Here is a 60,948-nt window from a genome sequence, read left to right as displayed (position 1 = left end):
CATATATAATGTTGCATACAAGCGGTTCAGTTTTTTTTTCCTACAGATCTCTTGTTGCTACTCGCTGTCATATGGCCTTGTTTAGTTCGTAATTTTTTTTTTGTTTTTGGGTACTGTAGTATTTCGTTTTTATTTAATAAACATTGTCCAATCACGGAGTAGTTAGACTCAAAAGATTCATCTCACAAATTACGGGTAAACTGTACAGTTAGTTATTATTTTCGTTTATATTTAATGCTCCATGCATACGACTAAAGATTCGATGTGACGTGAAATTTTGAAAATTTTTGCGAACTAAACAAGGCCATGTATGTCAATGGGACGGTGACGAAATAGCAAAACCAAGAACAACTCGCTTTTGATCTGCCTGCGTGCAAACCGCGCGCCCCGATCGCGCCGAAGCACGCGTTCATGCATGCTGCTCTCGGAAGCAGCAGCGCGGGATCCCCGAAGGATGCGGGATCGGAGACCGGCAGGACGGGGACGACGCAACGGCGGCCGCTGCCGTGCACCTATCTCTCGTGGTCGTGGAGCCGCGGGCAGCCGTACTACGCGGCATGGGCCCGAACGGGATCAGCAGTTTCGACCAGATTTGACCGTGGTCCTGGTCATTGTTACCCCCAGTGCCGGCGTGCGCCGCGCCCCCTGGTTGCCGGTTTTGTCCGGCCCGGGATTGGGAGCCGGCCGTGGTCGGGCGGCCGACGTCGACATACATGATCCGACTGTGTCCCGCGCCCGGTGGTTTGTCTGCAGGGCGGCCAGTGCCGCACCATGCGCGACCGAGCAGCTCTTCAAACTTGGGCCTTGTTTAGTTCCAAAATATTTTGCAAAATAAACACTGTAGATTTTTCGTTTGTATTTGACAAATATTATCCAATCATGAACTAACTAGGCTCAAAAGATTTGTCTCGTCAATTTCGACCAAACTGTGCAATTAGTTTTTATTTTTGTCTATATTTAGTACTTCATGCATGTGTCTAAAGATTCGATGTGACGGGGAATCTGAAAAATTTTGCAAAATTTTTTGGGAACTAAACAAGGCCTTGACCATACTCCAGCGGATTAATTATTGTCCAACCATAACTAGACTTAAAAAATTCATGATATAATTACAAATAAATTATATAATTAATTTTTTTTATTTACATTGAATATTCTATTTATATGCCGCATTATTTGATGTAACGAAGAATCTTGATTTTTTTAATTTAAGATACAACTAAATAAGGTCTAATATAAATTATTATAATGCCTATAGAGTACTTTGAGTAACATTGGTCTTGTTTAGTTTCCAAAAAAATTCAACATTTTCTGTCACATTGAATCTTTGGACGCATGCATTAAACACTAAATATAAATAAAGAAAATAACTAATTAAATAGTTTGCGTAAATTTACAAGATGAATTTTTTGAGCCTAGTTAGTTTATAATTGGATAATACTCCCTCTGTCCACAAATAAATGCACGTCTCGTTTTTTTTAGGAGTCAAACTTTTTAATGTTTGATTAAATTATAAAAAATATATACTAATATTTATCATATATAATATGTATCATTAGATTGAGCATGAAATATACTTTGATAATATACTAATTTATAGGTACAAGTCTTGATAGTATTTGATATATCTCTAGTAAAATTTAAAAAAGGCTTGATTTCTTAAAAGACAAAATGTGCGCTTATTTATGGACGGAGTGAGTAATTACCAAATACAAATGAAATTGATATATTAGCCAAAAGTAAATTTTTTTCCCAACTAAACAAGACCATTGTGGTTGCTGTAAGTGGAGGTACAAAAGGATCTATTTCAAGGCCTTGTTTAGTTTACTTAAAAAGTAAAAAACTTTTCAAGATTTTCTATCACATCGAGTCTTGCGGCATATGCATGGAGCATTAAATATAGACTAAAACAAAAACTAATTGCACAGTTTACCTATATATCATGAGACAAATCTTTTAAGCCTAGTTACTCTATGATCGAACAATATTTGTCAAATAAAAATAAAATTGCTATAGTGTCAAAATGAAAAAACTTTTTTAAATCTAACTTTCCGACACCTTTTGAAAGATTGCTTCACCAAAGGAGATACTTCTTCTTGTCAAAAAAAAAAAGAAGAAAAGGAGATACTTCTGGAGCTCCTGACCGACCGGGCTCGTTTTTTTTTTGCCAGCCTGCAGGCCAGGCGCTCTGCAGCGCAGGAGACCCGAGTGTACAGTAGACCGCTCGTCCAGTCCATCGGCCATCGCGTATTCGCGTATCCCACTGCGGTTTGAAATTTCAGCCGTGTAGCGTAGAGGTGCACACTGCAAAGGTGCAGTATCAGCCTAGGCGTACGAGACGTACGAGAGTATAGTAGCAGCAGTACAAAGCGAATACATACGAGTATAGTAGTAGTAGCAGCAGCAGTACAAAGCGAATACAGCCTGGTGCACACTGCAATGGTGCAGTATCCTCATGATTATACACTCGCTGCTGCGGCTGGAGTTCTGCTAGCTCCTTCCCAATGAATACAGTACTCCTACAGTACAGACTACGACTACGACACCTCCGCATGCCACGAGACAGCTTGTTCTATTATCTGTCTAATAATCTGCTAACCATTTGTCAATGTTTTTCTCTTTTAACAAGGCCTTGTTTAGTTCACCCCAAAAAGCAAAAAGTTTTCAAAATTTCCGGTCACATCGAATCTTGCGGCACATGCATGAATCATTAAATATAGACGAAAACAAAAACTAATTACACAGTTCAGCTGGAAATCGCGAGACGAATCTTTTGATCTTAGTTAGTCAATAATTAAATAATATTTATCACAAACAAACGAAAATGCTACAGTACCGAAATCCGAAATCTTTTCGGAACTAAACAAGGCCCAAACCAACGAAAAATATTTTTAGTTATAATTTTTAGACAAACAAACATGGTTATATTTAAAGCATGTAACTATTAAAAATACTTAGCAAAATGGTTGTTTAATTCTGTTTTTAAAATACTTGGCAAAACTCTATGTTGTTTCTCAGTTTGGTATATAATCCTGAGTTAAACTGTATTTGGGCCAAAACCACAACTAAGACCTTGCTATTTGGGCTATTTGGGGTTGAAAAGTTGCCTCTTTTATCAGCCATTGGATAGGGAATGAAGGGTGTCAAGCGTACCTTTAGTAAGGCCTTGTTTACTTCCTCACCCAAAAGGTTTTCACTTATTCCATAAAAAATTTAAACACATATATGAAGTATTAAATATAGATAAAAAATAATCTAATTACACAATTTAGTTAGAAATTATGAAACAAATCTTTTAAGTCTAGTTAATCTATGATTAGCTTTAAGTGCTACGGTAAACTATATGTGCTAATGATGGATTAACTAGGCTTAATAAATTTATCTGGCAGTTTCCATGCGAGTTGTGTAATTAGTTTTTTATTAGTATTCGAACACCCCTTCTAACATTCTATGAAACATTTGATGTGACACCTAATTTTTTCGCTCCCAACTAAGGGCAATCTCAATGTTTCTATACTTATTAATTTCTATAGATACTATTTATAGAAACCACAATCCCAATGGATAGTTTTTACAGAATATTTATATCCAATCAAATTTATTCTCTCTCAATTCTCCACCAACATGCATATCATTTCATGTCTTGGATCTCGTGTAGCCATGTTTTCTAACTTAGACCTGGATTCTATGATTTTTGCTCTATCTTTTCAATAACTATCTTGTCACATCAGGAAAATACTTAGGTGACACTATAATTAATGTCTATAGAAACTATGGCCTTTTATATCTTTTTTGGATTTGGACACTGTAGCACTTTCGTTTTTACTTGACAAACATTACCCAATCATGGAGTAGCTAGGCTTAAAAGATTTATCTCGTAATTTACAGGCAAACTGTACAATTAGTTTGTATTTTCATCTATATTTAATGGTCTATGCATGTACCGTGATGTGATAGAAAATTTTTAAAAGTTTTTGGTTTTTGAGGTGAACTAAACAAGACCTATGATAATTTCTGTAATGAGAGTGCTCTAAACAAGGCCTAAGTGATGAACTAGGTGTGTCTGGATTAAGATCCCTTTTGGCAGGAGTGGTTGGAGCATCGATTTTCCCTTTGAAGATGAAGGGTTTCAAAAAAAAATATTTTTAAAACAATGCCTATGTTTAATGTGTAACAATAACTTAGGCTCTTAATTTTTTTTATTTTGACAATGTGGCATTTTCATTTGTATTTGTCGATTATAATTATGGACAAACTATACTTTAAAATCGTCTTGCAAATTATAGACAAACTGTACAACTTAGTTTCTATCATAAGTTAGCCATTGTCACAGTTTTTTTCATGGCCGTTGTTTAGTTCACTGTTAGGGCACGTACAACGCCAGGGCTCCTACAGGACCACGTAAAGGAAAAAAACGAAACCTGCCGCTTAATGTACAATGCAAAAGTCATGCTGCAGACGCTTAGCGTATCAAAATAAACTGAATAGCTCTCAAGGAATTACGCAAGCAGCAGTCGAAGCGCCGCTGCTTGGTAGAGCGGCGATGCCGTCCACAAGCGCCCCAAGTTGTCCAGGCTGTGCTCCACGGTGGCAGAAAAACAGAATAACGGCCAATAAGTGTCGAGCGTTGTACAGGCCCTTAGGCTAGTCTCAATGCATAGTTTCATGACACACTTACCAAAACTATAAACTAGGTAACCGAGCCACATGAGTTTTATGGGGATGAAACTCCTCTCTCATCTAATGAAACTCCTTCATCTAATGACCTTGTCAAGTCAGCAATTTTGCTTATGTGGCACCCTATTTAATGTGCATGACACTCTCATGAAACATGCATTGAGACTGAGTTATGGCACGTCATATTTTTTTTAGCTTATCCAGTCACATACAGTATAACTTTTATTTTGCCAAATTTTGTTATAAATGCGGCTTCAATTTTACTCGCACATTTCTATAACAACCACACTTTATCAAAGGTTAGACATAGCAAACAATAGCACTAACTAAACATACTTAATTCTTTTTTGAAGATTAAGCTTTTTCAAAAGAATCCGGTAAAACTTTTCTTAGTTTTGCTAAAATCGATGGAAGAAGTCAAATGACCATCTGGCTCTCGTCTATTTGACTTGGTGCAGCCCCCAATTGCCGGTAGTGTACACATGAAGAGAACCGAATGTGTAGGGATATATGTACCCGCTCTCTTTCGAAGTACTGTAATTCTATATTTAAACGATGTCACTTTTTTAAGCTCGACTAATAACTTTGAATTCTATTACTTTTTATATAATTTTGATCAAATTGAAAATTGATTGACTTGTGAAAAAACTACAAATGCATTTTCTTCCTTTCACCGAATGGTACGAGTAATGAACCGGCCATATATTAGCAGGGTTCCTGGTTTGCTGTTTACGTTGGGATTCGGAGTGCCCAATCAAAAAGAAAAAAAGTCTCGCAAAAAAAGAAAAGGCTCGTGTACATGAGAAAGGACGGGTGGAACAGGGTGTATCTACGAAACAAACCTGCTGCAAGCATAAGGTTCTCCACGTTACAAAATGATTGGCAAAAGCAGTGTTATTCTGCTCAGCAAACAGTAATTGCTCTGTGCTTTACTACTAAAACTGGGCAGTGCTGGACAGCACCTGATCAAACACGAGTAGAGTACTAGTACTCCTCCTCTGAAGTCTGGACTGCTGCGAGGCAAAGAAAAAGACTGGCAGGGAGATGGCCCGGCCGCCGAAACATCCTCGATACACACGCAAATCTTGCATTAATGGAGCGGATTTGTAATCATAGGGACCCTACCGTCGAGTGGCAGAGAAAACCCATTGCTCGCGTCTCCTCCAATAATACAATACAATACAGCATGTACATGCTCAGCATTGTTTATCTGGACCATCCAAATATGCTATGAGATTCGTGCTGCTACATTTCTCTCCACTGTATTCACACTTCTTCCCACTGTTTCACACATCTCGATGCATATTCAACGGTGCAGATAAGCAATGCCCAGCATGTAGACTAAAAAACTGCTTCCTCTCCTCTCGTCTCGTCTCGTCTCTGGAGACGTCGCAATTGGCAGACCGCACCGCACAAGCGTACTACGCCGGCACGTACTCCCCTCCTCCCGGTGCTTCCCCTCCTTTTATATCTCTTGGACTCGTCTTCCTCCAACAAGCCCCACAGCTCCAGCAACCATGGCGCCCGCCGTCAGCTCCCTCAGCCCCGCGGCTCCGGCGTACACCCCGAAGACGGGCGCGCCATGGATCCCACCACCGCTCGTGCCTGGTTTTGTGACGTACATCTGCATGCCTCCGCCGCCATTGCCGGAGTTCCTACCGTGGCCGCACCTGGGTGCTCCGCCTCCGCCTCCGCCTCCGCCTCCGCCTTGCTGGAGCCTTCCTCAGGTCGCTTGCGTCCCGGGGATGCCGACGCAGGCACCGCCTCCTGCCGACGTCGTGCCGCACGGAGCGATGGCCATGGCGCCCCCCTCTGGGCAAGCTCCCGGTTCCTGGCCACGACGCCATCCCAAGGCTCCAAGGAAGCAGCGAGTGGCTGGTCCGGCTCCGGCGGCAACCGCTGTGGCGTCCTGTGGCGTGAAGTCCGCCGCGGACGCGAAGGAGGCGGCGGCGACCAACCAGCCGTCCCCGCGCTCTGTGCTCGCCGTCGCGGTACCGAGCCCGCCCATCTCGCCGACGACGTCCCTGCCGACGTCGTTCCCGTACCAGCTGGTGCTCCCTACCGCGCCGCCGGCCGACGCAGCTGGCGTGGCCTACACTGCGGCGCCTTCCCACGCCGAGGGCAGCGTGGCCATCATCCGTCCACCGCAGAGGCCGAGGCGGCGGCCGCGCGGGCCGCGTCGTGCGCGGCCGGCTTCCAGAGCGCATGTACGCCACGCCGTCAAGCCTCGCCGTCTCTTTGACCCTAACTCTGAGCGAACCAGTCTCATGATCCGAAACATTCCTAATGATTTCACGTGAGTCTTGCCTGCCTTATTCTCTTCTCTAGATCGTCGTCTTGTACTACTCTTGCTTTTGCTCTGTCAATCCGGTGTTATTAGAAGCTGTAGGTGAACATCGGTTTACTTGATTTCGTTTTGACGACGCAGGCGGATGAGGCTGATGAACATCCTCGACGAACATTGCTTCATCGAAAACGAGAAAATCGAGCCGGGTGGGGTGAGGTCGGAATATGATTTCCTCTACCTGCCGATAGATTTCAGGTAACTCTTTTGACCCTTGCGTGCTAATGGATGATCATCTCGTCTAGCAAAACTATCGGTGATCTCGTTCATTGCGTTTGAGCAGGACCCTTGCGAACAAGGGCTACGCCTTTGTGAACATGACTTCGCCGGAGGCGGCCCGCCGGCTCTGGGCGGACCTCGACAGGCACCGGTGGGCGTTCAAGCGCAGCGGCAAGACCTGCGCGGTCGACTACGCTGATCGACAGGTACGTACGTCTCCGCTCTGCTCACTACCTTCATTCGTCTTCGTTTGCCCTAACTTAACCCCGCCGCCATGGCGCATCGGACGTGCTGCTCTTGCCGGCCGTTTGGACTCCTACGACAGGGGCGTGACCCGTTGGTCGAGCATTTTTCTGGATCACGCTTCGACTGCCACACCGAGGAGTACCTGCCGGTGCGCTTCGAGCCGCCGCGGGACGGCACCCGGCCGGCGGAGGGCGCGGTGCATGTCGTCGGTAGGCTCGCCGCCCGCCCCCGCCCGCGCCCCCACGCTGGAGATGGGAAGTAATCCGCCGCCTCGCTTCCTGCACCCTGGCCGCGCCGCTTCATATCTTGCATTCTATCCGTTCGAGGAAGGAGCGGATAGAACGGGAGATACGATTCGCCCTGGCCTCTGCCTGCTTTTAGTATCTGCTTCTGGATTAGTTTCGTTTCGTTTAGTTTCATATCCATGTGCTTTCGAACGATCTCGACTGGAACAATTAGTGTTGAAGCTCAAGTTGGCCTGTTGTATAATATGGTTTGGGTCGTGTTAGTCTGTTAGTGTGTGTGTCTGTGTGGTCTCATTTCTGAGGTGGTGATCTGATGTTGAGGCTAATGGGTGTCGTTAGTGTGAGCCGGCTAAAAACCTGCTTGCTTGTCTCGCACATGGGATTAATTGTAGCTCTTTTAATTCCTTCGACTAATGATAACAGCCTCGCCATCATATAATGCTTCGCCTCTTGTAAATTTCTTGTGGTATGAAATGGTTCTTTGCATCTGTAGTATCATGTGTTGGGTTCACACTAGGGAGACATGCATGTAATATCATGTGTTGGGTTTACACTAGGGAGTACTTGTGATCTTCAAAAGATCATAAATTTGGATTCATTCAATCTATAGTACTTGTGATCTTCAAAAGATCATAAATTTGGATTCTTTCAATCTGTAGTAGTACATTTTTGCAGAGAGTGTGGTCTTTTTGTTGGAGAAGACAAAAAATAGGTATGAAACCTTTTACCTATAGCGCTATCCAAAGGATAAATGAGTCTTATATTTTGGGTGACGATTGTTGAAGATAGTCTAAGGGCACTCCCAATGCTAGAAACTACTTATTGTTTCTATACCCATTAATTTCTATAGACACTATATATAGAAACTAGGTTTCAATGGATAGTTTATATAGAATATTTTTATATCCAATCATATTCATTCTCTTTCCATTCTTAGCTAATCATATCACTTCATGTCTTGGATTTCGTGTAGACATGGTTTCTAACTTAGACCCAGGCCTTGTTTAGTTCTAAAAAGTGAAAACTTTTCGGTACTGTAGTACTTTCGTTTGTTTGTGACACATATTATCCAATTATGGACTAACTAGGATCAAAAGATTCGTCTCGTGATTTACAGCTAAACTGTGTAATTAGTTTTTATTTTTTTGTCTATATTTAATATTTCATGCATGTGCCATAAGATTCGATGTGACGGGGAATCTTGAAAATTTTTTGGTTTTTAGGGTGAACTAAACAAGGCCCCAGTTTCTATGATTTTTACTTTCTTTTCAATAACTATATTGCCACATTAGCAAAATGCTTAGATGGCATTACAATTAATGTCTATAGCAATCACAATGGTTTCTGCTGAGCATAAGTAATATTTGGTGTTATGAATTTTGGTCACGTAAACAACAAGCTCTTATTGTTTTTTCACGCGACCCTGGTCAGATTGTCCTTGTTGATTCATTTTGCGGCAGGGTTTTGTCCAGATTTATCTTTCAGTTTGGTGCACCACGCTTGATTTGTCAGTGTTGGTAAGGGCCTGTTTAGATGAAAATTTTTTAGGTGTCACATCGGATATGTCGGAAGGATGTCGGGAGGGGTTTTTAGAAACTAATAAAAAAACAAATTATATAGCTCATTAGGAAACTGTAAGACAAATTTATTAAACATAATTAATCTGTCATTAGCATATGTAGGTTACTGTAGTACTTAAGGCTAATCATGGAGTAACTAGGTTTAAAAGATTTGTCTCGCGATTCTCAACTAAACTGTGTAATTAGTTTATTTTTTATCTATATTTTGCATGTGTCCAAAGATTCGATGGGATGGATGAAAAATTTTTGGGTGAAGAACTAAACATGGCCTAACATGCTGGTTTCTCTTGAGGTGTTTTGGTATAGCTACTCTTTTTTTTTTGGCGCTGTTTATTGCTTCCTCTGATCCAGGAATCAGTAAGTCAAGTTTTTCTAACTTTATAAAAAAAAGTATTAACTTTTATGATATGAGATGAGTATCTTATAAAAATATATTCTATGATAAATCTAGTAGTAAGATAAATCTTAGTGTTTTTTAAAAATTTAGCATAGTTTAAAAAATTTGACTTAAGGATTGATGCTTTCTAAGACAATGAATACTTAGCAGAGTCATTATATTTCTGTGCAATTAACTGCTCGACACACTAAGGTCTTTTGACTTTTATTTGACATTTTGTACGCTCGGTTCTATTGTGAACTAATTGATTTACATATAGCGTACCCGATCCGTTTGAATTTAAGGGTTTGCTCTACAAACATAGAACCCCTGTAGAACAAATGAAAAACATAGGAAATTTTTGACCCTAGTTCTATACCAAAACTTGGAACATGGTCCTTTGGAACAAAAGATTAAAACTACGAAATTTCATAAATCTATCTCTTATAAAGAAAAACACTCCTATCTTGCCTTGCAAAATGTCGATATCAGTGTTCACTAAAACATCCTACTAATACACAGTGTCTACATCAGTATTCACTAATACATCTAACTAACATATGCCATTATGTTTTTCACTGTATCTATTTACATTAAGCGGAAGTTTTATCAGGATGTCATGTACATTTATTAGAGCGTTATGTCAGTAAAACTGTACTTTTTGAATGAAACGAAGAGAAGAGAAGGAAGTAGTTTTACTATAATGAAACTCCGCCGGCGTTGTTTCTCACGCGGTGAAACGAGATGAAATTCCCATTGAGGGCCAGATTATTTCATATATGATCCAAATATTTTGCAGCAATTAATTACTTTGTTTAGCCTTGAAAACAACAAAGTGAAATGTTTCATCGCTGGGATTATTTCATGGATAGTTTTATTTCAATCTTGATGACGTGTTGGTATGTGAAATCGTACAGTGACACTGTCCATTGAAATTGGCCTTAGTAAACCACATCATTTATTAACATATATCGCCGCATCTTTGTCCAGTGTTAAATGTTGTCATATTGAATTCTGCGGCATATGCATGGAGTATTAAATATAGATGAAAACAAAAACTAATTATATAGTTTGCCTGTAAATTACATACGTATCTTTTGAGTCTAGTTACTCCATGATTAGACTATATTTGTCATATAAAAACAAAATGTGCTCCAATGTCAAAAGTCCAAAAAAAATTAGATCTAAGGCATTGTTTAGTTTTTAAAAATAAAAGCTAATTGTACAGTTTGTTTGTAAATCGTAAGATGAATTTTTAATCTTAATTACTCCATGATTAAACTATATTTGTTAAAAAAATACTACAATATCAAAATCTAAAAATTTCTCGGAACTGAACAAACAAGGCCTAAGAGTTAGCCATTGTTGGTTCGTGAAGAGGTACGGCAAAGTGTGTTGTGTCCTAGGCCTTGTTTATTTCCTAAAAATTTTTGTAATTTTTTTTAAGAATTTTAATCACATTGAATCTTGTGCCACATAATTTAAGCATTAAATTTAGATAAAAAAATAAATAATTATGTCTAGTTAGTTTATGATTGAACAATATTTATCAAATAGTTTATATTTTGCAAAAAAAATTTGTAACCAAACAAACAAGGCGATAAGACAACACCTAGTCTAGTAGCACTGTAGCAGTTTAAGTACCAAGAGGTATGGTTGAATGTGTTGTGTCCTAGGCCTAACAGCAACTCCTACATAGCTCTTATTTGAGACTCTATAGTTAAATATGGGTATTTAAGCTAAAAATAACACTCTATCAGGGTCTCTACTAGAGTTCTCAATTTGGGATGACCACCTAAATCTCTCGTGCAGACTCATTCCTATTGGCTTAACACCCCAGCTCCTATCCTATATGGTGCGGCTATTACCTCCCCACACCGTACTGGCGCACCCTCACTCACCTTTCTCCAACACCGATCTCTACTATCGTGTTTCCTCCCTCTACTCCTGACCTCCATCGTTGGGCCTCGCCACCTATAACGAGTGGGTCTCACATGTCATTGTCTGACAATTTTGGTTTGGGAGCCTTTTGTGGTGCTGTTGGAGTAGAAACAAAAAATTTAAATATCCAAAAGTAAATAGGGCACCCAAATGAAAAAGTAGAAACCCTATTTTAGGCTACTGCTCAACTGTAACAACTCAATTTAGCTCCCCTTGATTCCCTAGCACGCACCACCACTGAAAGCGAAGTTGAAAAATATAAATGTTTGTAAAACTAAACATACAAAAACAATTAGTAATAAAGCTACAGTAATCAGATAAAGATCAGAAAGTACCTACTATATGAGTACTGTATCAACTGAACGTACTGCTGAATTGGATAAACTTTAACACGTGTACAATAAGCCTGGGTAAATTACCCGATACCCATTACCCGTACCCGAATTACCTAGACCTGGACTCGAATTAACTAAACCCGAGGTACCCAATCCTAAATTCGGATAGCAATTTTGATTACCCGAAATTAGTTTGGGAAATTCAGGTAATATCCCCTGGTACCCGAACTATGCAAATTACCCAAACATTTGTCTATGTATTTGTATTTATCATGTGTTGTTAGGTAAACATTAGAACTTATCAATTTATTAGAATATAATTCTCTTTGTTTGAACCAGTGACCGTAATATATTATTCTCTACAAAATGCAATTGAATTTCTATACAAATTGCTGCTGAAATTATATATAAATTGATATTGAAATTTTGTGTAGTGTGTTGTCTTATGAAAATTCGGGTAAATCAGGAATACCCGAACCCGAATTATCGGGTACCCAAAATTACGTAGTGTTTTTTCGAGACTAATATCGGGTAACAATTTTTATTATCCGAATTTTTAATTACTCGAATTACCCGACCCGAAAAAATCGGATAACCTGAACGCCCAGGGTTATGTACAACTTTTGCATTAACAAGGTGAAAATTCTTGTGGGTTTATGTAAAGTTCTACTCTCTCGGTATGACATTTTAGTTGTTGAATTTTAAGTGGATCGAGTGTTTTTAAATTCTCTACAAGTCACTGTGATAATCTTGAACAAATAATTGGTAGGAAAGAGTTTTCTTTTTGTTTCTTTCTGAAGATGTTCCGGTCTGCCCGTGAGGCTAGTTTAGATTTCGTCACATCGAATTTTTAGATGCATGTATAAAGTATTAAATATAGATAAAAATAAAAACTAAATGTCTAGTTTGTTTATAATTTGTGAGACGAATTTTTTGAATATAATTAGTTCACCCCAAAACCATTTTTTTAAAAAAATTCCTCGTCACATCGAGTCTTGCGGCAAATGCATGAAACATTAAATATAGATGAAAATAAAACCTAATTGCACAGTTTGCCTGTAAATTGGGAGACGAATCTTTTAAACGTAGTTACTCTATAATTGGACAATGTTTGTCAAATAAAAACAAAATTGCTACAATATTGTTTTCCTAATTTTTTTTGGAATTAAACAAGATTGTAAACATTCCTTTCCAAAAAAGATATTTTGAGCATAGTACAGTGCGACGGTGCAACGCATGGGTGCCGGCAGAAACTGCGCAGAGCCTCCAGCGCCACAATTCCACGAATTGCCATGCCGTCTCCTGTCGATCTTGCCATGTACTGCTTGGACTTGTGGATGACGACTGTGCCGGACCATACCATGAATGGGATTTGACTTTGACGTCGTCCGGGAGGAAAAGGAAAACAGGGAAAAGCGCAGACCATCTACTCCCCGTCCACTCACTCGTACGTCGTCTCTCTCCCGTCCGCGACGGCGTCGCATGACCGCCCGTACCGCTCCTTGTCGAATAAAATATGTGTACGGGTCCATCAAACGAACACATGTGATAGTAAGCTTTTTATTTTTTTTTTGAATTTATGGATGACGATTTCGTTTATTTAGCGCAAATCAGTTAGGTCTCGTTTAGATAAGAAAATTTTTTAGATTTCGCTACTGTAGCACTTTCGTTTGTTTGTGGTAAACATTATCTAATCATAGACTAACTAGGGTCAAAAGATTCGTCTCGCGATTTACAGTCAAACTGTGTAATTAGTTTTTACTTTTGTCTGTATCTAATGCTTCACGCATGTGCTTGCAAGATTCGATGTGATAATAAATCTTGAAAATTTTTTAGATTTCGGAATAAAGGCGTTAGCTATTTTGTCTAAAAGGATCCCATGACCTTGCCCTTGTTGTCGCCAGGGGGCCAGGCCATTCGGGGACACGTCGTAGCTAGTGCCTCCTAGTCCAGGTCGCTGCCATTGGTGCTAGGCGCCACCTTGCTCTCAGGCATTTCGATCGTCTCGGCGATGAGGCTGGAACTCCGTATCGTCCGCGCACCACCACTACCTCAACGCCATGAGCTGCATGCTCCGCGCGCCTCGCACGCGGCCATGGCTTGGGGTAGTGGGGTAGTACAGTCGACAACATGCAAGTTCCTGTGCCGTATGGTCAGCCGTGCTGCCTGCAACCACTCGACTGTACAACTCCCACTGCACCATGCCGCGTGTGCATGGCGTTGCCCCGGCAGTGAGCCAGAGCACTGACGCAGACTTGCTTGCAGGCTTGCCACAGTGCTGGAGTACAGTACGGATAAGCCAGGCACACGGGCAGTACAAGGCTAGCACACAGGCAGATGCAACACTGCCAACACCAGCCAATGTACTCTGGTGGTGTATTTCTTGTCGGTATCCATTTTTTTTTCTCAATAATCTGTCACGACTTTGCACGGTACTTACGACTTTGCTGAAATTTAGTTTATACTGTTATTTATACTGATTTATTGTAAAAAAATAGTTTTCATTCCCTGAAAAAAATATTACTAAAGTAGTGTTAAAAAACATGACGATTTCATGTTAATCATGCAATATAAGTGTATTATAAAGCTCAATACAAAAACTATATTATGATGCTTCTGGCCATGAGACAACATAGGTGATTTTGGCATGTTCACCGGATAGCATCCGTCGGATCGATACAGGGTGAAAAAAACAAGAAAATTGTATCAACGCTATGCATTTTAGACCCCATAGCTACGCCCTACCACGCTATCGCCACGACCGTGTAGTTTACCACCACAATGCACGTTGTGTGCGAGATGCTCACAAAAGAGGAAGTATCACAAACGCCCCGATAGGAGGTTCCACCTCAAGGCGTGCAGAGTAATCGAGGGGGCAAGGGACTCGACTCTAAGGGTGCAAGTGGGTATAGTTAGCCAGATGGCTAAAAATACTGTTCACCTAAATGACCGTTTAGACTGTTTAGACGCTCCGTAACCGCTACACAGTGGTACACCATTTCTGTTTAATTATCCGTTTAGCCTATTTAATTATCTGTTTAGCTTGTTTAATGGACTGCTAAGCTCGAATAATTGATAAATGGTAGGTGATTAACTGTTTACCGTCTAACATTTAGAAAAACATTGCCTAGAAAATGGCAAATATTTTGGTAAAACTTCTCTTATGGTAGTTATGTAAATCCTAAGAGCGATATTTAGATAGGTTGTGTTTTCAATGATGACAAAAGTTTTCCTCTACCCGTTCGTCGACCAAACGTCAGGTCCCTGTCTCATCGCCAAAAGACCGAAGCACACTCTTCACTCGTGAGACACAAGTAGGCCTGTTTGGAATCCTGGTTGAGGGTGGCTCTTCTAGCCCAACATGACCTGGGCAACTGGTTCTTGAGGTTCATAGAGTCTTGTTTCTTTGACTCTCTAGGGATGTATATGTTTGTTTGTTTGTTTGTTTTAAGAGGAGGGGTGATGTTTGTTTGCTTGCTTGAACTAGAAGTGGGCCAAAGAGCAACTGCCTCATGATGGGGGAGAAAATTGGCCCAATAGAGCGCAGCACCAGTCGAGCCCGGGAGAAACGAACGGGGCTGGCCCATCCCATCCGTGCTTGAAGTCCGCGGTGGCCAGGCCCAGGCTAGAACAAACTGACCCAACTGCATGACTGCAAACAGGCCGAGATGATATGATTCCACTAGGACCTCAGATCCGGGATCAACCCATCCCAAGTCACAGGCTCACAGCTCTATCTACCAGTTCCACAGGTGTGGGGTGGAGCATACCGCGCGCACCTCCACCCCTGCATCCGTCTACGGCTAGCGATGGTGACGGCCGCCGCCGCCGCATCCACGTCGCTCCGGCCACTGTCTTCGTCCCCATCTCCCATCGCGGTTACACTCTTCACCCTGTTCAACCCAATTTGTTTTCTCCAACGAACTCCAAGTGTGCTCTAATCATCCGCTTTTGTGTTAATTAACCAGAGTTTGCCCCGTCGGTGGTGTTGGGGGATCCCGGTGCAGTCCGCCGGGCGGAGCGCATTCCATGCGGAACGGCGGAGACGGTTCGTGTTCTATCCTCGCTTTCCACTTTCTAGTTAAATTTACCGCGCACTTGGTGGGTGGCTGGGTGCTCTTGGATTAAGAAGTACTACTCAATTGTGCGATTTGGTCTGATTGGTTAACAGTGTATTTATCCAATACACTCCTTAGCCATGCTGTCGCATAGCTGTGCCGGGGATTAAGAAATTTAATGAATCGGGGAACTTTTAAAACTGAACAATGTGCACAGACTGAACATTGCAGTAGAACTGCCATTGTGTCTTGTGGTTGCTCAACATTTAAATGTGACCCTGGAATTTGAACCAATTAAGTACTAGCATGGCTATTGTTTGAAAGTTTCGATATGATAACTTTGCTGAGCTGCTGACGCAAATTTGTGATTAATGTTCAAACTACTCTTTGGTCAGCAGGATCTATCTTTCTATCTTGAACTTTGACATGAAAGTCGGTAAATAATATTCTTAATTAAGGACTTATGATTTCGATAAGCAGGACGACTTTATTATGCGCAGCTGATAAACCTCCTGAAGAATCCCTCAAAAAGACCGTAGAAGTGGATAGGCTGATTGATATGCTGAGGAATGCAAATCCTAGAGAGGTAACCATGAACATGTGATTTCTGTCTTCACTCTGGCTAGTATTTAGTTCACATTATCCTTTTTGAACTGTGGTTACTGTCCTACATTTTGATTCAGACTTCACACTTAGATCTCCTTCAGTTTGAAAACCACCAGTCTTAGAGCTTGTTTCCTGTGTTGCTTGTTCAAAACTGGTGATTTGCACACGCCCATGTTCAGTGTAGAGCACTTCATTCGTTATGGTGTTCTACAGTAACAGCTGCATGAGATTTTTTTTAAAGGAGCAGCTGCATAAGAATGTAAAGAGCAATATAGATAGAAAGGCAACTTAGGAAAAAATGGGCACAGAAACTGAAAAGCTCAACTCATGAATTTCAATTTGCAATACAATGTTGATGAGCTGCTACCTGGCTCAAAACACCAACATGGCTGGGAACACGGCAAACTGCCTGTCTAAGACATAAAGCATATTTATGCATCTGAACAAATGATAATGAGGTATGATTTATCTTCCCAGTACATGCATATCACATAACCATGTACATGAAGAAAAGGATATCCATCCCCCCCCCCCCCCCCAAGAGAGAGAACAATCAACATCTGTTATATCTAACAAACTGATTTTCACCCACAATCCCAAATCCTCTCAAACACAAATAATAAAAGGTAGAGTTTCCCACACAGTTATCCCCTTCTAGAAATAGATAACCAACCCATTTCATTGCAATGTGGATGTTGATCTCATAAGCTATGAAATCATAATGACATTATCAAAAAACAAGCAAGAGAAGAAAATTGGAAACCATAGTGGTAAGTAGTAACTGAATTTCAGACCTATATTATAAATCTATAACTAAGCTGACCCAGATGTACATCTGATCTTGAATCCTAAAAAGAAAGGACAAATCTTGAATTTGAGGTGAAGTAAATCTGATGATGAAATTTTGATGGAAATATGTGATCTTGGTATTTTCCATGGAGATGTTAAATTGCTTCTCGATTGCTGCTTGCACATCTGTTATGAAAACATTTGACATGACACTGGCAATAAGTTGACCAATGAGCACACCAAAGAAGGTACCAAAACAAGGAGCTGATAAAGTCATACACACATGGGAGTTCTAAAACAATAGGCCATAACTAAATTGAGTCTGTTACTTTTATTGTGTTTTCTCTTGTATAACTGTACTTGTTTCTGCATCATGGCTCATATACTAATATAAGGTTTGTACTATTTTGTTTCTTACTAGGAATTCATTGGATCAGTTTCTTCTAATTCTTGAAAATAACCTAATGGTAGCTGCAACTTGCTTCCTGTTGCATAGGAACAGCAATGTGTCTGACCTAACTTTGATTCGCAAACTGTATATCCATGGTGATATATCTGTGACATAGAGGTTCCATCTTATTTGATGTATAGGGTGTATGTAAGCTATTATTAGGCTGCCATAAAATATCCGAGCCTCTAGAATAGGAAGATCAAAATGGCGGTGACAAGAGTGTTTGCACTGAGATATTCCTGACTTGATATGACAACTCCAATATCAGTAGTTAGATATCTCATTGTAGCATTTTCATAAGCAATGAACTGACAGTTTAGTTACATTGATAAGTCTTCAACAGGCTCCCAACAAGGAAAACAATAATTGTCTTAGCTTCAGCGTCATCAAGTCATCATACACCTGGCCAGCAGACCTGGGCATAACATAGCAAATCAGCAATAGGATAGAAATAATAGAAAGTACCACTTAGTCTGGCGCATTCATAGGATAGCTCTAAAATGCTAGATGAATTTATTAAAAAAAGCAATCCTGCTGGTGCTTTTGTGCTCTCAAACTTAAATCTTGCAACAAAATAACAAAAGGAAGCAGTCTTAAACAATATGATCTTATTCAACATTCATCATCTGCCCTTCGTTCATTCCATTCTATTCTACTACTTCAAACAATCCAAAGTAAGTGATGAAATGATCCATATCTTGTGTTGCAACTCTGGAAGCAAACAAAATAATTAGTAACACCATATTTTGTTTCACCCTTTGCCACTATTACAGTGATGGGTAAAAAAAATGAGGTTCATGCAAAATATCAATGGACCGTGTGCTATAAGTGTAAGAGGAACTATATGTTGGCACTAACCTGCTCAAATCACTAAAATCAAAGCACAGTCAGATCAGGGCCTGTTCTGAAATTCCATAACTCACACCTGAAGAACCTGTAGTGTTAATATACTCAGAGTGAGACATTAACATCCTATACTCCACTCGAGGCAAGTTTAATCAAGTTTAGAGTTCACTAACTAAATTAACTTGAGTGGACAAAAAGGTATATGACCTGGAAGTTCCAACAACACCTTACGGTGTCACCTGCCTCTGTTTTCTCTGTGAACTGTCCCTTCTTGTTATGGAGCTGACTGCTGACAGGCATCCGCTGCCATGCCTCACCAGTGCCATTCGGTGTACCGGTGAGGCCAGGGCCTCCAAGCATAATTCCACCAACCGATACATGAGGATTGACATGGCAGGCTCTATCCCTTGGAAGTTGGAGCACATCCCTCCCTTGGTGGCGAGGGATGGGCACAACAGCCTGATCTGCCGCCATGCCCTTGGCACAGGTCAACGAGGCCCGCAGAGGATCAGATTTGACTCCATCGGCACGGCCTGTAGGAGCAGGACCTCCACTCGTGCGCATATGGGGCCGTTAGCTTTGAACTCCGTGTGTGCTCCACGTCTCCACCAGCTCGGACTGCACGCCAAAGCACCGCTGCCACGTCCCCAAAGCATGAGACACTGTAGAAGTCAAACATAACTATGAGAAGCTGCTTCTGATGTAAGCGGCTCCATGCAATAGTAGCCGTTGGTGGGCGCTAATTGGGATGACTTGAAGCCCTCCACTGGCCAAGAAGCCGTGCTGCTCTCTTGTTTTACCATTTGCAGAGCCGAACTATGAACTGGTTGGCATATGCAAATCTATCTCTGGACCTAAGTTTCATCAGCTGCTCTGAGTTTAGTGTTAGTTGGCGGTTTGACTTATTTATTTTAGTCTTCTCAATTCTTTCTATCCTGTTCTACATGCTTGTGCAGTATTTGGGTGTGTCTAAAGGTGTCTTGGCTTTTTTTTTTTTTAAAAAAAAAATGAAGGCCTTATTCTTTGTTCAACCAACTGGGAGAATCCTTTGCTTGTTTTATTGTTTATTTTGACATAATGAGTTCAAGTGATTAAATTACTAATACACATTTCTTTCTTGTAAACAGCTTGATCAAATAGTGGTTGAAAATGTTCTGTCATTCGACGCTGGTTTCTGGGTTCGGCTAGCAGCTAGAATTGACCTCTGCAAATCAGATGATGATAAAGCATGGTTTCACATATGTAGACAGTTTTGCTTCCTATGGATGTTATTATCTTCTACCTCTGTTAATTTAACTTTGTGATTGGCTTCTCTGTTTTGTGTTCTCAGAAAGATTATGAAGAGCTGGCAGAAAATGTCATGAACATTGTTGACCGGCTTGTTCACAAGACTAATGTAAGAACCATGTTCCATCATGCATAAGTATAGTACCTCCGCCTATGTCCTCATAAGCAAGGAAAACTTTGTTTTTATTTTGTGATTATTGATTACTGATATTGTTCCATTTGCTAATTTTACCCTTATGCAGCAAAAGATTGATCAGTCAACAGATGTGCTGAAGGCAATCATTAGTCCTGTGATGCATGAGGGAGATGTGCAGTGGCCACCAAGAGGTCCAGACACTCTCAAATTGATGGAGAAAGTATGGTCACACCTCTATCCTATCGTTCTATGCTTTTTACATCCTTTACTTGCATATTTGGCATGGTCTTTGCATTTGCACTGTAAGACATAGTCTGCTGCTCCCCAATTCTCTCTTTGCTGCAGATTAGGAGTTTAGGCTGGTCAGCATAGCTGTCCAGTCTCTGCTGCTGTAGCAGTATGGCAATAGGCCACCTCTAGTATATTAGTTGGTAGCTAATACATCAGCCATGTCTTGGTAGTGGGCTGATCTAAGCAACTAAGCATTGTACTGCTAGTACTAGGAGTAGTTGGGGCTGTACTCAGCCATACCTTAGTGTACCTGGTAGAGGTACATGTAGCTGTATATACACTACCTCAATGCAATGGAAAAAGTTAGTTCAGTTGCCACATTCAGAGTTCAGAGCCATACCTTAGCTCGGCAGTGTCTGTGTGAGCTATGCTCATCTCCTTCTAACTCTAGCCAAAGTGAGTGTGTGGGTGTGCTGGTAAGCTAGCTGCTTACCTGTGCAGGGATCCCAGGGACCAACATGCACTGCCTAAAAACTGAACTTTCTTACATTGGCATCTACAGTATCTACAGTATTTAACAAATTTGTGGTGAAAATGTAATCGCCTGGGCAAATATCTTCAGCAATTTCTTTCAAATTATGATTTACGTGTGCCTATTGTTGCAGTTGTCTGTAGTTTGCAACCAACATTTGTTTTGGGCTTCAGAGATTCGGTTGATTATATGTAATTTTCTGTGTCACATTGTGTACCTAGAAATACCAATCTCCTTCATGCCATCCTGACATTCCCAGGAATTAACACGCCGAGAACAAGAAGGACAGCTTGATGAGGGATTTCTGTCAGAAGTTAGTGCTCAGTTGAGGCAAGTAAGTGTTAGTTTCTGCCTTTTATGCTAACAAGTTGTTTATTTTTGTTCCAACTTACATTAAATTTTATTTTTATTTGACTAGTACATGTTTACATGTGTTTAGGCTAAACAAGATGGAGATAAGCCAGGGCTTCAAGCTATGCTACAAAAAGTGTTGCAGTTATATGCTTCCAAATCTCTCCAAAAACGTAGCTATGCATACAAAGGTAATCTTCCTTCATGCATTGCTTTTATGCTGTCGACCTGAGATGTTGAAACAGGACTACGCTTTCATTTTGTTCATGAGCACCTTCCATTTTTCAGGGGGGCAAGTCGTAGTTCCCGAAAAGTTCCTCGAATGTGTAATACAGGGTCTGTATTTCCACGCACAGATTCTTTTTTTCTTGGGGTCTCTTTTTGCATCTACTAGTCATCATATCTGATCAATGGAGATTATGCAATGCAGCGCCCGAGAATGAGTGGAACACGGTGTTGCTTGACGGGCTTACAGTAGGAAAAGGAGACGTTTCACCAGATGATCTTTATGCCGTTATTAACAAGAGAATTGAGAGAGTCTTGATTCGTACGGTGAGACCCACAAACATCTGGATTCTACAGGGAGCAGGGCCTCGTCGTGAGCATCTTCTCACACTGACGTACGTCCCTCCATTCTCTTTCTGTTATACAGGAAGGTGGTTCGTACCAACAACGCATACTGGTTGAGTATCTAAAAGAGATACAGGCTAGAGCAGAGGAAGTCGTCAAAGTGCTCCAGGGACCAACAATATAAAATCTGCTGATCCTGTTTACACTATACATGTTTTCCTGTTTGCCGTAGTCTGATGGAGCAATGGCTTAATTTTATTGAAGTTGTTTGGCAGAGAACTAGGAGTAGGTACGTCTCCCCATTTGGCAGAGAACCCACAAGCTTTGGACTCTATTCTCCGCGCGTTAAACAGCTTTCATCTTTTCAGTTTCAGATATGCCTGATGCTGGACCTGATCACACAAAGAGCACAGGGAATGGAGAGAAGAGATAAGCCAGGAGAAGCGCACATTACAGCAAATCGCCCTTGCTTATTCGCGTCATCGCGTGATTGTCCATTTTACGTTTCTGAAGCTAGCTTTCATCCCGAAGGCCTGGCTGGTTTAGCTGTTGGGATAATAAGATTTTCTGCTTTTGTCCGACTGAAGACTGTAGTCTGCTACGGCTATACATACAGAACTACATATGGAGAAGTAAAAATCCTGATATCTTTAAAAGGAAAAGTGTAGACTGTAGACTCTTGGTGGCTCTCCCTTCGTATGTCTGGCACATGTTGATCCGCTACACGTAGAAGGAGACTGACCCAACGAGCGAGCCTAGACGAACCAGCCAACCAACCGAGCACGATGTGTGGTTTGCCAATTTGTTCCTCTGCGCTGGCTTGTGGCAGTTGGAGTCTGACCCTTCCAAATTGCGTCCCAATCACGCAGCCGCCTCGGCGTCCCTTCCCCCTTTCCACGAGCGCGAGGCTGGCTGTATGCTGGGCGCCGTCGTCCGTGTCCCGGCGCCGATCCTGCTGCCTCTCCTCCCCGGACCGACGCGCCCTCTCCTCCTCCGCCGCCGCCGCCACTGCCTCCCGCCCGAGGCGCCCATGGCCTCGGCCACCCCTAGCGACGGCGGCGCCGCGAAGCCCGATGCCGCGCCCGCGCCCGTGCCCGTGCCCGCGCCCGCGCCAACGCCGCTGCCGCTGCCGCCCGAGAAGCCTCTCCCGGGCGACTGCTGCGGCAGCGGCTGCGTGCGCTGCGTCTGGGACATATATTTCGACGAGCTCGACGCGTACGACAAGGCGCTCGCCGCCCACGCGGCCGCCTCCTCAGGCTCCGGCGCCAAGGACGACTCCGCCGATACCAAGCCCAGCGACGGCGCCAAGTCCTGAAGCGCGTCTCTTATGTGTAATGACCCTCGTCTGTTCCCAACTGAGTTAGATCGCTGGCTGTCTCACCAGATTCACATACGCTGCTGCCAATTCTTTACACTGAGACACTACAATATCATTGTGCCTGCTGTGGTAGGCATGTGCTAGATTGGGATGCTTTGTCAGTTTACCCTCATTGTTGTGTAACAAGAGAAAGTTATGATTTATCACAAACAAATGGAAGATTCAATTTCTCTGTGAGAAGGTTAGCAATTTGTTCATTCATCTTAATCAGCAATAGAATTCTAGTCAAGAACCCCAACCAATCACCAATGCCATTAGAATCGGGACAAATTAGCAGGTTACATCCTGTCTGCTCACTCACCATCACCCGGTGGTGAGTGAAAGGTAATACACACAAACACACACTAGCTCATGAATTGACATAGAACTTACTGACCATCGTCCGAACCACCAGAGGGATCCTCACCGTGTGCACGCCATCCTCCCATGTCAGGCTGCCGAAGTTGTATCTCCCTTGCACCTTCAGTTTGGCCTGGAACGTCACCTTGAACGTCAAACTTCTCATGGTCGAGTTGAAGGTCAGGAGAGAAGGGCTCACGGTGACGTCCACCCCTGGAGGAGCTTCCACACGAGCTCTGTACTTTGACGAGGCTGAGCCGACGTTGGTGACTGTTCTTGACACGGTAAGCCTGCCCCTCAGTTCGGGAATTGTGATGGATGGCAGGTTCAGGTTCAGCTGCGTCTTTGGTGTGTGCTGACAGGTCTCATGCTGTTGAGTCATGGAGCTGATGGCTGAGGTGTTGTAGCCCATGGAGCAAAGGAAGCGCACATAGTCAGATGTCCCCATCTCATACACAAGACCGGGGTGTGCAGCCCTGTTTGGATCCACATGACCACCTCCGTAATCGAATGGGTTTGCCTGATTGTAGGGTGCCGCCTCGGATACAATCTCAAACCCATATGTGTCTTGGACATTAGCTGCAAGTGTGTTGACTTGTTAGGCTCAAAAGTCAAATTTTCTTTGCTTAGAGAAGCAGATGACACATTACCTGTTGTGACAAGTGCTGATTTTACTGCAGCAGGACTCCAATTAGGATGCATTGATTTGAGGAGAGCAACAACTCCTGAAATGTGTGGGCAGGACATCGAGGTTCCTGAATCAATCTTGAAGTTCACAGATCCAATGGCTGATGATATGGCAGCAGCAGGAGTCCATGCGGCCAAAATGTTGACACCTGGAGCAGCGATGTCTGGCTGCAGAAGAAGGTGCAGGGTTTTTTCAGCCAAGTAGGAAAGGCAGTAATGTAGAAGTTTGATCAACTGTTGAACTGGAGGAGATTTTTTACCTTCAGGACAGAGGGGGACAGAGAACTTGGACCCCGAGATGAGAAATACGCAACTTCTGGGCCTATCAGTTCTCCAAGAATTGTTTTTGCTGAGCCAGACTGAACTGTTGGGTTTCTGTGTATGAAAAATAGAAATTATTGGAAGTTGCTGATACCAACAGCATATTGCTAGATTGTTGTAACTGTTGAAACATGTGCGGCACTGTTTGCATACCTCATGCTAGTAGTGTATGCAAGTATAGCTGTTCCAACTTGATAGTCTACTTGAACACTGGGAATGTCGAAAGAAGATGCAATGTCCTTAGTTAAGAACTGGGCGAAGATAACTCCAACGCCTCGAGCTTTCTTGACAGTCTCCACTGCCACTGAAGCTGATCTCTGTGCCCTTGTCTGGAAGCAAAGCACCACATTTCCTTTCACTAGAGTAGAATTCAGAGATCCTGCAGTGCAGCTTCTGCAAAGACATCAGCCAATATGGAAGTCGAACTAAAGGTTTGATGATCAGAAGAGATTGAGGATGACAAAGTTTACCTTGCATCTGTATCGTCTGCATTATTAGATGCAATGTCTTCAGCATAGACTATGCGTATGCTTTTTCCAGGATGCTTTCCAGTGTACAGTGTTTGACCCTGCACCATCAGACATCAGAATGTGAACACAAATATTTGCATATGAGCCTGCATTACAACCCAGAGCTTCAGATGAATGAAACTCTTACCACATAGGTGCTATTGTTGCCAAGGGTGATCTTTGCGAGGAAAGTCCTATCAATGGTGCCAGCAGCAACGGTCACAATCCATGGCGCCGAGTTGATGACCGTCTCTGAATAAGGCCCAGAATTTCCTGCAGAGCAGACCACAACAATCCCTCTCGCAACAGCATGGAAGGATCCAATGGACAGTACATCATCAACATACGCAGGGAGTGGCGGTGCTTGGCCTAGGGACACCGAAAGCACATCGACGCCGTCATGTATGGCATCGTCAAAAGCTGCAAGGATATCTGCAGAAGTGCAATCTCCGGTGGCCCAGCACACTTTGTAAACCGCGATCCTTGCCCTGGGTGCTCCTCCCCTTGCAACACCGCTGGCAAGGCCCCTGAAGTTTGCATCGGCTACCAGAGCACCAGCAGCTGTGGAGGCTGTGTGCGTGCCATGCCCAACAGCGTCTCTCGCAGACATGAACTCATAGATATCGGTGGTGTTCATCTTCCCGTACTCGGCTTCGTATCCTTTGATGTACCATTTCGCGCCTATTATTTTCCTATCCTATCATGAATTTGAAGTCACTACCAGGACAACCACCACTAGAATTCTCCCTTCTTATTTAAGACGACAGTGATAAAAAAAAATCTTTTGCGGGCAAAACAGTAAGGTGAAAGAAACCCAAGTGCAGGGCCAACCTGTTGCAGTTGGAAGCATTGAACCTGTCTCCGGCGACGCATTGCCCTTTCCACCGCCGTGGAACCTCGCCGATGCCGTCGTCTCTAAAACTGGCCGACTCTGGCCATATTCCTGCAAAGTGCGAGCCACCAGGATACCTCAGTCTTCGAGATGAAATGTCAGTGCTAATCCCAGTTTAATAAAAAAAAATGAAGGGAAGTGGCCTCACCAGTGTCTAGCACACCAATAATGGAATCCTCACCGAATCTACTCTCTGAGAGGATTCCAACCGAGTGCGACGGGTTCACTCGCATGAAGTCCCAGCTCCTGGTGGTGTGCAGGTCAAGAACACGATTCCGCACCACTCGCACAACCCCAGGTGAATCTTCGATACCACAGTTGAAATTTGAGCCAGAACACACAGGAGAGCAGCAGGGGTTTTGTCAACATCACACTCAAATACACATGGAAGCGAAAGGTCTGAGCAGAACGAGACACGAGTCTAGTAAAAGTGTGAGCTCACCGGCGAGCCGCGCCGCCTGGCTGTCCGTGAGCACGGCGGCGAACCCGGAGAAGCCGTGCCTGTAGCTGTAAAGGATGGCGTCCTTGGCCGCCTGCTCGCTGCAGAGCTCGACACCGTGACTCGTTACTCGTTAGGGGCACGGGCATCGTGGATACTTTACTAGTCAATCGACAGGGTTGACGAGTGGAGTGGTGGCCTCACCTGCCGAGAAGGGCGGCGAGCATGCCGTGGTGCGAGTCCCGGACCAGCTCCGGGTGCAGCTCGGGATTCCCCTCCCCCATGTACACAATGTACACCTGCACGAAACGGAGCCGCATCATTCAAGGGAAGAACCACTCGTGGATCGGGAAGCTGAACCACCAGGAGTCCAGGACTCCGTTCAGGCTCACTCACATTGCTGCAAGAAGAGGGGCCGAGCTGAAGCACCAGCAGCAAGAAGAAGCCGAGCAGGGCAGCCATGGCCGCCGCCGCCGCCAGGCACCACGCGCGAGCGAGGTAGCTAGCAGGTCGCCGGCAGCTCAGAGCAAGACGAAGAAGCTGGCGCAGGTGGGAAGAGGGAACCGGAGTGGAGTGGTTTGAAAGGTTGGTGTGTGACCGGCAGTGGCCTCCTCCTCGCACTACAGTCTACAGGAACAAGGAGGCTTTTCTCTCACTTTCTCAGCTGTCTGGCTGGCTGGATTTGGATTCAAATACTGCGCACTGTTGCAGCGGGGAGGTTGGTTTGTTTACTCCTTGTTCTCCCGTCCTGACGCAGCGACGTGCTCTCTGTTTCTTTATTAATGGAGGTGATCAGATGACTGACCAGTGTCGTCCTCGTCGTCCATCCTTCTCTGGCTGGCAGCTCGCGGCTGTGTTCTCTGCGTGCGCCCCCGGTGTGGACGTGTGGTGTTGGGCCAAACGCGTCGTGCTCGTTGCCAAAACGGCGAGTGCACACCCATGCTTCCCCGGTGCGGCGGCGGCGGCGGTGGTGCCGTGGCCCGTGGACCGTGGTGGAGGGTTTCGGTCCCTTCTCGCGTTGCTTTCTCCGCATTTTTCGTGATGGGTGAAGGAAATATTTTTTTCCTACTTGTACCACGAGAGGTTGCGGTTCGAACGTTGCGTTAGGCTCGCCGGCACCTACCCCGACCAAGCACTTGCTAAATGTTGTTACAGAGGTTGGGTTGGGTTGGGTTGCTTTTGTTTATCTTGCTTTTGCTTCCAAGTTAATTTTGGGCTTTTCTTGGAGATGTGCCCGACAGGCACATGGAATCTCTCGACACATGGACGGGTTATAGGATCGTTGCTTCGTGAGCGTCGGACCACACGTGTGATCATTGCCTCCTCGTTTGCCGCTTTTCTCCTCTAGCTTTGCTTCGGATGAAACGGCAGCCTACAAGCAAGCGGTACAAAGGCCTTTGTCCTTGAAAAATAAAGTAAGGTCCTGTTTAGATTGGAGATTAAAATTTTTTAAGTGTTATGTCGGAAGGATGTCGGAAGGAATTTTAAAAAATTAATAAAAAAACAAATTACATATCTCGTCTAGAAACTGTAAGGCAAATCTATTAAGCACAATTAATCTGTCATTAGCACATATGAGTTACTGTAGCATTTACAGCTAATTATGGACTAACTAGGTTTAAAAGATTCGTCTCGCGATTTTCAACCAAACTGTGTAATTAGTTTATTTTTTATCTACATTTAATATTCCATGCATGTGTCCAAAGATTCGATGAGATGGATGAAAATTTTTTGGGTGGAGAACTAAACAGGGCCTAAAACATTTGATAATTTTAAAATGAATATTGATAAGTGCAGCCATTTAGCATGCTGCCTTGGTCCGATGCAATTACACTTCTATCCATAGTTAAACTTAATATAGTTTGACTAGGATCGTAGAAAAAATGCACAAGATAAGTGTATCATGAAAATATATTTTATAACGAATCTAATGACACTTATTTGATATTATAAATAATGCATTATTTTGCATAGGGCTGGGATAGTGGGATCTGGTCATCCGGATGAAGAGGTGACATTACACTAAAATACTAATTAACCAGTAGACCTTTTTTTTTTGACAACATAGCCAGTAGAGTAGTAGAACATTGGACCCAGGATACATTCTCAAGAAGGGAACATTCCAATGTACCTCTTGGATCTTCGCTATAATAACAGATCTGGTAACATCGGATCAAGTAAAAAAAAATAAGCAGAGACGCACTACAGAGACAACCAGTTGACTGAGGAGTGGACTTTAAAGACAAATAGCATCAGTGGGCGCCTCTTTCACCTTTTGACGCTGAGGCGCTGAGCAATGACCTCTTCCTTTTTTTTTCTTTACTAAAGAAAAAGATAATAATGGTCGGGCCTGCTTTGATGCTTTCTCACAGCAGCACACGTCGCTAGATTTCGTCCACCATTTAACGTTGGTTCAAACCCCAGGCATCTTTGATGGCGTCGGGTCGTGATTCGTGCGCGAATCAATCATGATTCCATGCGTGTTTGCTGAGCCCTGGGTCACCCTGAGCACCTGATGAGTGGCGGTGGCAGCAACCAGCAGGAGCGTGGACCGACCGGCAGTGCGGCGCAGGCGCAGGCGCAGGGCAGGAGCCGCCACCCCACGTCCCCTCGTCCGCTAGAGAAGAGCAGGAGATCACCAGGGTCCGGGGGACACCTCTCTTTGCAAGACGGGGCTGCTTTCCTTGTGTTGTGCACTTGTGCTGCAAAAAGGCCGAATAATTTGCACCTTTTGTACAAATCATCCGAGAAAAGTTGCAGCGGCGTTTCCCTCTCTCTCTGTTTCCAGCCTCAAGTACAGAGTGGCAGCGTCACATTTGTTTTTTTCAACGGATACGGTAGGGTACCGGGGCATCAGTGCATGGCGTGCTTCAGGTCAATGCTCAGAGTAATACCTCATGAATGGACACTTTTCAGAGTGGCATGACACCAGCCAGGAGCACCCAGCAAAGCTCGCCAGTTCGTAGATGTACGTGCTCGAATCCCTGCTCCATCGTCTATACTAATATTAATATGGTTCTCAAACTATATTCAATTTGGTTTATAAAAATAATATTAATATTTATCTTCAAACAAGTTTATTATAAAAAAGTGTATTTCCCAATTAATCTAATAATATTTATTACATATTAGAAATATTACTGTTTGATCAATCTTAAAAGTTCAACTTCTACTAGTACTGTTGTACATTGTTTGAGAAATTGAGACCGAGGAATGGTAATTCAGAAAACGTCCGGCTGAGCCACGTTCCCGGCACGCCGGAGGAGGCAGGGAGGAGCGTGGGGGTGACAGTAGTTGGTGAAGCATTTACTGGGCACGGATCTGATCGTGCGACTGAGGGGCTGTTAGTTCTATAAAATTTTGCAAAAAAATTCTAAAATTTTTGTTATATCCAATCTTACAACACATACATTTGATATTAAAAATATATATAAAAAATAATTAATTGTATAATTTGTCTATAATTTGTGAGACGAATCTTTTGATTTTTAGTTAATCCATAATTGGACAATATTTATTAAAAACAAATAAAAGTGTTACAATGTCTATTTTGTAAAAAAAATTTATAACTAAACAAAACCTGATGTGACGTGATGGCTATATCAGGTTCACCGTCGGACGTCCGGTGCCGCCCGTTGGCCGTTGTCCCCGGCGACGACGAGTCGACGACCACAGGGAGCACACGCCCCACTGGCGCACTGGCCGTGGCTGGTTTCAGGTTTCAGCTGTATCTCCTCTAGTGTTGGTGGTAGTTTGAGGTGAGCTAATATCTAATTAAGCATTTATTTATGCCATGATCAATAGGATAGGAGTAAACAAGACCAGATCCGGTGCAGTACAGATGAGATGAGAGGATTGAGAGCTCTGGCCTCAGTCAGGGTGCAGTACAGTGACCGGAGGGTGTGCGCGGATCTGGCAGCGCAGACGACCGTTCAACCCTGAATGCATTCAACGAGGGCAGCAGGCCAGAACTGAGCAAAGCAGGGCAAGGCTATTTTACACCCTAGCTACCGTAAGTCAAAACTGAGATAAAAAATACTGAGCACTACTGAACAACGTTTAATATCATCCGGTCGTATATCCAGGACCATGAAATACTGAACAATACTGAAACACGAATACTGAATTCTGTTCAGTATAGCAGTTTGGTGTAGAATAGAGCAAAATTCAGTATCGTTCAGTATTCATATTTCAGTATTGTTCAGTATTTCGTGGTCCTGGTGTTGAACGTGATGAAACTGAAGGTTCTCCACTAATGCTCAGTATTTTTTCTACTCAGTTTTGATTTGCGGTGTAGAGCTAGGGTGTAGAATAGCGCTACCGTGTATATATAAGAATTAGGCTTTGGCACACCTTCACTTCATCACTGTTTTGGGGTGCTTCGGCTCCATAAACAGCTCTGTCGGTGGAGCTGGAGCCATTTTGATAAACTGTTTGGCAAAACAACTTTTTTCTTAAAATGTGCTCTCACAGATCGCCACGTAGAATGAGGTGAAGCCGAGAGAAACCACTATTTTTGGCTCCTTCACACCCTAAAGCTCTATGAAATCATGTTTTTAGGGGGTTTCATTGGTGAAGCCATTTTATTTTACCCCGTTTGGCACAAAACGGCTCCAAACAGCTCCAAACGGCTCATGAAGCCGCTGGAAAAGCCGTACCAAACGGGGCCTTAGAATGAAGAAACTACTATAAAATGTACCATTTTCAAACAATAAATAAAACAATTTTAAGTTTAAATATAAAACTACACTAATACTTATTGTACTAAAAAGCATAGCTAACTTTATGATGAGAAGTTTCGTAATATACCTTTTTGAGTTATTAAACTTGATAATATTTATCATAAATTTAGTCAATTTATGATAGTTTGACTTGACGAGACTTACAATTGCATCTTTTGGAAATGAAGGCAGTGAAGTTTAATTCTAGATCATCCAACTAATAAGGGCTCTTCCAACAACTCAGAAACTAGATGATTTCTATGAGCATTCGAGCATCTTCAAGAGTTTTTCTAAATTTTACTCTCTGATAATCATTTAGCAAGTCATTTGAATAAAAATTATGTTTTTATATTTTTGTGTCTTCCAATAACTTTTCTATATCTTGTACGCACTCATATCCATCCTCGCTATCCATCTTTAGCTAGCGAATAATCCAAAATAGAAGATGTCTATAGTTGAATATCCATTCAAAGATATCATTGAAGAGTATTTTTTACCACTCTATTCCTATAAATTAGATTAGATATATAGGATATAAAGAGTCTCTTGGATTCGTCCTTAATTGTCTATTAATTAAGCAAAAAGATAATGTGACATTGTAGTTAATGGAGAAAATAAAACTGTTTTTTATGTAGAAAGCTGTCTCTACACAAGAATAAACATAGGAAGATGTAATTGGTAGATATAAGAGAGAAGACATTTGATTATGCAAAATTTAATTTTGAAAAAACTAGAATGTGGTTTCTATTTGTAGTGTCTACTTATAAGCATGGAAACCCTTTCATAGTTTCTTGACTGTGACTACCCTAACTAGTTCACTAATTAACAAGAGCTATTTCAAAAAACGAGTGGACTAATATCTAGTTTTATGTAACCTTAACATTCCTAAAAGGAACCCATGGATTTAGTAGTGGACTAACATCTAGTTCTATGTAATCTGAACATACCTGCCTGGCTGAGTTCTATTTTATCTCGTATTCGGTATCAGTAAGAGCACATGTACTGATTGATTACCCTCCTGATTATTTAAACTTTATTATAATCCATCGTGTTCGACAAACACCTCAATTTATAAGCTTGTATGCAAAAGCCCCACCCCAGCTCATATGTTCCTAAAGCTAGTAAGGTACCAGTAGCCTATCTTCAGCATATAAGCTGGATTATATAACGTGAGAGAGAAACAAACAGGTCCTAGAGCAATGAACGGTTAATCTATATTCATTTCGAACCTAGTGAACAAGATTTATTTCCTACCTTTCAGTAAGGCGATTACCATTTGCAACTCTGAACATGAGATGTGACTCTGAATGTGAAATTTTAGAAGAAAAATGTGTCGCTTAAGTGACAACGAGCAAATATGATTGCCTTCCGTTTAGCAACAGGAGAATGAAAATTCTTTCACTTTGAAATGCACTGTGACTTATGGACATTATTCATCAATACACCAAATGAAATCTGATTTTCGCTTCAAACAAGCAGCAAGTAATTTGCATGTACATATGCAGCCGTAAATTACAAGATTAGGCAAGTAAAGCAAAGAAAGTTGGTATCCCAGAAAGGCTCCATTTTTTTAATCAGTGACGAAACTGGAGCTGCTTCTTACAGGGACTATAAGATTATGTAAGGTTTTCCAGCAGTAAGCCATACATTCAGCTCTCAACCTGAGCATAGATGATCGCAAGGCACGGCTACTACTTTGGTGGGCGACGATCAGGGTACAATATGTCCTGAATATTTTCCTTGATATAATGGGCTGTTTTGTTTAGATTCTTTGCGACACCTGAAGCGACCAGTCCAGCGCTCCTCTTAAACCTGCACCATCCATATACATCAGCAAGGCAATATATCGAAGTGGGGGGCTGCAGACCAAGAAGAGATATGAACAGTAACTTTCCTTTCCAAGAATTCCTGCCTTGACAAGTTGGCAGGTCTCTGCTGTCCTTGTTGGTGAGAGCGGGTGGTAGCTGCTGCTAAAAGAAACATTTAGACATTACTAGGATAAGTTCAGGACGACTGATCATTTTGACTGAACATCATAACAACATGGCATGATAGTATAGTAGTAATACAGCCAGTTCCTGTCTGCATTTATCAAATGAAAAGAAATGATCCTATGTACTATATCATATTTGGATATAATACTGCAGCTGACTTTTGTTCAAAGTATAGTCCATGTCAAACCTAATGTGCTCAGGAGGAACAAATAATTCCATCTTTAACATAGGGTCACCAGGGATGAAATTAGAAGAGGATGAACCAATAGATATAACATCAACAGAAAACTTCACATACCGTCCTTTGCAACATGTGCTGGAGCTTGTTCAGCTGTTGATGGTTTTCTCTCAACCAATCTGCTGTCCACCAATAACTGCAGGGACATTTCTCACTCCTGTTAGGACTGTGCACATAAGCTTATCATATGAGAAGCTTCAACAGATAGAAAATGTAAAATGTACGATACACCTTATTAGTGAATCCTAAAAGTTACATGTACTATTCGGAGGTGTAAAGTTCATTCATTGCATTCAAAGAGCACAGCATTCTCAAGAACAGAATCTGAGAGCAAAGCATCAGCTTTGTTTTTGGTTACCAGTCATTCGTATTCAGTGGGATTGAGCCAAAGGATTCACAGAAGTCATATGTGCTGATGAATCTTCTCAGGGTGATTAGGAATCAAAGCAGTGATTCTTTGTAGTGCATAAGGCAGTCAAAAGGTGAGATCAAATTACAGGGTTAGATCAAGATTGTTTTTTTTTTCATACGGTGATGATGGTGCTAGTGGTAGGCAGAAAAAAGAAAAAACACTCAAAAGGAGGTCAACACTCAATGAAAAGCTCAATATAAAATGGTTGCATTGGTAAGAAAAAAGAAACTTTCACAAGGAATAGCAAACACAAGGGCAACAGTAAGGGAATGTCCCTCCTGCTAAGAGGGTAACAAAATATGTCTCTCCTTGTAGGGTTGCATATGCACTAGCATTATCATGTGTCCGTGTAGTTAATCAGGGAATCAGTGCTCATAAATCTTTCTAAACTATAGATCCTGTTCCTACATCAGATATGTGGATTGCTGATTTGTCGATATCGATAATCTTGCATGAAGGGAAAGATGCAGAGGGGTACTCATTGGTCAGCCCATGATTTTGGTATACTATACTACAGCAAAATCTGAAGAAATTCGTGGACCTGTGCTATGTTCTAATCACTCACTACATGTACAATTAAATTTAACAGAAACATAAGATACACATGCTGGCAGCTGCATTGGGCCATTGACAAAAAGAAAACGAAAATATGTTAAGTTCAGAGATTCTCCGATTGTAAAAGGAGAGGAAAACCAACCTCGAGGCCCCTGCAATATGGCAACAACGTCTTGCCCTCGCTCTCACCACCCTGGCCGTCCCTGTTGTCCACGAACATGGAGTAACCCGCGCACCCGTACCTGAACCGCCTGAGATCATGCCCCTGCGCCGTCGCCTCCTCCTTAGGCTCATCCACCACGTAGTTAGGAACTAACACACCAAATCATCGATAACCTCATGAGATCTTCGGATCAGGCGTAGCGTAAAAGTCGGATTTTTTTTTTCTTTCAGCTTTCAAAGAAACAAATTCGCATCCAAAAGCAGACAACTTTGTGGATTGGGCCGCAAATATCAATCAATCAAACAGATTGCAGATTCCGGTGTATCGGGTTAGGGTTTGTGACCTTGGGGGATGGAGCGGGGGATCCCAACGCAGATTGGGTTGTAGCCGCGGGACTTGAGCACTGATGAGTAGTAGAGGCATCCCTTGCACGACTTCCCCTTCCGCGGCGCCGCCGTACCAGAGGCACCTCCGCCCGCCGCGGCGACGGGCTCCGGCGATGCCTCCACCATCTCTCTTACTTTTCCCCTCCCTCCTCTCCTTCCGCCGCGTCGGCCTGACGGGTGACGGCGAAATTAGCTATCGAAGGGAGAAAACCGTGCTGGCTGCCATGTGGGACCGCGACTTCGCGCCTTGTAACCTTGTTGCTTAGTACACGCAGCGAACCGATAGATCCGCATCACAGGGCTGGCAAAGAGCCCTAGAGGCACTCGTGTTCTACTTTTGCACGTAGCACCCCGGTCGAAGCGGTATTTCTTCTTCCGATCGCGTCCATGAGTCCATTCTCCTCAAGATGGGAGTGGTTCAACCTTGGATCAAACCGGCTGGTCCATTTATTATTAAATGGAGCACCGGTCAAACCATTTAAGTAAATTTCTAACCCGCGGTGCACTAATGGATATCATGGTTCGATCTATCCCATGTATATTGCTTTTGGTCAACCGCTACTCCGAAGATTAGTGGATAGACAGATACTTATACATCACAAAAATGTTATGATTTGCCTACTTAATTAATAAGCAACGACGTTTACATAACATAATATATTAACTCATCACAGAACTAATGACAAAAGTCGATCATGAACCACTCATTATCTTTTTGATTGAAAAGCACAAGATCGTCAGCAATGCAACGCAAACTAAACCTGTCGCTGCTGTTGTCTACTTTAGAGAGCCTATGTGCCAACCATGTGAGTCGGTGGATGCTGCGTGTGTCGTCCTACTAGGTATACCATGTTATGTTCGCATTGCATTTGGTGATCTGGAAGCAACAAGGTTGTTGGCTGGCAATGGGGAAGGCAGAGCGGTGGCTCAAGAGCATCTTGGCGGGGAGGAAGAAGAAGGACAAGGCACTGCAGTCGTATCAGTAGCAGCAACAAGGCGACGCCACGCCGCTGCCGGGCGCCGCCGCGAGCAGCCCCGGGAGAAGAAGCGCTGGAGCTTCAGGCGGCCCGCACTGGCGCCGGCGCAGCAGGGCAAGGTCAATAGTAACGCGGTGCCATCCCCGTTGCTGTTGGCGCGCGAGCTCGACCAGAGCGAGCACGCCGTTGTGGTGGCCGTGGCAACAGCGGCGGTCGCCGATGCCGCGGTCATGGCTGCCGCCGAGGCTGCTGCCGCGATGGTCTGTCTGACGGTGACAGCTGCGGAGGACAACGATCTATCCGTTACCTCCTACCAACGGCTGCCACGGACACAGACGATGGAGGAGATCGGGCGCTGGTGCCGTTCTACCCGCTGGCGGGGAGGCTGGGCGTGGGCGAGGGCGTCGGCCTGCACATCGACGGCAAAGCCCAGGGCGCCGCCGGATGGATGGGAGGCAGGAGCGGATCGACCCACTCGATCCAAAGATTCGATGGATTTGGAACCACTAACCCTAACTCACTTAATGGGTCAGAAATGGAGCCCATTTAGACTATTTTTTGGACCGGTTCGAAGAACCTTTGGGCCGAACCGAACCATTCCCATTTTTACATTCTCCTCGTAGCCTCACGCTTTTGTTTTCAACTTGTTTATTGTTAGACTTGGTTTTGTAAAGCAACAAGGTCAATAACAGTCTTGTTTATCTGTATAAGTAAAGTAATAAGAACTAAGTTATATAGTAGTTAGTCTTGTATTTATTTATCAATGATTTTTATTATTATATATTTATATTCTTCATCACATATATTTCTATTGGGATCCACTATTGTCTATACTTTCGTGTCCAGTTGTTGTTTGTATGAAAGCTAAACTCTCTCCTCTATGTTCACTTTTCTCATTCACATCAGCGAAAATGTTGACTAACTTGGCTAAAGTTAATTGTTCTTGCTCTAACAGATGTTGTAAAGATATATTAACTACCTTTGGTGCAGGTTTAGAGTTGGTGATTCAGACTTGTTTTATGGATCATGCACCAAACTTTGTAACTCAGGGTCTCCAGCGATAAGCTTGGAACCAACTCTTGTTTATGTGATTCTAGCGATAAGCCTTGTTTGGATGCGCATATATTCATGTCAATCCACATGTTAAAGTGAGTTTAAGTAAAATTAAATTAAGTTTTACTCCAATCCACTGCAACATATGTGGATGGAAGTATATACACATGCATCGAAAACAAAGTCTAATATGGTCATGCCATTACCGGCAACATCACCACTGCCAACGTCTTTAGAGTTTGCCACTGTCAAATAATTACCCACCTCCATGATTATGAACACATAATGTAACCTATTAATTTGTATTTAAATCACTCATTCCTATTACAAAACATCATATAGAACAACCATAAATTTACATGTAATTACTTAACCTCTTAAATTTTCTTCAAAATTACCACTTATGTACTTATTAAAAAAATACTAAAACATCCTCCCAAATATGCATATAAATTACCAATATCTTCTCTCTCGCTCTGTGTGTGTGTATATATATATATATATATATTAACATGATTAATATATTAAAAAATATTTAAAGTAAATATACATGTCGTACAATCTTGTAAAAATATCAAGTACAAATGCATGCATAGGCGATAAATATACACGTTATCTATTAACAATCGTGAAAATATAGGATATATATTACATATATACATTGAGATGATGGTGTAGCCCAATTGTCACTTATGGCCATCTCATTATTCTGGCCCAAGAGGCCAAGACTATATAAACGTGAAATACCACACTGTCCAGTCTAGTCCAGGGAGAACCATGCCATGTACTGCAGTCAACAAGAAACCGATTTCTTTCTGCAATTCGGGAGCACTCAAACGTGTTCTTACGTGTGTGTTGTTTTTCGGTAACCAGTGTTCTTGAATTTTGCTTTGATCCACAACTTCTCAAATAGACAAACCTCGGTACCCATGGAGCCACAACAAATTCCCTGAGGCCTCAGCTACTGCAGCGCTGCCTGAACGAGCGTCCGGCACTTGGGGACTAGGACGAGGGGAACCCGCCGCGGCGTCGTAAGCCCCGGTGCCTCGCCCATGTCGAGGTCCACCGGGCGCATGCCGGCGGGGAGCTCCCACTCGAAATGACGCAGGAGGCTGACGAGCGCGAGCTCCAAGACCGGCACCGCGAAGCTGATGCCGGGGCAGATCCTCCGCCCGGCGCCGAACGGGATGAGCTGGTAGTCGGTCCCTCTGAAGTCCACCGAGCGACTGCCGCCCATGAACCGCTCCGGGCGGAACTCGTCCGGTGCGTCCCACACAGCGGGGTCCCGTCCGATGGCCCATACGTTGACGAAGAGCGCCGTCTTGGCCGGGATCTCGTAGCCCTGCACAACAGCGGGCGTTGTTGATTCGTGCGGGACGAGGAGCGGCGCTGGTGCGTGGAGCCGAAGCACCTCTTTGAATACTGCCTTCAGATATCCCATTCTGCTCAGGTCGGGTTCACAGATGGCCGGCTGATCGGCGTTGACGACTCGCACTATCTCGTCTTGGAGCTTGCCCAGCACCCGCGGGTTGGCGATGAGTTCTGCCATGGTCCATTCCAACGTTTGAGATGATGTTTCAGTTGCAGCGGCTATCATGTCCTGCAGACGCAAGAATCAAGCACGGATAAGAGGAACAGTACTGAATTATTTGGTAGCAAACATTTCTTGATGACATGCTAGAAGAGGATTTCTGCGAAGACGATAACCTCGATAGTAGCTTTGATGCGATCGTCTGTGAGCTCGAGCCCATCGGCGCCTTCTTCCCTCAGCCGAAGCAAGACATCCAAGAAGTCCTCATCCTCCTCCCCTGCATCGCCACCCCCCTTCTCCTTGTGTGCGGCAACTATCTCGGACAGGAACTTGTCCCACACCTCGGCCATGTCTTCGAGCTTCTTATCGAGGCCCGTCGCCCATCTCACAAACCTCGCCGGTGCGTCCGGCAGCACGTCTTCGGGTTGGAAGCCCGCCATCAGCGCCGCGGAGTTCCCCATCAGCTGTTTCAGCTTCTCTGCTGTGGCCCCAGCGGCACCGGTGGCCGCGCGGGTGACCACCGCGTTCGTGTAGCCGTACAGGAGCTCCCTCATCTGCACGGCCTCCCCTGCTTCCGCGGCGCGGCGTGTCCGTGCGACGAGCGCGGCTACCTCGGCGGCCCGCACGGGCGCGAACGACTCCACGCGCCGCGGGGAGAGGAGGTGGACCACCGCGATCTTTTTGCCCCGGCGCCAGTTCTCGCCGTAAGGCGCGAACGAAACGTTGCTGCACCCATACATCAGCTTATCCCCTCCGACGCTGCGCGGGCGGGAGGCGAAGGCGAGGTCGTGGTTCTTGAACAGATCCGTGGCCGCGGCGGCAGTGAACACGACCAAGGTCGGTCTGCGGCCAAGTTGCAGGAAGAGGAGACCGCTGCCGCCGTCGCCATAGCGAAGCTGCAGCTCGTGCAAGGATCGGTGCGCGAGGCGGCCGATGAGGTGAAGGTGGCCGATCAGCGGTAGCGACGGCGGGGACGGTGGGAGCTTGCTGCTCCTGCGGTTCTTGATGACATAGAGGAAGACGATAAGCGCGCCGGCGGCGAGCAGGTAAGGAGACATTTTTTCTGCTCTGATGAATGATGACTGTAACACATCAGTAGAATGACTCTCCAGTTTGGACAGATCTGCTCAAAGTAAGAGACATTTCTGTAAGGCAGAAAAATATTTGCAAGAATGGGTCAAAGATCCTTGATTTTTTTTCTCTCTCGAGAACCTCTCTATATAGAATTCCCTACTGTCTTCCAACTCTGTGATGGCTACAGGATGATCTTGGATCACAATGGCAATATATAAAACAACGTTGTTTGAAAATTTCAGCTGCACGAGGATGATGATGTGATAATTTGGAAAGAACAATGCCCTCACCCAGGATGATGCTGGTCCATAACATAAAAACATTTGGAAAGGGTATGTGGTTACAAAACAATGCAATACTAGCCAAAGACAACTTTATTTGGAGGAAGTGGGGTGGAAATGGTACTTGTTAATTTTGTGAGCAGGATGAAAATACAACTCATCTCATTTTTTATTGCGACACAGCTAGCATAGCATACTGCATTGGAGGTTTGGAGCTACAAATAGACCGTGCAGTTTGGTTCAGTACTGGAGTTGGATATCTGATTGCTTCTCAAATGGACAAGACTTTTATACTCTTGGGGTGGCCGCGATTTGTTGGGGCACTTGGAAAACGAGAAATAGAGCTTGTTTTGAAAATAAGTTGATTACAAACCCTGATGAAATAATCTGCCATACCTGTGCACTTGTGAAATATTGGGCAAGCCTTTATTCTAAAGAAGATCTGGAAACATTGCTCGAGGCGGTGAATATTATGATATAGGTTGTTACAAGACTACTGAAGTGCTGACCAGTGACGACATCTACAACCAATTCGACGACAATGAAGATTGAAGATTGGAAATTATCGTGGGCCAGAGGAAGGGCGAGAGAATTGATGGATGCTCTCATTTGAGGCTCATACTGTACTGTCCTCTAGATGTTTTTTGTTGACCTTTTGGAATGACTATGATTCCGTTATGTTCTCCTTTTCAGTATCTTATTGCAACTTTCATTTCACCCTACTAATAATCATGTCATCCAACTTTCAATATCTTATTGCAAGTTTATCTGTATCACCTTCACTTAATTTCATTTCAAATTATTTGCAGTCCCCGTAGCAATACGTGAGTATCTTTTAGTATATATACATTCTATTACATAATATAAATTGAGATGATGCCGTAGGCCAATTTTATCATCAATGCCCCATGACTAAATGTGAAAGACCAAACTGTCCAGCCTAGTTCACGGTAACAATGGAGGCACACCAAATCCCTTGTGCTACTGTAGTGCCGCCTGAACGAGCGTCTTGCACTTGGGGACTAGGACAAGGGGTACCTGCCGGGGCGTCGTCAGCCCCGGTGCCTCGCCCATGTCGAGGTCCGCCGGACGCATGCCGGCGGGGAGCTCCCATTCGAAGTGATGCAGGAGGCTGACGAGCGCGAGCTCCAAGACCGGCAGCGCGAAGCTGATGCCCGGGCAGATCCTCCGACCGGCGCCGAACGGGATGAGCTGGTAGTCGGTCCCTCTAAAGTCCACGGAGGGGCTGCCGGCCATGAACCGCTCCGGGCGGAACACGTCCGCTGTGTCCCACACAGCAGGGTCCCGCCCGATGGCCCACACGTTGACGAAGAGCGCCGTCTTGGCCGGGATCTCGTAGCCCTGCACGACCGCTGGCGTCGTTGATTCGTGCGGGACGAGGAGCGGCGCTGGTGCGTGGAGCCGAAGCACCTCTTTGAACACTGCCTTCAGGTACTCCATTTTGCTCAGGTCCGGTTCAGCAATGGTCGTCTGATCGGCGCTGACGACTCGCGCTATCTCGTCCTGGAGCTTGCTCATCACCCGCGGGTTGGCCATGAGTTCGGCCATGGTCCATTCTAGCGTTTGAGATGATGTTTCAGTTGCGGCGAATATCATATCCTGCAGACGCAAGAATTGAGCACGGATCAGAGGACCAATATCTCTAATAAACTTTTCTTGGAAAACTAAAAGAGCATCTGTGCAAAGATAACCTTGATGATAGCTTTGATGCGATCGTCTGTGAGCTCGAGCCCGCCGGTACCTTCTTCCCTCAGCCGAAGCAAGACGTCCAAGAAGTCCTCATCGTCCTCCCCTGCACCGTCGTCCCCCTTCTTGTGCGCGGCCACTATCTCGGACAGGAACTTGTCCCATGCCTCGCCCATGTCGTCGAGCTTCTTATCGAGGCCCGTCGCCCATCTCACAAACCTCGCCGGCGCGTCCGGCAGCACGTCCTCAGGTTGGAAGCCCGCCATCAGCGCCTCGGCGTTCCCCATCAGCTGTTTCATCTTGTCTGCTGTTACTCCGGCGGCACCGGTGGCCGCGCGGGTGACCACCGCGTTGGTGTACCCGTACAGGAGCTCCCTCATCTCCACGGCCTCCCGTGCCTCCGCGGCGCAGCGTGTCCACGCGACGAGCGCGGCTACCTCGGCGGCCCGCACGGGCGCGAACGACTCCACGCGCCGCGGGGAGAGGAGGTGGACCACCGCGATCTTCTTGCCCAGGCGCCAGTTCTCGCCGTACGGCGCGAACGACACGTTGCTGCAGCCATACGTCATCTTATCCCCTCCCACGCTGCGCGCGCGCGAGGCGAAGGCGAGGTCGTGGTTCCTGAACAGGTCCGCTGCCGCCGCGGCAGTGGACACGACCAAGGTCCGCCTGCGCCCGAGTTGCAGGAAGAGGAGACCGCCGCCGCCGCCATAGCGAAGCTGCAGCTCGTGCAAGGATCGGTGCGCGAGGCGGCCGATGAGGTGAAGGTGGCCGATCAGCGGTAGCGACGGCGGGGACGGCGGGAGCTTGCTGCTCCTGCGGTTCTTGATGATGTAGAGGAAGGCGATAAGCGCGGCGGCGGCAAGCAGCAGGTAAGGAGACATTTTTTCTGCTCTGATGACCAGTCTATTGCTGCGGAGAAATGATTGGCTTTTGCTCGGCTTTAGCGGTGGTGAAAAACGATTGTATACACACAGACAACGATAGTTTCTTTTTTTTTTCTTAACAAAAGACGGCAAAAGTCGATCAGATTCATTGAAAAGTCTATTGCTGCGGCGAAAGGACGACAGAGACATTTTTTAGCTCAATTCAAATTCACGAAGCCATCCACGATCGGACTATGGATTTATAAATCATACTCTATTTTCATTTAAACTGTAAGTTGTTTATGACCAATTTGGCAGGAATTTCACCGCAATATTATAAAGTGGTTTTTCAGTTTCTCCTACAAACAGATCAGGATGAAAAAAACTGTTTTTCAGCTTGTCTCACAACGCAAGAACCATGGTGAAGCTGAAAAATACTAGGTTCTTCCAGCACTCTCTCCAATCTCCATTATCTTTCCCCAAAAGTTGTTTACCAAACGTTTTTTAAAATAATTTTAGCTTTACTGCGTCCTTTATGAAATTGAAGCTAAAAAAAATAGAAGGGGTGTTTGGATAATGATAATAAAACTAATTATATAACTCGGCTAGAAACTACGAGATGAATTTATTAAGTCTAATTAATTTATCATTAGCACAAGTAAATTATTGTAGCACTTAAGACTAATTATAAAATAACTAGGCTTAAATAATTCGTCTCGTAATTTCCAACTAAACTATGTAATTATTTTATTTTTTTATCTATATTTAATACTCTATGTATATATTCAAACATTCGATGTAACAAGTGAAAATTTCCTAGTTTGAAAACTGAACAAGGCTTGAATAGCAAATTTAGCAAATAAGTTAAAGCGAAAAGGGCCACAAGACGACAGCGGCAAGGCCACCATAGTAATGACGAAATTTCAAAATAATTCATATTTAAAATCAACAGAGGTGTCATGGAAATTAAAAATATGAATATGGATGAAAACATGTAAATCAGTCCCTTACAAAAAAAAGGCGATGAATAAATTTATGGTAATTGAATATAGACTATGAAGTACCTGTTATGCCTATTTTTATAGAAAATAACAAAAAGAAAAATCATACATTTGTATATCTCTTAACAATATACAAAATTTTAGCCCGTGCGACAGCACGGTTGATGGACTAGTTATTATAATTAGGATTACATATTATAATAATTAAAGTGTTTAGATCAATGGATTGTGGCGATCAGTAGTGTGTAACACTATGGTAAAAGTATAAAACAAGATAAAATTTGTAAAAAATAAAATGAACAATCAAATTCACTAAGATTCACATCTGATATATTGTATATAACAAAATATTTTTGTCATATAATAATTGATCTTTTTATGAGGCGACAACATCATTTGGCCCTGTGTGTGTTTATGCTATTTCTATTTTGTGATAGTAATGTAGCCATGCATATACAACTTTACATAATCTTTGGTGCTTCTGGTTAGTTTCCATTTACATAGTATTGTAGTATTATCTTGCCTTCTACTTCCTCTGTTCTAAATCTAAATTATAACTCGATTTTGGCTTTTTTGATCTATAATATGGAATTGATCGAGTGACTATGTACATGATCGATATACTTATTTATCTCTCTTCGGCTTAATTCATTTCTTCCTGGGATGTATGATGCATGCATAAAGGTGCATTTGAACCCACCTGACAATACAACTTTGCATCTTTAGGCCTTTTCTGCAATGTCATCTCCATTTTGGTGTTAATGGAATGTTCAATATTAGATTTTGTTTGACACAGCTTCATAAGTATTTTCATAAGCAGTTGTGAACTATTTTTTTTTGTCACACACATTTTTTTCAAGCAGCCACACAGGTCGTCCGACACAGTTCGACACTGTGCCGTGCCAGCAAGAAGTTTATTTCTTTCTGGTGAAAATGTGGCAGAGTAGGCTTAGAATTGACCGCTCTTCCAACGTAGTCCCTCTATTTCATTGAAAATGTTATTTTTAACTTTTAACTTTTTATTGTTTAATCGTTCGTCTTATTTAATTTTTTATATGAATAGTAAAATAAACAAATTATTGTTAAATTATTCTTGTTAATAAAACAACTCATAATAAAATAAATAATATTTATATAAAAAATTTAAATAAGACAAATGATCAAACAAAAAGTTTGAAAGTCAAAAATAATATTTTTAATGGGATAGAGAGAGTACTTAGCCTTGTAAAAAAAAGGGGGGGGGGGGGGGGGTTTGCGTATTTACAAGGATTTTTTTTTGAGCAACTGTTTACAAGGATTTTAGGTAGCTACAGAACTGGCTTTTCCAAACAAGGCCCACTGGCCGAGGTCGACCGTGATCCTACGGCAGTGCTGGCTGAGGCACCGTCCTGGGGACCACGACAAGGGGAACCCGCCGCGGCGTCATCAGCCCCGGCGTCTCGCTCATGTCGAGGTCCGTCAATTGCATGCCAGCGGGGAGCTCCCAGTCAAAATGGCGCATGAGGCTGGCGACTGCGAGCTCTAAGACCGGAAGCGCGAAGTTGATACCGGGGCAGATCCTCCTACCGGCACCGAACGGGATGAACTGGTAGTCGTTCCCTCTAAAGTCCACCGGGGAGCTGCTGCCCACGAACCGCTCCGGTCGGAACTCCTCCGGCGCGTCCCACGCCGCCGGGTCCCTCCCGATCGCCCACACGTTGATGTAGAGCCCGGTCTTGGCGGGGATCTCGTAGCCCTGCACGACCGCGGGTGCCGTCGATTCGTGCGGCACGAGGAGCGGCAACGGCGCGTGGAGCCGGAGCACCTCTTTGAAAACTGCTTTCAGGTATTCCATTCTGTTCAGATCCGACTCCGAGATGGTCGGCTGATCAGCGGTGACGACTCGCGTGATCTCGTTCTTGAGTTTGGCCGTGACCCGTGGGTTGGCGATGAGCTCTGCCATGGTCCATTCCAGCGTCTGGATGGTTGTTTCAGTTCCGCCGCCTATCATGTCCTGCAGAGGCAAGTTAAGAATCGAACAGGGAAGGGATCAGGAGAGAACAAGATTAGCAGACATTTGTCTACAAAATTAAAAGAGCGTTTCTGTGAAGATGACCTCGACGGTGCCTTTGATGCGATCGTCTGTGAGCTCGACCCCATCGGTGTCTTCTTCCCTAAGCCGCAGCAAGACGTCCAAGAAGTCCCCATCCTGCTCCCCTGCACCGCCGCCGCCGGCCCCCTTCTCCTTGTGCGCAGCCACTATCTCGGACAGAAACTTGTCCCACGCCTTGGCCATGTCATCGAGCTTCTTATCGAGGCCTGTCGCCCACCTCACAAACCTCGCCGGCACGTCCGGCAGCACATCCTCCGGTTGGAAGCCCACCATCAGCGCCGCGGAGTTCCCCAGCAGCTGTTTCAGCCTCTCTGCTGTCGCCCCGGCGGCACCGGTGGCCGCGCGGGTGACCACCGCGTTGGTGTAGCCATACAGGAGCTCCCTCAGCTCCACAGCCTCCCCCGCCTCCGCAGCACGGCGGGTATGTGCGACGAGCGCTGCCACCTCGGCGGCCCGCACGGGCGCGAACGACTCCACGCGGCGCAGGGAGAGGAGGTGGACCACCGCGATCTTCTTGCCCCGGCGCCAGTTCCCGCCATATGGCGCGAAGGACACGTTGTTGCAGCCGTACATCATCTTGTCACCTGACACGCTGTGCGGGCGGGAGGCGAAGGCGAGGTCGTGGTTCCTGAACAGGTCCGCTGCCGCCGCGGCAGTGGACACGACCAAGGTCCGCCTGCGCCCGAGCTGCAGGTAGAGGAGGCCACAGCTCCCGCCGTAGCGAAGCTGCAGCTCGCGTAGGGAGCGGTGCGCGAGGCGGCCGATGAGGTGGAGGTGACCGATCACCGGCAGCGACGGAGGCGACGGCGGGAGCTTGCTGCTTTGGCGTTTCTTGACGGCATAAAGGAAGACGATAAGCACGCCGGCGGCCGCGACTACGTAATGAAACATCTTGTCCTGCTCTGCACAGCAGTCTGCTGAGTGATGACTGCTAGTACTGATGAAGGAAAGATTGGGTTTCTCGTGGTCATGTTATATAGCGATCATAGCGACGTTAAAGATTCTTTCCTTGGTGGCTACTACTGCTATTTTTTTCCGACTTAGTGGCTAGTGGTGGCTACTCCAGGCTCCTTAGTCCTTAGCATAACTTAAACTTTTTATTTTTATATAAAAAATATTTATTAAAAAGTGATGTATATGTATACTTTTATGAATATATTTTTTTAAGATAAATCTATTCATATGGTTTTTAAACTTTTGAACTCAACAATTTAAAAGTTATTTAGTACTTATATTCTCAATGTTTGCCCTGAAGCCTCGTCCAGAACGACTTCTTTTATGAATCTGGACGGAGGACCAGCTGAAGTGTTGAATTTCTTCCAATCTATTGTAGAGTTGTAGTCTTGTTGGTGGCTGCGGAGCAATAACTCCAATTTTCGTTTGTTTCCTATCTGCATCTATCCAGACGTGACTTCATCCATTGGATTGTCTGGTGAGCAGACTTATCTATGACAATTCTTCGACACTGAAATCTCAGACTGACGCTGCGTGACTTGTCTGAACTCTGAAATATGAAACCGCTCTTTGTTATCATGTTTTGGCAATATATGCACCCATGGTGATGGCGAGCACTTCTTTTGTCTCAGCCTTTGAGGTCCAAGAGGAAGAGCAGTGATGTACTGATGTCCTTTAACCTGACTACTTGAGCTATGGCCGCTGTCCTTTATAATTATCAGCATTTATCTGCACAATTTCAGTTCAGGACACCATGATAGTCAAACAGTCTTCCATATGACATTAGATTTTCAAGCTATGAGTTCCTTTAGAACTGTTCAAATCAAAAACCAAAGTACAATATTTTTCACCGATGACTATACTAGTACAGTAAAAATGCCACTTGCACAAACAAATTCAGTGCAAACCCAACAACAAAATAGAAAAATACCATGCAAGACAGACTCTCTCTATCACATAAATTCCACTCCTATGACAGTAGTTGCATCAATCCTACTGTCTCACTTGCACCTATCTATAACTTCATTCACTCGATCTTATATATAAATATATACATACCAAGATTCAGAGATTGTGGTGCTCAATGTCTGGTATGGCCAGGATTAGGATTGCCAACAAAGTATGCAAGCACTCCTACCAATGGAGCATTGATGTAGGTGGTGGGTTCAGATTTCCTGAAATCTGCACGGTCATCCTCATAAGCATCATCCTCCCCCGGGCCGCCGACCACTGCGCCGATCAACGGGTTAGGGTTCGCGCTAGATGAATTGAAGTATGGCGTGCCTTCTTTGCACACCATCTGTTGAGGATGGTCCTTGATCGAGGGCAATGACGATGCCCGGTGATGGATCCGCTGAGGGTACCGGTCACCGTACCCGATCATATACGACATCTTCATTGGATTATCTCCTAACAAGTAATCAACCTGCAGATATGTATGGATAAATTCGAAATGTTCAGAGCAGATGTCAGTACGTATGGTGAAAATATCAAATGTTACAGTACCTGTTTTTTGGCTTGCAGCTGAAGAGTTAGAGGGCCAACTGAAACGTCTCCACAGTTGACAGTATGAGAGGACTTGGAGAGGTACTTGGCGTAAGTTAGGAGCAAGAAGGAGATGGAGGTGACATGCTGCATGTTGCTGCCTCCAGGCTTGTAGATCATGCCCCCAGGTGTGTACGTGATATGTGGTGAAGACGACTCTGGAATGAGCGTGCATATGAAGCTGTCTGCAAACTCCTTGTAGGACTGCAAAGATAGCGCGTCGCCTTCTATGAACTCCTGCAAAGCAATCACAGCCACCATTTTCTTGTCAGCATAATTTGCATTCAGGGATTGAAGGAGATAGATGGAAGCAGCCCGTCACCTTGGAAACAAGGACGTTGAGGCCGGCATGCTTGTTGTCCCACCCGAACTCGTTACTGCTGTCTTCTGCACCAAGGGTCTTGCCATTGTTCTGAATGTATTGGAGGAATGTGTCATCCTCGGAGGCTCTCCTTAGCCATGCTGCTCCCCACAGCAGCTCATCCTGCCAAGGATTTCAGTACGCTTTATGACATCAGCCTGATCAGTTCTGAACTTCTGTTTGTTCTCAATGTTATCGGCATATATTGAGCCTCTTCTTCTGTAAAAATTGGCACACAAAACATTTTCGTGTTCGAAAAAAAAAGTTCTCAATGTTCTAATAGTGGAATATGTGGAAGCAACCTTCAATTCTCATCGATTTTATATGAGCATAGGTTTGATGAAATGTTGCATGTCGGCCCACACTAGGTACACTCTGCCAATATGTGTCGTATGTTTGGGCGTCAGCAAGTGGAAACTCAACTTTTTGTTGATATGCTCCGTTGCCGCTCTGTGTGTGTTTAGGAATAGGGTCATTCGTCATTTTTTTCCGATCAATAGTCATTCGTCATTTTCTGCCCCTTATTTTTTTTATTTGGTTTGTGTAATGGAATTGATTAGTCCACGAGAACTCCATCCCTCGCAAACAAATAATTCATATAAACATGACAATTTGAGCACCGAAAATTTCATTAAGTGGATTTCATCAAACCACACAGCTGGAGCTATCAGTCGCTTATGATGTTCTACCCTTTCCTTTGGGCCTACATAATACATAATACATGAGCAATATGTAGTGCGTGTCAGACAGGAATCAGCCAAAATTTCTAGAGGATGGAGCGCCAGAAATTCAGGAATAGAAACTTCAAAATTTGTTGTTCCATTGAAAACGGCAGTCACTTAGTGGTGTTCAAGTTTGTCTCTGTTTTAGTTATTTCACTGACACTAGTGTTCATAAGAGCATTTTTGGATGGGCTAAAGGAGAGCTTTAGGGCGTTGGCTAAAATTAGCTATTGCCCATCCAAACAGGTAAGGCCCTTTTTTCTTTTTTTGCCCATACAAATTTTAGCCATTAATCCTTTAACTAGTTATTTGCCGTGGCCCGTGCATGATTTTTTTTCCCTGGGCCTAGATACAACATAGCGATGACACGTAAGCAACAGATGAGACCTGTTGTCACCACTTTATGTAGCTCCATTCTCTAGGATTTTCTTCTGTTCGGTTTTTTACCAAATATTCAAATAATATGCATGGTTAGTGCTTACAGACAGATAGAAATTGTCTGGTGAACTATGGACTACTACCGATTTCCATCCAACGCTACTGCAACTGCAACACAGTGTAAGCTTCTCTGTGTCTTGTGATGTCGAGGCAAAGGTGCAGAGGTCATGTCGCTATCTGCTCACAGAGGCAAGGAAACGAGACAAGCATCTGACCTGGTAGCCATTGAAGTCGCAGTAGAACGGGCAGCCCCCTGCCCTGAGGTCTGGGTCGTCGCTGTACGCGCCCTTGTACGTGTCCGCGAACTCGAACGCCTTTCTCGCGCTCGTGAGCAGCGTCTCGGCGTACTCCGGGTCGGCATCTCGGAACACCATGGACGCGGCCGCCAATGCCGCCGCCGTCTCCCCCGCGATGTCCGAGCCCGGCCGCCCCGCGCTGACGTTGTACACCGTGCGGTCCGTGTCCATGTCCTCCGGCCTCTCCCAGCAGTCGTGATCCTTCCACGGATCGCCTACCTGCATTGCCCGGCGCACAGCACTCTCAGCGATCCCTGCTGCTCTGCTGCGACGACATGAAAGAACGTGGCAGACTGGCAGTGCACAACAACAATGCCGCGCACTTGCCTGCAGGAAGATGACGCCGGGGTGGGCGAGCGTCTTGAGGAGGTAGTCGGTGGCCCAGCGGACGGCGGCGGCGGCGTGGCGGCGCTCGTCGCGCGGCATGGAGTCGCCGAACTCGATGACGCTCCAGGCCAGCATGGTGGTGGTGAACGCCATGGGGAAGCCGAACTTGACGTTGTCGCCGGCGTCGTAGTACCCGCCCTCCAGGTCGACCCCGGCCGCGGCGCCGTCCGACACGCCGGAGTCCCCGCGCCACGACGCGCGCTGGCCCGGCGGCAGCCGCCCCGAGCGCTGGCCCTCGAAGAAGAGGATGGACTTGGCCAGCGCGTCACGGTAGTCGTGCCGCCCGCGCCCGGCGGGCCAAGGGACGCGGAAGAAGGAGGAAGCCGAGCAGGATGGCACGAGCCACCGCGCCGCGAGCAAGGACGCTAGTAGGATGTGCACACACAAATGGTGGACGGGAGATGAGCGAGGAGCAGAGCAAGGCGCCATTTTTCCCAGTTTGCTGCTTCTACTCACTCACACTACGCACTAGCTCACTGTCACCTGAAGCGCATCTTTGGTGTTTCGGCGCGTATTTATAGGCAGCAACATGTCAAAATGCACATGCTTCCTACTGACAGAATTGTTACACGCTGCTCTTTTATCCATGACACTGGTAACTTCAGCATTGGTGGCTCTAACTGTTGTACACTGGACTGCATATATACACACACAACACATTGACATGGTCCAGACCATTTATACTGTGAGCGTGGCTTCATTCACTCGATGTGTTAAGTAGAAACCGCTGGTGATGAGTGCCATCAATATATACATGGTTGAAGCTAGGGATGGTGTGTATTTTCAGGGTCTGGGTTTTCTTGGATTTATGGTAGGGAATGTGTGGGATAGTTAAAGGACAAAGGCTGGGGTCACGGGAGTGGTGGTAACAAGAGGTGAGGCCAAAGGATTGTTCAGGGTTCTTGATGTCCTACACGGGCAACCAGCAGCTACGGGCCACGGTGTGGTCACATGCAGCGGTTAAGATGTAGCGGATGGAAGAACTAGGCCACTAGTTCACGTACGTAGGACCATCCTTGTTAGATCCTAAATTGGCATTGTTCAAGCATCGGAGCAGTATAGATTGGGCTTCATTCAATGATTTTCAAATAAAGTTGTGATTTATGTTTTCTTATTGGTCTAGTTTTAAGGGAAGCCAGCTTGGACTGGTTGAAACTTGATTGGTTGGACATAAGTTGTAGCCTTGTACGCAGTATTATTGTTCTAGCTTAACATATTGAGGAGAGTGTGGATTTCAAAAAAGAAGCCTATGGAAGCCAAAGGGGTGGAAGTCAACATATTCATGGGCTTACTTCTTGTTCTCGTTGTCAAGACCCTGTGCAGTAAGGCGTGCGGGTCAAGTTTATTATGCTCAGGTCTATTATGGCATTGTGGTATAGAGCCCGCTTTTGCTAAAGGACAAAGGACACACAATTAGGAGACCCCAAGGGTTTCGATGCAGAACAAAAGAATAAAGTTGATGTCAATCTTGTGAGAGGAAAAAAGAGCAGTAGCTGAGCCATATAGTTGCTCCGCATCAGGTAGCACCACATATGCACCACACATAGTTGACCATCATGTGGCCCTAAATGATTGGATATTTCACATGATCCTCATCATCATACTACATGTCTATAAAAGATTAACATCTCTATTGTCACATAAGATGAAGGGATGTTAACTAAATTTGTATGCACTTGTTACCTATATTGATGATTAGTCTACGGAATGCTTGCTTGTTCCTATGATTGGTTCATGAACAATCACACTTGTGAAATTGTTGTAACCATCATTATGACTATACCCCCCTACCAATACATCATTATAGTGCACACAAAGAATTACATTACACCGTTATTGTGCATGTAAAGTAGACATTATATCTCTTTACCAATATATTATTGTCGTAGTGCACGTAAAGTAGGTGTAGGTGTAGATGTAGTTAAGCACAGTGATAGAGCCCTTCCAAATATGCTCCATACAACTATGGTTGTTAATCGTTACCTATCGTTTAACGTTGCCTTGTGATGTTTTCTAGTGATGAACCTGATATCCTAGATAGAAGCATTTTCTCATAATTGTTAGCACAAGCACTCGAGTAGAGTCGTCATTAGTTTTAATCTTCATTCCATTAGTTCAATACATTGCAGTTTCCTAACTTGTTGATTTGTTAGCACTTAGCTTTGCCTATTAGAAACATACTTATTTCTCAGGATTAATATTAAGTTTTTGGAGTACTTTTTAGAGAAAAACTACAACATCACCATGCACTTGGTCTAAAAACGCTAGCATAACTGATGCCAACACCCACCTAGTTATGAGCATCCAACATAGCATGATTGTTTGTATTTTTAGCTAATTATTTATTTAGATTAGAGGTAGGTAGGGTGCTCATTGGCAATGTGCAACAGATTACTTTGGGCGATTTGTGGCTGGGAGATTTATTCAACGATCATGCCAATGTGTCTTAAATTCATCTAGGAATCAAAATTTCATACATAGCTAGACGTGTGTTGCTCTAACTCTAACTTGTATAGGTTACTTTAGGTATGGGAGGTTTAAATAAAGATCTACAAATGATCACGTTATGCATTTATTCCATTTTGTTTTGAGATCAAACTATATGCCAAGCATGAATACTCTACTCTACTCAATCCATCCTAAATTGTAAGTCGTTTGACTTTTTTAATATCAAGTTTGACCACTTGTCTTATTCAAAATTTTATACAAAATATCACTTTTTTTTGTTGTGTATTGATTTATTAATAAAAGTTCTTCAAGAACGACTTAAATTTGACTATATTTGCATAAATTTTTTGAATAAGACGAGTGGTCAAACTTAGAGTAAAAAAAGTCAAACGACTTACAATTTGGAATGGGAGGAGTAACTTAATTATATGGGCTACTAACTCCTTGATAGTCTAATTCGGACTCCGCACCCTGCTTAGACGTGCTACTAACTCATATGGGCACGGGAGAGGGTTAGGTTCGTTGGATATCCATCAGACGGTTGTAAGCGAAAAGGACGACAACTCGCTCAGTGGCGCAAATTAAAGAGCCGTGAGTGTACTTCAAACAGCGAATGTACCGAAGCAACTCGCTCACCGGTGCGAAGAACTAAAACTTCCCTGTACATGGTCGTTTTTCTGTTGACTCCATCCCGGGCCCTTGCTTCTGTATCTCGCAAAGATCAAGCCCAAGTCGGATCGGAGTTTGATGCTACCACTCATCATCAATCGCTGCAACGCCATCCCCCCCATGCACGCATGCAATCATCGTGCATGGCATGCATTGGCAGCCTCTCCAATCCAGCAAGAGGACAAGGCACAAATCCCTGCCGATCTGCGTGAAAACGTTAGTCCGTCCGAAAGGGGCGCGAGCCTGCTTCTCGTTGGAGACAGCAGGTGGACGAGGAACGGCGGCGAATATCGACGATCGCGACCGGCCGGGTAACTCGGCGTAACAACCTACCGACCAGATATGGATACGGCAAATGCGCGACGCTTGCCGGAAAAGGGAGCTGTTAAGGTTGTCGAAATGGGAGGCCGGAATGCTTCTCGTCGTGCCACTGCATGCATAAAAGGAACCGGCCGGCGGATCGATGCGGAGGACCATTGCTGTCTTGCCCAGCCCATGGGGAGGGGAGGGGACCCTGTGGTCCGGCCGTGTCCTTCGGAAATGCAAGAGCTAGCAGACTACTGCGCACGTAAGGGACAAATCGATCGAAAGTGTATTAATATTGGGCGGTGCATGTAAATCATTTCACAAGAGCCCAAATAGTCTATAGTACAAGCTTTCAGTACTGGTGTATTGATTAAGTAGTAACTGATATATATGCAGTGTCGTGCCTGATCAAAATCTCAAATAAATCAACCACGCTGCATTTGGGCGGGTCCTGGCCCATCAGGTGATATATACAGCAGCATGCTGGTAAATGCGAGCAGTTGTGAGCGTCCTACTCTAGAAGCAACACCTGGAACATTTGCAGGATCAAAGGTTGCAATCCTGATAGATCTTCCTTAACAAAAGCTGGTAGGTGGATGGATCGAAGCACGCGCTTTGTCGCGGAAACAGGCCTCCGTTTTGCGGGACACCATGCGTGACACTCCAGTGATGCAACCTGCGCAGGCCTTTGCGTGCGCGAGTCCAAAGCTTAATATCCCTATACGATGGATCGATGTGTGTAAAAGTCGAAAAACCGAAAGCGACCGACGAGATCGCGGCAAAAAAAAAAAAAAAAAAAAAAAAAACACCGGCGTTAACGCTGTCGCATACGTATGGCACAGTTCCGTCGCCACCGACGGAATCACGGGGCGTGGCGTGGGTTGGTGCGGCGTGCGGCGCACCGCGCACCGGCGCAATGGCACGAGACGAGGGTGGAGAGGGCGCACGATTCATGCGTCCCGTCACGGCAGAATGAATCCGTGTGGTCGCTGTACGCGCTGGCGTCGAATCATGGCCGCCCGTTGTCATCGGCGCTCTTGCGGTACTCCTATATGCAGCTCGCCGTGTGTGCTACGATACGACCCCGCTTGTTGGCCCGTTTCCGCACAGAGGTGGGCTTATCGGGCTTTTCTTCGTCCTCGGAGGCCGCGGCCTGCTGGGAGTCAGGGCCTCGCACCAACAGAGTACTAATAAGTGGAAGAAGTCCACTTCAGGTCCCTCAACTTTCGCGAAAGTCTATTTTTCATCCCTGAACTTCAAAACCAGATAAAATACATCCCTTAACTTTTAAAACCATGCATATTACGTCCTTGACATGGTTATGAGCAGTTTTGAAGGCAGTTTTGTCTTTTTCATTTTTATTTATTTCCGTTGAATATTTGTAAAATTATAGTAAATCATATTAAATTCATAAAATATTAAATATGATTTTGTTGGACTAAGTAGATCTACACAGTGAACATATAATATGGTATGCTTTAGTACAAAGTTTTTTGTTGTAGCTTTAGATCTATGTTTTTCAATAATTAATTCGAATAATTCACAGCTATATGTTGTATGGCCCAATTGTGGTGAATTTTTTATGTTGTGCTAATTATTATATGTTTAAACTATGGTAAAAATTTCATACTCATTAGATCATGTATAACTTAGTTATAGATTTATTAAGATTTAACAAGCATAAACTTGAATAAATCGATAACTAAGTAATACATGATCCAATGAGTATGCAATTTTTACTGCAACTCAATCATAAATAATTAGCCCACTATATAATTTTCATCACAATTGGACCATAGAAACTATAACTATAATTAGTCTAATTAATTATAGAAAAGCATAAATCTAAAGCTGCATAAAAAAATTTGTACTAAAATATACTATATTATATATTCAATGTATAGATGTACTCATCTGAAGTCTAACAAAATTGAGTTTTCTATTTTATGTTTTTATGTGATTTACTGTGATTTTTCAAAAAATTCAGCCAAAATAAATAAAAAGAAAAAGACAAAACCGCTTTCAAAACCAGGTCAGGGATGTAATGTGCACGGATTTAAAAGTTGAGGGATGTATTTTACCCGGTTTTAGAGTTCAGGGACGAAAATCAGACTTTCGTGAAAGTTGAGGGACCTAAAGTGAACTTTTTTCCTAATAAGTACATGTTTCACTTTCACCGGTCCAGTAGGGCACCAGTTCATGACCACGGAAGTTCATCATCCGTCAATTTCTTTTTTTTTCAATCCCGTTTAAAAAAAAAAACTGGCTGGAATGGAATCTGTCTATTCGTAGAAGTACATATTTATAGTATGACTATTTTTGTGTCATAAATTCTGATAATCTTTTATATAAACTTGACCAAATTAAAAATAGATTGACTTCAATACAAAGGTAGCTTTCTTTTTTAGTTAAGCTTTTTTTTTTTGCAATGAGCCAATAATAGTGATGGGTAAGTTACAACATTTATGTCTGCATATTATTAAATTTATTTTCTCCAATGAACATGATAATTTGAGGTGCCGAGAACTAACATGGTAAATTATTTTGTTGGCCAATTAGGCAAGTACAAAATAATAGATAGATTAACTTGTTCCTCGATGGTATCATGACAGAGGGACTATCTGATTTAGTGAGATTGGCACGATCCTATCCTATCCTTAACCTACACGGCCACTTGCTAGGTCCACTACTATACGCGCATCAAAGATTGTTTCTGCTACTTCCACGCTTTTGAAAATTGGAAGTCCACTGCTCTCAGCTCTGCCTACAGTATACGACGCAGACCTCCAAATGCAGCTAGCCATTGTCAGTTTGTCACGCGACATCCTGACAGCTGAATCGACGCGAAACAAAACCGTTGTGAGCTCAACGCGTCAACCCGAGATCTCCAATCACGGTGGCAATGGCAACTTGTGTTAAATCAACGACTCTTGATTCATGTACATGTGACACACAACAAGAAGAGCAAAATGTGACATGAGCTGGGGTGCAGGTGGGTGTTGATCCGCTGGGAGATGGAACTAGTACTAAAATATTTGGATGTCAGGGAAGTCAACCGTATCCTGCTCATGTGAGGAGCGGCAAGCAGGAGGAGATCGTACGTTCTTGCATTGGCGGCGTCAACTAACTTTTATTCCCACTAATCATGTGCAGTGCAGTCTTTGTTGTGTAGATGGAATCGTACTTGCATTGCCTCATTCAGAATTGCGTCGTCATCACCTTCGTCAGCTTCCTCGCCACTTGAGCTAGCTATGTGCAGCAGTGCAAGTTCAGTTCGGATGATGCCTCTGCACATTCAAATCTGAAACCAAACGGACAGCCAATCAGTGTTTTATTTACAGACTATATACAGAGGGAAAGAATGAACACGACTGAAATGTTCAGCAGCGACAAAAATGTTAGTTCCAGTTGGAGTTCGATATGTGGATGTTCCTGCGATGATTTGTTTTTGGTATGTAGTACTAGCTTTGATGTGTGATCAATGCTACTGCCATGTATAGAGTTCCTGTCCCACTTTTCAAAGGGTTTCTTAATTCAACCTATTCTTTATCATTGTAGCGGATTCATGCCCTCAAAAACAAAAGACTCGATTCTTTTTAACACAGAAAAGAATAACACATTTCTGAACGTGTTAGTGCTGATTATGGCATTCAGCGCAATGCAACCACATGCAGAGTAGAAACAGCACATTTCTGAACACCTGCCCCCACCTCTGTCATTCTCTTCTCAATGCTACGCGGCGCTGCATGCCTGTCAGGCGTTGGAGCTCAACCCTCTCGCCTCGCACGATCGCATCACTCTCATCCTCTTGCACGAGGACACGAACATCCTGCAAACCAGACACGTGTATTTGCCATTGTTAGAGCCTATCGTCTTTACTACAATGGCAGTGCAGTTTCAGAGCGAGGGTGCTTACTCCCACGGCACGTCGCCGACGAGCATCCAGTCGCCGTCGCCGTCCTCGTACACCACGGCGTGCTCCCAGTCGCCGTACCCATCCATCAGCCCTGCACAAAACGAAACAAACCACAATTCTACATCAGTTTCCATTCTCCCCGGCCGTATATCGATCTCGCGCAGCATAACACTACTAGCAGCACAGCAAGCTTACCGATGGAGCAGCAGCAGAAGAGCTCATTGAGCGCCTCCACGAGCTCGCCGTAGTCGTCGTACGCCGCCACGTCCACCTTCCTCAGGTACGGCGTCCCGTCCATGCTCACCTTCACGAACGCTTGCATCCTGCTCGCAATCGTCTCAGCCGGTCAGAGTCAGACAGAAACAGAACCACGTGCATATGCCACCCCACACCAGTCAACAACGTACATGGCGGACGACGACGGCGGCTGCTGGCCGTTCTTCCTCGCTCGTCTCGCCTTGCGCGCATTGACGCCGGGTAGCCCCAGCGTCAGCTCGGTGAGGTCCACGCCGTCGTCGCCGCCGCCGTAGCCCGCCATGCGTTCCAGGCTTTGATCGAGCTCCGGCGTCCGTCCTAATCAATGGCGGCCTGTGTACGTCGACAAGCTGAGGGACGGGGACCTGAGGTGGTGGAGCAAATCGTGAAGCGTGGAAGGTGGTGGAAGTGGAAGTGATCGAGAGCTCCAGGTCTGGGCGGCACCCGTATATATACTACGTACCGTGTTGTTGCGGCGGGCGGCGGCTCACATCACAGGGTGGCCTGGGCACGCACGAGATCCTCTGTGGAGTGGAGGGAGCAGGCGGCATCGTGCCAGGCAGGAAGATACGATACGGCGGCGGCAGCGTGACCGTGGCTGCAGAGGATCCGGTTTCCGGTTGGGTCGTTGGGCCGGGGACAGCCGCACGGCTGCGGAGCCTGGCGGGAGCGCCGGCGGTTGGGCTGGGTGGGTGCGGTGCGGCCAGGCACCGCAGCCGGCCGGCATGAACCCTGGCACGGTGTCCTTCGTGGGGCCGACCGGTCGTTGCCAGGTAGGCGCCCTGGTCTCCTGCCTCACGTCGCGTGCCTGCCATCGTGGCTGCCCGGACCAGAATCTGGTGTGGCATCATTGCTGTGTAGCCGGTGCTCAGGCGCTGGTCAGCTTGTGGGTCAGAGCAAGGTCAATAAGTTATACGGTGAGTTGTCTCATACTTATAAGCCAAGTTGCGGTAATTAGAGTTAAGTTATACAATAAGTTGTCTCATACTTATCTTTAATTTTTCTATTCCTCCTCACAACACTTGCTATTTGAGCCCACCACGTACTTGCATGAGAGTCAAACTATCATCTATCTCTTTATATTCTCTTCTCCACATCAATATTAGTTTGTCTATAAATCTATTGTTGTACCTGCTCTCCGAGGCACAGGAAGCCTAATCATATTTACGGCAAGCTTATGACGATAGTACTCCTATATTAGAATTCTAACGTTCTGTACGATGGAGGGCTAGTATATTCTTGACATGTAGTACTATAGATTTCAGTGGCAATGTAACACGGAAGACTACGGTGGCAGACTATTATTAGTACAACCTGGTTATGAATACAATACTCTGAATGACCCCGAACAAGGACGTTTTGCTTTTACTAATGCTCAGACTTGTAAGGGTAGTTTATTTGCTAAGGGCACTCACAATGCAGACTTTATCATAGAGTCTAAAGTTATTTATTACCTCGAACAATGTGGACTTAGAGTCTAAATAAGACTTGAAGTCTTATTTTTTCTACCTCTTTCTTCAATAAATAAGCTGCCACATCAGCAAAATACCATAAATAATATGTAATTAATTGTCTTGGACTCTGTGATAGAGTCTTGCATTGTGAGTGCCCTAATCCTCATTACCGCAAGGCGTCTTCATTTTTCAAACTACTATAGCTGCCAGTATATATCAATCAGCACGTAGAGTAGCTACTTCCACACATGGGCTGCCAAAGGAACGTATTGTCATTGCCATGGTCCATGGAAGCCGCCACAGTAGATCCGGATTCTGGCGAGGGGGTAGGGGACAGCCGCCCCCCCGCGCAAGGCCACAAGTGGGCGCGTGGGAACCGGCTACGTGCATGTTCCCTCGGTGACACTGGTTCTCGCTGCTGGAGACCCGAGTCGCGTATGTGCATGCACGCAGACGCAGGACGGAGGACGCAGCCGGGGGGGCCGCAGCAGCAAGCCAGCCCAGCAACGTGCCCGCACCGCACGACGCCAACTCGGCTTCGTTCCTCCTCCCCTGCCCGTGTTTCGCAGCCCGCGCGGCATGCAGCCGCTGGTCCCCGCGCGCGCGGTGCCGGGCCCTGGCTCGACAGCGCGAGGCCTCGCCGCCGCCGTGTCCGGCAAAGCGCGCACTGCTCCTCGCGGGACACGAGCATCGTGCTCCGCGCGCGGAGCAGCAGGACCGGGCGGAGCAGTAGTTCCACTCCATGCACCGGGTTGCCGGCCTACGTGACCGTGCCTGTCGCATATGGCAAGCGCGCGACTGGTCACTGGGAGGGCCGGCCGGCCGGGGAGGCGGGACGGTGAGACGAGCAGTGCCAGTGCTCCTCCTACGAGACGAGCAGTGGCAGTGCGCGTGGATTTCCGCGGCGCCCCCTCTGTCCTTGCGCGCGCCCGGTGTCGTGCCCCTGCTGGGAGAGCAGCGGGTGCGTGTGGCGGCTGGTCATTTGTTTGCGCTCGCGCCTCCCCGAGACTACACGCGCGGCGGTGTGCGATTGTTCGCGGCTCCCGCTGCCGGCAGAGGATTAACCTCGGAGTTGGTGGCCGGAGTGGCATACGTATGGGGTTGGGTTAAACTCGGGTTTTGTATGACATCCAAGAGCCTTTTGATGCAAACCATGTTTTGACTGAAAACCCTACTTCAAAACGAATGTTTGACCAGCACGCTCGCGGCCTCAGTGGTTTGACACGTGTCGACTGGTCACTGGACCCCGTTGGGCGTGGGCACTCGGGTAATCCGAAGATTTGGGGGTCTGAGTAATTGAAAATTCGACCATTAGAAATTACCGCTCGATGTCTGCCCCGAAAAGGCATTTCCCAATATTTTGGATTAGAGAGGGTTTGAGTTTTATCTAAAATTGATAAAATAAACAACAATTTTGACAGAATTCTCGTAATTCTAGCTATTCTGAGGTATATTTGCCCATAGGCTTAGGAGAAAACATTCAACTACACTTGTCCATTTGGATAGTAGAATGGGACTTTTTCTTAGGATAAAATTGTTGCCATTGTATCTGTGAGGCATGTTGCCAAAACTCGGTAAGCTAATGGAAGAATGGAAATGCTTGATTACATGAGAATATGCTGGCTAAACAAGCAGAACAATATGGATTACTTGTACATGAATAGACCAAAAAATAGTAATTGTACTTAGTGAAAGACGATGTAGCACTTATGGTGTGTGTGGGTGGGTGTGTTGGGGGGGGGGCATGGCTACCACATATGG

At 44.7% G+C, this 60,948-nt stretch overlaps 11 protein-coding genes and 1 long non-coding RNA gene across 17 annotated transcripts; 4 read left to right on the top strand and 8 right to left on the bottom strand.

Moving 5' to 3' along the window:
- LOC8054892 (protein MEI2-like 6) lies at positions 6,195-7,748 on the top strand. The gene is made up of 4 exons (XM_002462669.1): positions 6,195-6,973; positions 7,106-7,219; positions 7,305-7,446; positions 7,566-7,748. Exons 1-4 carry the CDS (start codon positions 6,195-6,197, stop codon positions 7,746-7,748), a joined length of 1,218 nt encoding a protein of 405 aa, XP_002462714.1.
- Positions 15,671-22,482, top strand: LOC110432812. Of its 4 annotated transcripts, none has more exons than XM_021453664.1 (12): positions 15,671-15,841; positions 15,932-16,011; positions 16,502-16,607; positions 19,841-19,939; positions 20,044-20,109; positions 20,243-20,356; positions 21,159-21,233; positions 21,339-21,441; positions 21,539-21,586; positions 21,681-21,802; positions 21,903-22,105; positions 22,189-22,482. In XM_021453664.1, exons 1-11 carry the CDS (start codon positions 15,773-15,775, stop codon positions 22,002-22,004), a joined length of 984 nt encoding a protein of 327 aa, XP_021309339.1. In that variant the 5' UTR covers positions 15,671-15,772; the 3' UTR covers positions 22,005-22,105; positions 22,189-22,482. The 4 variants fall into 4 exon arrangements, with proteins under 4 accessions (XP_021309339.1, XP_021309341.1, XP_021309338.1 ...); XM_021453666.1 differs by having other exon boundaries at positions 21,903-22,109; positions 22,195-22,482; XM_021453663.1 differs by having other exon boundaries at positions 21,903-22,109.
- LOC110432813 lies at positions 17,841-19,685 on the bottom strand. The gene is made up of 2 exons (XM_021453668.1): positions 18,921-19,685; positions 17,841-18,801 (listed from the first exon to the last, which is right to left on the bottom strand). The coding sequence occupies exons 1-2, from the start codon at positions 19,275-19,277 to the stop codon at positions 18,787-18,789; spliced, it is 372 nt and encodes a 123-aa protein (XP_021309343.1). The 5' UTR covers positions 19,278-19,685; the 3' UTR covers positions 17,841-18,786.
- LOC8062081 (vegetative cell wall protein gp1) lies at positions 22,607-23,369 on the top strand. The gene has a single exon (XM_002462668.2). It carries the CDS (start codon positions 22,737-22,739, stop codon positions 23,133-23,135), a length of 399 nt encoding a protein of 132 aa, XP_002462713.1. The 5' UTR covers positions 22,607-22,736; the 3' UTR covers positions 23,136-23,369.
- Positions 23,421-27,202, bottom strand: LOC8062080 (subtilisin-like protease SBT3.6). Its single transcript, XM_002460520.2, has 11 exons — positions 26,782-27,202; positions 26,590-26,684; positions 26,389-26,486; positions 26,095-26,250; positions 25,886-25,997; positions 25,203-25,746; positions 25,016-25,113; positions 24,699-24,938; positions 24,485-24,599; positions 24,188-24,392; positions 23,421-24,116 (listed from the first exon to the last, which is right to left on the bottom strand). Exons 1-11 carry the CDS (start codon positions 26,845-26,847, stop codon positions 23,548-23,550), a joined length of 2,298 nt encoding a protein of 765 aa, XP_002460565.1. The 5' UTR covers positions 26,848-27,202; the 3' UTR covers positions 23,421-23,547.
- Positions 23,988-24,735, top strand: LOC110432814. Its single transcript, XR_002450079.1, has 2 exons — positions 23,988-24,122; positions 24,218-24,735. It is a non-coding gene; the product is annotated as an uncharacterized LOC110432814 (long non-coding RNA).
- Positions 32,488-35,087, bottom strand: LOC8062079. 3 transcript variants are annotated; one of them, XM_021454956.1, is made up of 5 exons: positions 34,812-35,087; positions 34,448-34,617; positions 33,399-33,474; positions 33,001-33,070; positions 32,488-32,918 (listed from the first exon to the last, which is right to left on the bottom strand). In XM_021454956.1, exons 1-5 carry the CDS (start codon positions 34,978-34,980, stop codon positions 32,798-32,800), a joined length of 606 nt encoding a protein of 201 aa, XP_021310631.1. In that variant the 5' UTR covers positions 34,981-35,087; the 3' UTR covers positions 32,488-32,797. The 3 variants fall into 3 exon arrangements, with proteins under 3 accessions (XP_021310631.1, XP_021310629.1, XP_021310630.1); XM_021454954.1 differs by having other exon boundaries at positions 33,001-33,076; positions 34,812-35,086; XM_021454955.1 differs by having other exon boundaries at positions 33,001-33,073; positions 34,812-35,086.
- LOC8062078 (cytochrome P450 71A1) lies at positions 37,462-40,439 on the bottom strand. Its single transcript, XM_002460518.2, has 2 exons — positions 38,592-40,439; positions 37,462-38,484 (listed from the first exon to the last, which is right to left on the bottom strand). Exons 1-2 carry the CDS (start codon positions 39,471-39,473, stop codon positions 37,846-37,848), a joined length of 1,521 nt encoding a protein of 506 aa, XP_002460563.1. The 5' UTR covers positions 39,474-40,439; the 3' UTR covers positions 37,462-37,845.
- Positions 40,586-42,417, bottom strand: LOC8062077 (cytochrome P450 71A1). The gene is made up of 2 exons (XM_002460517.2): positions 41,483-42,417; positions 40,586-41,390 (listed from the first exon to the last, which is right to left on the bottom strand). Exons 1-2 carry the CDS (start codon positions 42,359-42,361, stop codon positions 40,752-40,754), a joined length of 1,518 nt encoding a protein of 505 aa, XP_002460562.1. The 5' UTR covers positions 42,362-42,417; the 3' UTR covers positions 40,586-40,751.
- LOC8062076 (cytochrome P450 71A1) lies at positions 44,535-46,426 on the bottom strand. Its single transcript, XM_002460516.2, has 2 exons — positions 45,440-46,426; positions 44,535-45,337 (listed from the first exon to the last, which is right to left on the bottom strand). Exons 1-2 carry the CDS (start codon positions 46,325-46,327, stop codon positions 44,705-44,707), a joined length of 1,521 nt encoding a protein of 506 aa, XP_002460561.1. The 5' UTR covers positions 46,328-46,426; the 3' UTR covers positions 44,535-44,704.
- Positions 47,133-50,589, bottom strand: LOC8062075 (endoglucanase 23). The gene is made up of 4 exons (XM_021452969.1): positions 49,672-50,589; positions 48,258-48,419; positions 47,897-48,172; positions 47,133-47,816 (listed from the first exon to the last, which is right to left on the bottom strand). The coding sequence occupies exons 1-4, from the start codon at positions 50,566-50,568 to the stop codon at positions 47,472-47,474; spliced, it is 1,680 nt and encodes a 559-aa protein (XP_021308644.1). The 5' UTR covers positions 50,569-50,589; the 3' UTR covers positions 47,133-47,471.
- On the bottom strand, positions 56,091-58,135 carry LOC8062074 (auxin-responsive protein IAA26). The gene is made up of 5 exons (XM_002460514.2): positions 57,886-58,135; positions 57,674-57,801; positions 57,479-57,569; positions 57,273-57,391; positions 56,091-56,863 (listed from the first exon to the last, which is right to left on the bottom strand). The coding sequence occupies exons 1-4, from the start codon at positions 58,014-58,016 to the stop codon at positions 57,316-57,318; spliced, it is 426 nt and encodes a 141-aa protein (XP_002460559.1). The 5' UTR covers positions 58,017-58,135; the 3' UTR covers positions 56,091-56,863; positions 57,273-57,315.

The sequence above is a fragment of the Sorghum bicolor genome, chromosome 2, assembly GCF_000003195.3.
Source record: "Sorghum bicolor cultivar BTx623 chromosome 2, Sorghum_bicolor_NCBIv3, whole genome shotgun sequence".
NCBI classification, from domain to species: Eukaryota; Viridiplantae; Streptophyta; class Magnoliopsida; order Poales; family Poaceae; genus Sorghum; species Sorghum bicolor.
This window is presented reverse-complemented; position numbering and strand designations above follow the sequence as displayed.

Bases quoted from the DNA above. Each gene is read 5' to 3' on its own strand.
- LOC8054892 (XM_002462669.1), top strand. From the start codon at position 6,195: ATGGCGCCCGCCGTCAGCTCCCTCAGCCCCGCGGCTCCGGCGTACACC. The intron at 7,220-7,304 runs GTAACTCTTTTG...GCGTTTGAGCAG, and splicing joins TACCTGCCGATAGATTTCAG to GACCCTTGCGAACAAGGGCT. The intron at 7,447-7,565 runs GTACGTACGTCT...CTCCTACGACAG, and splicing joins TCGACTACGCTGATCGACAG to GGGCGTGACCCGTTGGTCGA.
- LOC110432812 (XM_021453664.1), top strand. From the start codon at position 15,773: ATGGTGACGGCCGCCGCCGCCGCATCCACGTCGCTCCGGCCACTGTCT. The intron at 20,110-20,242 runs GTAAGAACCATG...ACCCTTATGCAG, and splicing joins GGCTTGTTCACAAGACTAAT to CAAAAGATTGATCAGTCAAC. The intron at 21,442-21,538 runs GTAATCTTCCTT...TCCATTTTTCAG, and splicing joins ACGTAGCTATGCATACAAAG to GGGGGCAAGTCGTAGTTCCC.
- LOC110432813 (XM_021453668.1), bottom strand. From the start codon at position 19,277: ATGCGCACGAGTGGAGGTCCTGCTCCTACAGGCCGTGCCGATGGAGTC.
- LOC8062081 (XM_002462668.2), top strand. From the start codon at position 22,737: ATGCTGGGCGCCGTCGTCCGTGTCCCGGCGCCGATCCTGCTGCCTCTC.
- LOC8062080 (XM_002460520.2), bottom strand. From the start codon at position 26,847: ATGGCTGCCCTGCTCGGCTTCTTCTTGCTGCTGGTGCTTCAGCTCGGC. The intron at 24,939-25,015 runs GTAAACTTTGTC...ATGTCTTTGCAG, and splicing joins GCAGACGATACAGATGCAAG to AAGCTGCACTGCAGGATCTC. The intron at 24,393-24,484 runs GTAAAAAATCTC...CTTCTTCTGCAG, and splicing joins TGTCCCCCTCTGTCCTGAAG to CCAGACATCGCTGCTCCAGG.
- LOC8062079 (XM_021454954.1), bottom strand. From the start codon at position 34,980: ATGGTGGAGGCATCGCCGGAGCCCGTCGCCGCGGCGGGCGGAGGTGCC. The intron at 33,475-34,447 runs GTTGGTTTTCCT...ATGTCCCTGCAG, and splicing joins CATATTGCAGGGGCCTCGAG to TTATTGGTGGACAGCAGATT. The intron at 32,919-33,000 runs GAAAGTTACTGT...TGGATGGTGCAG, and splicing joins AGGCAGGAATTCTTGGAAAG to GTTTAAGAGGAGCGCTGGAC.
- LOC8062078 (XM_002460518.2), bottom strand. From the start codon at position 39,473: ATGTCTCCTTACCTGCTCGCCGCCGGCGCGCTTATCGTCTTCCTCTAT. The intron at 38,485-38,591 runs GTTATCGTCTTC...TTGCGTCTGCAG, and splicing joins GCATCAAAGCTACTATCGAG to GACATGATAGCCGCTGCAAC.
- LOC8062077 (XM_002460517.2), bottom strand. From the start codon at position 42,361: ATGTCTCCTTACCTGCTGCTTGCCGCCGCCGCGCTTATCGCCTTCCTC. The intron at 41,391-41,482 runs GTTATCTTTGCA...TTGCGTCTGCAG, and splicing joins GCATCAAAGCTATCATCAAG to GATATGATATTCGCCGCAAC.
- LOC8062076 (XM_002460516.2), bottom strand. From the start codon at position 46,327: ATGTTTCATTACGTAGTCGCGGCCGCCGGCGTGCTTATCGTCTTCCTT. The intron at 45,338-45,439 runs GTCATCTTCACA...TTGCCTCTGCAG, and splicing joins GCATCAAAGGCACCGTCGAG to GACATGATAGGCGGCGGAAC.
- LOC8062075 (XM_021452969.1), bottom strand. From the start codon at position 50,568: ATGGCGCCTTGCTCTGCTCCTCGCTCATCTCCCGTCCACCATTTGTGT. The intron at 48,420-49,671 runs GTCAGATGCTTG...AATCCTTGGCAG, and splicing joins GCGACTTCAATGGCTACCAG to GATGAGCTGCTGTGGGGAGC. The intron at 47,817-47,896 runs GTACTGTAACAT...ACATATCTGCAG, and splicing joins AGCTGCAAGCCAAAAAACAG to GTTGATTACTTGTTAGGAGA.
- LOC8062074 (XM_002460514.2), bottom strand. From the start codon at position 58,016: ATGGCGGGCTACGGCGGCGGCGACGACGGCGTGGACCTCACCGAGCTG. The intron at 57,570-57,673 runs GTAAGCTTGCTG...CGTTTTGTGCAG, and splicing joins CTTCTGCTGCTGCTCCATCG to GGCTGATGGATGGGTACGGC. The intron at 57,392-57,478 runs GTAAGCACCCTC...TCTGGTTTGCAG, and splicing joins GTCGGCGACGTGCCGTGGGA to GATGTTCGTGTCCTCGTGCA.